Source organism: Rhamphochromis longiceps, linkage group LG4, assembly GCF_057381845.1.
Source record: "Rhamphochromis longiceps isolate RC_006_pf linkage group LG4, R_longiceps_female_GT1.1, whole genome shotgun sequence".
NCBI classification, from domain to species: Eukaryota; Metazoa; Chordata; class Actinopteri; order Cichliformes; family Cichlidae; genus Rhamphochromis; species Rhamphochromis longiceps.
In genome coordinates this window covers 1,049,291-1,111,929 of record NC_140560.1, presented here as the reverse complement: position 1 = coordinate 1,111,929, position 62,639 = coordinate 1,049,291, and the positions used below count along the sequence as shown (strand labels likewise).

General features: G+C 43.4%; 2 protein-coding genes, 1 long non-coding RNA gene and 1 pseudogene across 3 annotated transcripts in view; 2 read left to right on the top strand and 2 right to left on the bottom strand.

Annotated features, from left to right (window-relative positions):
- Positions 1-3,014: 3,014 nt before the first annotated feature.
- rgs9a (regulator of G protein signaling 9a) lies at positions 3,015-41,794 on the bottom strand. The gene is made up of 17 exons (XM_085402816.1): positions 41,614-41,794; positions 37,930-38,026; positions 28,009-28,059; positions 27,280-27,386; positions 22,444-22,495; positions 21,408-21,466; positions 20,817-20,893; positions 20,509-20,590; positions 20,334-20,396; positions 15,499-15,528; positions 15,304-15,365; positions 9,972-10,085; positions 7,932-8,047; positions 4,908-4,995; positions 4,255-4,393; positions 4,075-4,157; positions 3,015-3,171 (listed from the first exon to the last, which is right to left on the bottom strand). Exons 1-17 carry the CDS (start codon positions 41,680-41,682, stop codon positions 3,015-3,017), a joined length of 1,446 nt encoding a protein of 481 aa, XP_085258942.1. The 5' UTR covers positions 41,683-41,794.
- Positions 28,696-40,116, top strand: LOC146670754 (uncharacterized). Its single transcript, XR_014911359.1, has 3 exons — positions 28,696-28,884; positions 37,556-37,626; positions 38,012-40,116. It is a non-coding gene; the product is annotated as an uncharacterized LOC146670754 (long non-coding RNA).
- A 7,723-nt stretch (positions 41,795-49,517) lies between the features above and the next one.
- LOC146670752 (uncharacterized) lies at positions 49,518-51,793 on the bottom strand (annotated as a pseudogene).
- A 1,454-nt stretch (positions 51,794-53,247) lies between these two features.
- gna13b (guanine nucleotide binding protein (G protein), alpha 13b) overlaps positions 53,248-62,639 on the top strand; it is a 19,645-nt gene continuing 10,253 nt past the window's right edge. Inside the window, exons 1-2 of the mRNA XM_085402814.1 lie at positions 53,248-53,555; positions 62,475-62,639. The exon at positions 62,475-62,639 is cut by the window's right edge and continues 65 nt beyond it. Of these exons, the coding sequence (XP_085258940.1) occupies positions 53,273-53,555; positions 62,475-62,639 (448 nt within the window). The 5' untranslated portion in view covers positions 53,248-53,272. The remainder of the gene's footprint in view (positions 53,556-62,474) is intronic.

Here is a 62,639-nt window from a genome sequence, read left to right as displayed (position 1 = left end):
CAAACCACTCCAGGGAGTATAAGGATCTGTCTCCAGGCCGAAGAGGAAGGATTGTTTCGAGGGACATATCTGGGGAAGGGTCCAGAAAATGTTCTTGAAGGTCTCATGACCACAGTGTCCACTATCATTCCTAAATGGGAGCACCAGGACTCTTCCCAGAGCTGAACCAATCTGGACAACTGAAGGTCCTTAGTTAGTGAGCAGACCCAACTGAAGCTAGAAGGCAGCCAAAGTCTGGTCTGAAGAAGCTAATGTTGAACCTTTGGCCTGAAAGCCAAAGTTCACGTCTGCAGTAAACGGGCAACACTCAGCACCTGACCAGTACCGTCACTGCAGTGAAGTGTGGTGGGGCAGTATCAGCTGTGGGGGTGTTTGACAGCAGGAACTGGGAGACTAGTCAGGTTTAAGGGAAAGATGAATGCAGGACCTGCTCCAGGGCTCTGCTCAGACAAAGGTTCATGTTGGTGTTTGAGTTTACCTTGATTCACAACAGGGATGCTGCGACCGCCCTTCTCACTGTGATAGACCTCAGCGACCAGGCAGATGCACTGCTTCCAAAGGTTACAATAGGGGATGCAAAACCCAAGGTGATGGAGGTGGGGGTGGGGGTGACCTTTTACTAGTTCTGAAAAGCTAAAACTAGTGCAGCAAGTACACTCTGGACACCAGGGAGGGCGGTGCTTGGCAAAAGTAGTTCATCCTGGCTTCTAACATGAGTTAGTTTCAGCATAACTGCTTCAGCGTGGCCCGGTGGTGTCGACAGCGTGGCAGGTCGATAACTTCTAACTTCTTCTTCTGGTCCTCCTGTTATTCACTACATACCTGTTGTTTACTGTCACACTGTGGGTTCTGCTAACCAGGGATTCAATCACCTTTATTTATTTATTTAGTACATTTGGACCTTTGGTTTAAAAAGATGCTGAAAGTGTTGATTGATATGAAGTGTTTCTCAGGTTAGCGACTTATCATGAAAATACTTGTTGACTACAGCTGTGCACTTCTTAAGCACAAACAGAGCTGACACATATAGAGCCTTTTCTTACCTAAAACTCAAACATTAATACACGTTTAGCGCACATCACTTCTTTGTACTTCATCTCGCTCACACTCATCCACCCACAGATGGCTCAGGATTATCACTGCAGCATACAGAGCACTGGAAGGTCGGTCTCCACAATTCTCATCCAAACTATTTGTATCTCACGTAAAACTGAAGACTGAGATGGACAGAGTCTTTCCGTCTTTGGCTCCAAGGCTTTAAAACAGTTCACACTTAAGCTCTGTGGAGTCTTTAAAAACAGTTAAAAACCTTTTAAGAAAAAACCAGCAGATTAAACCATTCTCCTTTTGTTTGAACATGGTTCTCTTTGGTATTTATTGTGCTTTAATTGTTGTAAATAATCTTATTTATAAACGTACCCAGTGTTACAACCTACTGTAGCATCTGAGCCACAGACACCATTAATAAATGATCGCAAGCGTGTTTTTGCACAGCTGTGTTAAAATAAACTCTTTTTGATTTGAATACAAACACAGTATATATGCCAATATTGATGTATCCTTGATATATCTTGGGGTGGCTGTAGCTCAGGTGGCAGAGCAGGTCAGCCACTAATCAGAAGGGCGGTGGTTCGATCCCAGGCTGCCTCCTAGCTGCATGCCAAATATCCTTGGGCAAGATACTAACCCCATGTTTGCCTACTGGTGGTGGTCAGAGGGCCCGGTGGCGCCAGTGTCCGGCAGCCTCGCCTCTGTCAGTGTGCCCCAGGGTGGCTGTGGCTACAATGTAGCTGCCATCACAAATGTGTGAATGACTGGATGTAGTGTAAAGTGCTTTGGGACTGAGTAAAGCGCTACACAAATGCAGGCCATTTACCATGTATCAGTAGGGACTGTTGGCTGTTTAAAAGAAACATCAGTGAAAGTTAAAAAAAATCAGCCGTGACATTCAAAGTCTTCTACATATTGAGCTTATTTATTAGAATTCATTTATTTGTATTTTTGGGACATGGTCCACACTTGGATGCTACACAGATACTCTTTCATTGACATGCACTGAAATACTATTTTGCACGATTGTGACACATTTAATCTAATAAGACCAAAACAAAACCCTGTAATGACAGCAGTGTATATGTGCAACTGCAGTTCTACAGGGTGGACCATTTATATGGATACACCGTAACAACACGGGAATGGTTGGTGATATTAAAGTCCTGTTTGGGGCACATTAGTATATGTGAGGGGGCAAACTCCTCAAGATGGGTGGTGACCATGGTGGCTATTTAGAAGTCGGCCATCTTGGATAGAACTTTTGTTTTTTCAATAGGAAGAGGGCCATGTGACACATCAAACTTATTGGTAATGTCACAAGAAAAACAATGGTGTGCTTGGTTTCAACGTAACTTTACAGTAGCTTTTCAACAACAACTTCCTATTGAAAAAAACAAAACTTGTATCCAAGATGGCCGACTTCTAAATGGCCACCATGGTCACCACCCATCTTGAGGAGTTTGCCCCCTCACATATACTAATGTGCCACAAACAGGACTTTAATATCACCAACCATTTCCATGTTGTTACCATGTATCCATATAAATGGTCCACCCTGTAGACTCACAACAGTAAGAGTGTTATTAACAAACTGTGCTAACACAATATACATGAAATATGATCTGCTGACTAGTAGAAACTGTAGAAACAGCTTTAAGTACATCAGAAAATGTGATATGTAAATGATCGTTTGTAACTTGTCTTTAGGATTATTTCACTCAAATAAGCAAATGAAATGTAATCTGTGCACAGACAGAAGAAAAGCTTTTGATGGCTCAGCCCGTGTTTCTCCAGATCTTGGCCCTGAAAGCCCAAGTTTTTCCTTCCAATTTAAAATAACTCACAGTTACTAAAACAGGAGACCATTAATAAGTAAAGTGAGACCTTTCATGTATCCAGCTACAAAGAGGACTGCTTTAAACGAACCTGCGTGCATACAAACACACCTGCACTATACTTTTCTACTTCTTCCTGTCGATCTTGCTCATCATGGCTTTGACATCCACTGGAGCGGAGGCAGCGGCAGCCTTGGCTTTTTCCTCCTCTTCTTGCTGCCAGAGGATGATGGGGTGGATGCCCGGGCTCCGGTTGAGAGCATTCTGCTCCAGGTTGGCAGGACTTGGATGGAAATACAAACATTAATGACAAAAAAGCCTCTTTCACCAGAGTAAAGTTGTGAAACACACATTGCTTATCGATTGTAGAATGTTATGCTCTTTACTTGTCCTGTCCCTGGTTTGGGTTCAAATGATTAGACGGTAAACCTGTTTGACCACTATACGCACAGGAGGAGCAACTGGTGACACACAACGCAGAAAATAATATTTGAATGTGATGCCAATCCAAATGGTGTGAAGGGAGGGCTTTTAAAAACACATCAGATCTCAGTGGGTCTGTGGACCAGACTTTAACATGTAAACATCCCTCATGCTGTCTCATCTTAAATGTTCTTATCTTCAATTTGAAAATGGCGCTATCATTACAGGAGCTTCTATCCCATGAATGCTGGAGAAGTTTTATTTACTTTGTTTTCCCATTGCAGTGACGCAGTGCTTCTCCTCTTTCTGTCTTCTTTTTCTTTTAGTCTTCGTCTTTTTCATATAAACTTAAATTCCAAGCATTTTTTACTTGAGCCACAGTGACGGTCTCAGAGGAACTGATTTCTTCCCCTGCGGACTTCAGACACTATTCAGTTTCATACAGTCATCCTTTCTTATTAACTGCAGGCCTCTCTTACAACACTGTCACCACTTCCTGTTTCAGCCTGGATTTAAACATGTCTCCTTATATAGAGATCTGTATGGAAAAGTTTGTGATTCCAAAAGTTTGTGATGTAGTCGGATTACTATTATGAAGGATCCAGGCAAAAAGTACTGCCTGTGTGTACGTCAGTACTTGTGGTAATATATCCCAATATAGTAAGAGGTTCCCTTCCCTGTTTTTCCTGTTTGGATCATTTTAAATTGGAATAAGTGGTACCTGAAATTCAGCTTCTGTGTCTACATTATGTAGAATACTAACCTGAAGTTGTGCGGTTCAGGGTTCAGTGCCTTCTTCTGGATGTCCTTGTATGTAGGTGACTTGAGGTAACGGAAGAACGTGTCCTGTGCCAATCAAAAACATGAGCATGCTAGCAACCTCCACGTGTTGGTATGAACAGATCATTTTTGACCCTCACACCAATCATGAATCTGGACACACCTTTTTCATGAGCAGGAAGACGTGCGTCTGTGCTGCTTCCAGCACATAGCGGTGAGGATGTTCCAGACCTTTCACTGTCAGACCCATTGTCCTGCCATCAATGTTGATCCAGCGGGGGGCGCCAGGGGCCAGGAAGGTCCTGCATACACACACATTCTACATCAATCTCCTCCATGGCTGAAAGTTATAGGAGTGAAGATTTAGAAAACCTGAAATCAATTTAAAATGACCCCGTCTTCCTCCCCTCACCGCAGCAGATGGCCCCGCCCCTCCCTGAGCCTGGTTCTGCCGGAGGTTTCTTCCTGTTCAAAGGGAGTTTTTCCTTCCCACTGTCGTCAAAGTGCTTGCTCATAGGGTTCATATGATTGTTGGGTTTTCTCTGTATGTATTATTGGACGACCTACTGTACAACATAAAGCACCTTGAGGTGACTGTTGTTGTGATTTGGCGCTGTCTAAGTGAATTGAATCAAAAGCTATTGTAAAGTGTGAAACTGAATCTCATGTGAAACAAAGATGTATTGTGTAACCAGGATGGCTGGACGGGTCTCAAGAAAACACAAAATGTGGAATTTAAATGTAAAAATGTGGAATGTAAAATAAAGTAAAATAGAAATCAAAGAAAGAAGAATGAGGTTAGATTATTTGTCTTACTTGAAGATGGTCTCAGCTTTTGTTGACATAGACGATGAGGTTCCCCACTTCAGTTCTTCTGCTGCTTCCCAAAAAGCCAAGTTCTCACCTGATGTGCACACACCATATACCACATTAGATCCTAATAAGTATGACAGTTTTCTGACTTATGGAGTTGTCATTGTACATATACAACAAAATCAACAACAGGGCGGTGCACTGTTGGACGGACCAATCGGAGTCTGCGCTGCGGGACTGTTTTGATCACGCGGACTGGGAAATGTTTCACGTGGCCGCCAGAGACATTGATGAATACACAGACTCAGTCTGTGGATTTATCAGGAAATGCGTGGAAGATGTCGTCCCATCCAGAACAGTCAAATCCTTCCCAAATCAAAAACCCTGGATTAACGGAGATGTTCGCGCGGCACTGGGGGCACGGAGCACCGCCTTTGCCTCCGCGAACACATCGGACTACAAACACGCACATTACCAACTCCGGAAGACGATCAAAGCAGCCAAACGTGAGTACAGGGACAGGGTGGAGCAACAGTTTGACGACCCTCGGAGGATGTGGCAGGGACTAAACACGATCACAGACTTTAGAGGGAAAACCAGCACACCGCAGACCACGGCCTCTCTGTGTGAGGATCTAAACGTATTCTACGCTAGATTCGACACAGCGAACACCACGAGACCGGACAGTGTGCGCACCACGGATGACGTCAGTGCGCACACTGTGTCTGAGGAGGATGTGCGGAGGTGCTTCAGGAAGGTGAACGCGCGCAAAGCTACTGGTCCGGACGGGATTCCCGGCCGCGTCCTCAAGTCATGCGCGGCTCAGCTGGCTGGAGTGTTCACGCACATCTTCAACCTTTCCCTCTCTCTGTCTGTAGTCCCAGCCTGCTTCAAAATGGCCACCATCGTCCCTGTACCCAAATCCTCCACCATCTCCTCATTGAACGACTGGCGACCTGTAGCCCTGACCCCCATCGTAAGCAAATGCTTCGAGAAGCTGGTCAGGGACTTCATCTGCTCTGCACTACCCGACTCACTGGACCCTCTACAGTTTGCATACCGCCACAACAGGTCCACTGATGATGCCATAGCCCTGACACTACACACTGCCCTGTCACACCTGGAGAAGAGAGACACGTATGTGAGGATGCTGTTTGTAGATTACAGCTCAGCATTCAATACCATCGTTCCCTCGAAGCTGGACAGGAAACTGCAGGATCTAGGACTGAGCAGCTCCCTCTGCAGCTGGATCCTTAGCTTCCTGTCTGACAGACGCCAGGTGGTCAGACTGGGCAGCATCACCTCATCCCCCATCACACTGAACACTGGTGCTCCACAGGGGTGTGTACTGAGCCCTCTCCTGTACTCACTCTACACCTACGACTGCACAGCCACTAACAACTCCAACATCATTGTGAAGTTTGCGGACGACACTACAGTGGTGGGTCTTATCACCAACGGTGATGAGACGGCTTACAGGGAGGAGGTCAGCGCCCTGACCCACTGGTGTCAAGACAACCATCTCACCCTCAACGTCGCAAAGACAAAGGAGTTGATAGTGGACTTCCGGAGGTGCAGAGAAGTACACACCCCCATCACCATCAACGGTGCTGCTGTGGAGAGAGTGAGCAGCTTCCGGTTCCTTGGAGTACATCTGGCTGAGGATCTTACGTGGTCAGTACACACAAACAAAACAGTGAAGAAGGCGCAGCAGCGCCTCTTCTTTCTCAGGAGACTGAAAAGATTCGGCATGAGCCCCCGCATCCTCAGGACCTTCTATCGCTGTGCCATTGAGAGCATCCTCACTGGATGCATCACCACCTGGTATGGCAACAGCACCGCCTACAACTGCAAAGCTCTCCAGCGAGTAGTGCGGTGCTCTGAACGGATAATTGGAGGTGAGCTTCCCTCCCTCCAAGACATCTACAGGAAGCGGTGCCTGAGGAAAGCGGGGAGGATCATCAAGGACTCCAGTCACCCCAGCCATAAACTGTTCAGACTGCTTCCATCAGGAAGGAGGTTCTGCAGCATCCGGTCCCGTACCAGCAGACTGAGAGACAGCTTCTTCCACCAGGCCATCAGACTGCTGAACACGTCATAGACACCTCAGCTTCACTACTGGAACTTTAACATTATGCACTCCACACTGTATATAAATGCCACTTGTTTTGCACATATTCAACTCTGTATATTTTATATATTTTATTATTATTATTATTATTATTATTATTATTATTATTATTATTATTATTTTATTTTTTTTACTATTTAATTTGTAAAAATGTGTATACACACACACACACACACACACACACACACACACACACACACACACACACGTAGGAAAATATTTAGTATACACATCCAGAAATGCATACACTATTATATATTGTACATATATTTATTAGTTTCAGGTTGGCCATTCTTGTATTTTGCTCGTTTGTGTTGTTGTGTTTGCACATCTCTGTTGCTTGTGGGGCTCGCACACAAGAATTTCACTCGCATGTGCTGTGCCAGTGTGCCTGCACATGTGATGTGACAATAAAAAGTGATTTGATTTGATTTGAAATCATGGGGGCTCCACGCCAAATGTGCAGGGATAAAATATAAATAGTAAGACACTATAAGACACTGGTGGTTCATCTAACCCCACCAGTGGAGCCAAAGTGTAACATTTTTGTCAAATTATGGAAACCTCTCCACAATCGTTGGCACGAAGATCTGACAAAACTAAAATAAACTGAAGACTGAATAAATACAAATGAGCTCTATGTTGAATAATAAGGGTCCTGATGTTTATTGTGAAAGAAATATGGCTGACGTGGGTGTTTCACAGTTTAGTTGAAACATCCATGTTCCCTTTGTTTTATCTACCACCCATCACCATGATAAAGCATAAATGTGTCCTAATCTTCACTGTATTTAGCTAAACATGGATAAAACTCCATGCTTGTAGTTGTTTAGTCATGCAGAACTCTCAACTCTACCAAGAAGAGAAACTGTGATGAACGACATTTGTTGACGTACCACTGAACTCCTTCTTAAGGAAGACCTTGAAGTCATCTCGCCCTCGCAGGTCACTCAGCAGCTCGAATAAGCTGAAGGACCAGCGCTCCACACGCATTTTAGTAGGAACTTCAACCCTGAGGACAAACACAGGTTCAGTCACTATTGGGACATCCATCATCATCCTGCCGTGGTCCCTGGGTTCGTCCAGGGTTTGAAGTTTGGTTCTGAACTTTTTACTTGTTCCTTTATAAGATAATCATCTTCTAGTTCCTGAAAATGTTGTTTTCGAGGGACTCTGTTGTTTTTGCATTTTGGTCATAGCAGTGTCTCTTTTGTGTCCAGCTTCTGTTGTCATCTCGTCTCTCTGTGCCGTCTCGTCTCTCTGTGCCGTCTCGTCTCTCTTTGCCTGTCTCGTCTCTCTGTGCCGTCTCGTCTCTCTGTGCCGTCTCGTCTGTCTGTGCCGTCTCGTCTCTCTGTGCCGTCTCGTCTCTCTGTGCCGTCTCGTCTCTCTTTGCCTGTCTCGTCTCTCTGTGCCGTCTCGTCTCTCTTTGCCCGTCTCGTCTCTCTGTGCCCGTCTCGTCTCTCTGTGCTGTCTCGTCTCTCTGTGCTGTCTCGTCTGTCTGTGCCTGTCTCGTCTGTCTGTGCCTGTCTCGTCTCTCTGTGCTGTCTCGTCTCTCTGTGCCTGTCTCGTCTCTCTGTGCTTGTCTCGTTTCTCTGTGCTGCCTCGTCTGTCTGTGCTGTCTCGTCTCTCTGTGCTTGTCTCGTTTCTCTGTGCTGCCTCGTCTGTCTGTGCTGCCTCGTCTGTCTGTGCTGTCTCGTCTCTCTGTGCCTGTCTCGTTTCTCTGTGCTGCCTCGTCTGTCTGTGCTGTCTCGTCTCTCTTTGCCGTCTCGTCTCTCTTTGCCGTCTCGTCTCTCTGTGCCAGTCTCGTCTCTCTGTGCCAGTCTCGTCTCTCTGTGCCCGTCTCGTCTCTCTGTGCTGCCTCGTCTCTCTTTGCCGTCTCGTCTCTCTGTGCCAGTCTCGTCTCTCTGTGCCAGTCTCGTCTCTCTTTGCCCGTCTCGTCTCTCTGCGCTGTCTCGTCTCTCTTTGCTGTCTCGTCTCTCTTTGCTGTCTCGTCTCTCTTTGCCTGTCTCGTCTCTCTTTGCTGTCTCGTCTCTCTTTGCTGTCTCGTCTCTCTTTGCCTGTCTCGTCTCTCTTTGCCTGTCTCATCTCTCTGTGCTGTCTCATCTCTCTGTGCCTGTCTCATTTGTAGTCCTGTGTTCATCGCACTGTTTTTGTCCCTGTGTCATGTCTGCCATGTCTCTGTGCCCGTCTCGTCTCTCTTTGCCCGTCTCGTCTCTCTGTGCCTGTCTCGTCTCTCTGTGCTGTCTCGTCTCTCTGTGCCTGTCTCGTCTCTCTTTGCCTGTCTCGTCTCTCTGCGCTGTCTCGTCTCTCTTTGCCTGTCTCATCTCTGTGTGCTGTCTCGTCTCTCTGTGCCTGTCTTGTCTCTCTGTGCTGTCTCGTCTCTCTGTGCCTGTCTCGTCTCTCTGTGCTGTCTCGTCTCTCTGTGCCTGTCTCGTCTCTCTTTGCCTGTCTCGTCTCTCTGTGCTGTCTCGTCTCTCTGTGCCTGTCTCATTTGTAGTCCTGTGTTCATCGCACTGTTTTTGTCCCTGTGTCATGTCTGCCATGTCTCTGTGTCTGTTTGTCCCCACTGCTGCTCCAGCAGCATTAAAACACACGTTTACAGTGTGTGTAAAACAATAGTTTGGACATATCAGGATGTTTCACTCTTCACATCAGGGTCACAAAGGTGGAACATGTTTCATCACTCATGTATCAAAGGCTTAGACCTTTATCCATCTTTCATGTACAGAAACTTTTAATAAACACGGGAAACAACACAAACTGAGTGCCCCTCCCATTTTATTCCCCAGCTGACTGCATACTTGGGTACGAGGGACTTTTTATAATTCATTAATTTATTTTAAACAACTTTCCAAATAAACACACTTAAAATGTTAGACTGCAAAGACTCATCGGTGCTGCTGCTGAAGTTGGTACACTGTTGTTTTGTTTTTCACCTTCTCATGTTGAGAGTCCAGTATGCATCATGGTCTGTTTGCCACGGGTTGCTGGGTAGACAGGAAGCCAGGAACGGGTCATGATTTTTGTAGGTTGTGATGTATTTGACCAGCCTGCAGAGACAGAACTGTTATTAGCTTCATTTATTTTCTAGTTGAGGATGTCAAAACCAGGCAGCACAGCCGCGACAAAAGGAGATGCATATATATGTTCATTTAAATATACTGTATTTTAACTAATGATGATAGTACTCTTAGTGCTGTGGGTGAGAACTCGAGTGAAGAGATTTCTCAGAGTTTTTAGTACTGAAAAAACAAAAAGGTGTTTAAAAAAGTGAGTGACACAGTCACTGAGCTATGAGGGCTTTTTTAGAGCAGTGGCTCACTGGGACCAGCTGTTTTCCAGCCGTGCTGATTAGAAACAAGCCACACCCCCTCTCCCTTATCCTGAGAAAAGCCACACAGACAGAATGGAAAGGAGCTGGTAAGGCTCACCACTGGGACCCTCCAAACTGTGACTGAAATACTCCTTCTGGTTTCTGTCTTTATTTCTCCTCATTTCACTCAAAATATTACACAAAGTTACCTACGAGTATTGTTTTTATTAGGAGAAGTAATTGTTATAAGTGTTAGATGCAGTATGGCAAAGCTGCAGTTTTGACATTTGAACTCGTGTTTCTCTGCAAAGTGCGCTACATGGTATCGACCTGAATTTCCCAGTTGTATCTTGGACTTTTGCAACTGTTCCTTCTAATGATTTTTCAAATGTCTCATAGTGGTGTCGAGTCTCCGTGCATCCATGTAGTGTCCACAGCTGATCTTAGTGAGGGTCTAAGGGGCAGCAGTCCAGGCAGAAGAGCCCAGACCTCTCTCATGGGGGGTCATATGATGGTTGGGGTTTCTCTGTCGTATTATTGTAGGGTTACATTACAACATAAAGCACCCTGAGGAGACTGAATCTCCTCTGTTTCTGCAGGAGGGCACACAGAGAAAGTTGGAAGTTGGAAACCCTTCACCTAGGAGGCACCTGGGTGGCGTTCCAAACAGATGCCTCAACTGACTCCTTTAACAACCCTGGACCCCTGCTGTACTGTATGACCAAGCTTGTCTCCACATCTCTGATGGAGAGCCCAGGAACTCTCTGCAGGAAGTGCATTTCCAGCACTTGTATGTAGTGCTGGGCAATAAAATGATGACAGTGCATTGTTTTATGTTTGTACTTTAACATATTTGTACTGTCAAACACACCATACACTGTTAATTTGAGTTTACTGTATTTTTAATACCTGTAAACCAATAATGTGCCATAATTTTTAGGGGAAATGATGTATTTAATTTCTGTTAGTTGTTAATAATAAATCTTTGAACCTGTTCTTTCAATTAGCATCAAAGCAGATGCCTGCTTAGAATATTGATATGAAACTATATCTGATATAATCTCATTCTGTTACTGCCTAGAGCCTTAAACTAGGGTAAACTAGATAAACAAGGTCTCACTATGGTACAGGGACCCCAACACCCTTTAATAATGGGCCTGATAACCCATGCTCCCAACACACCTCTTACAGAAAAGGGGCCACAGTCAGTCACATCACAAAACAGTTGTAGACTGGTTGGACAAACCTCATACACCATATCCTAAATATCCTCAAAAGGACAAAGATCTGTTCCACTGGTCCACAACCAGGACATAAGCCATGTTGTTCCTCCTGATCCTGAGGTTAAACTAAAGGGTGAGATCTGCTCTCCAGTATCCTGGCCGCACACCTTCCAAACGAAGTATAAGCTGGAAGACACCTCCGGCACTCCTTCTTAAAAAGCACCAACTACCACCACAGTTCCCAATCCAAAGGCCACGCCCCGTCTGTGTGTGTGTGTGCGTGCGTGCGCGCGCGTGCGTGTGTGTGTGCGTGTGTGCGCGTGTGTGCGCGTGTGTGTGTGTGCGTGTGTGTGTGTGTGCGTGTGTGTGTGTGTGTGTGTGTGCGTGTGTGTGTGTGTGCGTGTGTGCGTGTGTGTGTGTGTGCATGTGTGTGTGTGTGTGTGTGTGTGCGCGTGTGTGTGTGTGTGTGTGTGTGCGCGTGCGTGCGTGTGTGCGTGTGTGTGTGTGTGTGTGTGTGTGTGCGTGTGTATGAGAGAGAGAGAGAAAGGCCCAGGAGACCCAGGCCATCCATAGCAACCGAAGAGAAGTCCCAAGGCCACATATTCTAATGACAACTGCATGCCCACCTAAGCAGAAGGAGAAAGCCCCAGATGGAGCCCTCATGTCCAAAGGGCAAGAGCCCCAGAGAACTAGAGGCAGGGGGCAGCTGACACTACCAGCAAGCTAAGAACAGGACCCTATGTCGCTAAAAACTGCTTGGTACCTGGAAGCTTTCTTGGCCACTGGGACAAAACCCAATGTGTATCCAGTGTTGGGAAGGTTACTTTTAAAATGTATTCCACTACAGATTCCATTACATTACTCAATGAGAGTAACGTATTCTGAATACTTTGGATTACTTAATATATTATCATGGTTTTTATAACTACATGAATGTACTATTGCTGTGTCATTTATTACTGAAGGTTACTCTCCACACCAACACCAGCTAGATGTTAAAATCTTCATATAAATGAGTAACAGTAGGTGGACATTAGGTAAGGCTGCACTTTTTGCAGCGATCTTGTATAGAAAACTATTCTGCGCGTATATAAAACAGGTCAGCGGTTCCGAACCGTAGTAAAGGGACCTCTGGCTGATACGTCGGGTTCGTGTCGGGCTTGTAGCTGAAAACTAGCTTTACTTTGTTGTGTGGGTCAAGTTTGCTAGCGAGAGACAGAGAGAGGCGTTGAAAGGCTGCTCCAACGAAGCTTATTGTTTCAGAGGAAAACAGGAACACAGCGTACAGTCGAGTCTTAACAGCTTACTTACAGCTGGGCTCGTCAGGCCCTCTGTTTGGCTGCAGTGGTTATTATTATATTTACATGCTTCCAGCTCCCGTTTCTGCTTGGAGACAGCTCGTACTTTTCCTTTTTCTCCCTCCCTCGCTCACAGACACATCACGGGTAATCGCTTTATTTCAACAAAGAAACTGTATTCTGAATACCACCTTTTAAAACGGTAACTGTAATTCAATACAGTTACTCATATTTTGTATTTTAAATACGTTCATGTATTCTATTACTCCCCAACACTGTGTGTAGACAGTGAACTGATGGGTCACATCTATCACTGAGGGTGGAATATCTCCTGATAATCATTCCTCAAGCTGTGTGTTGAGGTCAGTCCAACTATATATGGCCAGTATTGCATGTTCCAAGTACAAATTATAGTTATGTGATAACTGAATATCACATAGCATAGCATCAGACCCCTGCAGCTCCCTTTGGTGGATCTATAGAAGTGCAACCACCAACTGTTCCAGTGCAGACTGGGGCCTCTGCGCTAGTGATGTGCGGATCGATACTGAAATATCGATTCCTTCGATACCAATCATTCATGTTCTAGAATCGATTCTCATATTAAAATATCGATATTTTAGTAATGTAGGGTAAATTTGTAGGTTATCATTAACAGGAACACAGTGGAAAGAAACAATATCATTTGGATTGTCTACATTGGAAGGAACTACTTCCTCTTCTGCCTTTAATAGTCATGTGTGAAATACAGCTCTATGAATGTGTTGCAGCCCCTTGTCATGCGCACTCACAACAATGGCTGGGTGTAAACGGAGTAATGTGTGGACGTATTTTACCTCCACAAACAGCCAAGATGCGGTTTGTGATACATGTGGCAAGAAAGTGAGGTGTTCTGGCAACACCATTAACCTCGTCAAACACCTCAGAGTAAATCATATCACAGAATATGATGAGCGTATGTTGAGGTGAACTGAAGACGAGGAGAGGGACAGGTGCTGCCAGGGCGAGACAGACGTCTCTCGAGGAGTCCTTTAGTGCTGCAGGCAGGCAACATGCTCAAATGGCACACAACTTCAGTTTTCTGTATGATAATTCTGCATTATTAAGTGATAAGAACAAGTAATCTGAAGTCCTGTAATCATTATGAATCTATAATTTGAGATACAATAAAAGATACAGTTAAAAAAAAGTTTTTGTACAAAGTATCGGTATTGGATCAGTATCGCCGATACCACCTTGAAGTTTACTTGGTATCGGATCGGAAAGCAAATCAGTGGTATCGCACATCACTGCTCTGCGCGGCATTCCCAGCGCACCCTCATTATGTGTTTAGGCATGCCACGTCTGTCCAACATCCTCCCCCGCCACCTTATCCAACTCACCACCAGGTGGTGATCAGTTGACAGCTCAGCCCCTCTCTGTACCCGAGTGTCCAGAACATATGGCCTTAGTTCTGGTGATTCGATTACAAAATCGATCATTGACCTGCGGCCTAGATCATCCTGGTGCCACGTTCACTTATCGAAACTCTTATGTTCGAACATGGTGTTCGTTATGGCCAAACTGTGGTTTGCACAGAAGTCCAGTAACAAAGCACTACTCGGGTTCAGATCCGGGAGGCCGTCCCTCCCAATCACGCCCCTCCAGGTCTCGCTGTCATTGCCCATGTGAGTATTGACATCTCCCAGTAGGAAAACAGAGACCCCAGGTGGAGCTCCGGAGCCCCACCCAGGAATTCCAAGAAGGCTGGGTACTCTAAACCACCACTCGGCGCATAAGTGCAGACGGTGGTCAGGACCCGTTCCTCGACCCGAAGGCAGACGGAACAAATCCTCTCATCCACTGGGAGAAACCTCAACATATAGGCAGCAAGCCGAGGGGATACCAGGATACCCAGTCCATCCCGCCGCCTCTCGCCAGGGGCAACTCCAGAGTCCAGCCCCTCTCCAGGAGACTGGGTTCAGAGCTCAAGCCGTGCATTGAGGTGAGCCTATATCTATACTATATCTAGCTGGTACCTCTCAACCTCATGCACTAACTCAGGTTCCTTCCCCACGAGACAGGTGACATTCCATGTCCCAATTGCCAGTCTTGGTAGCCGGGGATCGGTCCGCCAGGACCTCCACTCCTGGCTGTTGCCCTGCTCACAATGCAACCGACCCCTACGGTGCCTCCTTTTTACGGCCGTGCCCGGCCGGGCCACATGGACTAAGGCCCAGCCACCAGACGCTCGCACTCGGGCACCCTCCAGGGCCAGGCCTGGCTCCAGGGCCTGGCCCCAACAATCAGATGACCCCTATGAGCAAGCACTTTGGTGACAGTGGGAAGGAAAAACTCAGTTTTAACAGGAAGAAACCTCCAGCAGAACCAGGCTCAGGGAGGGGCGGGGCATCTGCAGGGTTAATCTGTGTCTTGGTACCAGAAAGAAACTTACGCTCCCAGGGAGACGCTAGATTTGACCTTGGACCTCATGATAGCTTGTTGATAGAACATGTTCTAGAAAAAACACACACAGAATTGTTATTTGGATTATTTCCATTTCCAAAGTACCTTTGTACCTATGTACAGCTAAAGCTGTGTATTTATGCATGCATACTTTTAATTTTTCAGTAGCAACTCAAAGACTTACCTTGCGTCTATAGATATCAAAAGTGGTTTTCTGAAAGAAAAGAATTATAAAATGAAAAGTTTTCATGGAAGCATTTTTTTTGGTGCAGTAGTACTCGTTATGTGATAAGCTTAACAAGTATGATTAAATACAGAAAGACGTTTTGATGCTAGGGGTCTAGATCTACAGCTCAGGTCTGCTGAAGCAGAAATGGTTCCTCTGGGGTAAATGATTACTTAACTTTGCAAAGCTTTTTGAAAATTGCAGCCAAATATCAATATCAGTGCTTTTCCCCAATGCTAGAATTGAATAAGTTTTCTAAGACAGAGACAGACAACCACAAACTCTAACATTCACACCTATTAACAATTCAGACTCATTATTTCATCAAACATGCCGTTGGCCAAATTGATGCCCAGCAAATTTGGAGGTTTGATACCAGAACCCGCATGGTGTGAGGTAACAGTGGAACCCTGTACCATCAAACCATCCTCAAGGTTCAGCAGATAGCCCATTTCCATCCATCCATTTTATTCCATGTATCTAATTCAGGTCCTCTGGAGTGCTGGAGCCCATCCCAGCTGCCATGGGATGAAAGGCAGAGTACAGCCTGGACAGGTCGCCAGTGTGCTGCAGGGCAGCCAATTTGGTTTTGCTCATTAGTACAATGACCACTTACCACACCACAACACTATAATGTCACACAGTGGGGATATAAAGTCTGGCTACTTAAGCAAAGTTATTTCTGGTTTGCATGTGTCTTTTCTTCATCACCACGGAGTTTGATCCATCGGTTTATTGGTCTCTTTTTTGTAGTTGTCTCGTTACCCTCCTGCTTCTGTGCCCATTACAAGGTTTCACTACTATGAAGCCTTGTTTGGACTTCTGTGAAGTACTCTTGTGTTCTTCATTTACTAAATTCTGGATCTGTGTTCATTTTCTCTCTGAGAACAAAACTGCACTTTGTGTTTGCTCGTGTCTTTGTTTAATATTCAGATTTGTTTGATGATCTGACTCATTGAAGTGTGACAAACATGCAAAAAAGACATAAAGATTATGTCTCCACAGGTGGAGAACTTTCTCGACAGTTACCAGCCTTTCTAGGAATGAGCGTGGCAGTAAATCCACCCCAGAAATGACCCTGTGAAAACTTTTTCACCCCACTGTGCAGACACACATAAACCTTTCTGCATTACTCTTTCATGTTCATGTGAGAAAAGAGATCTGTGTTAGAGGAAAACAGAAGAAAGGGAAATGCAATAAATAAGTGTTCTGAATATCTTCATCCTGTAAAATACAGTATTTCCTTTAATATTTAAAATAAATACAGATATAGAAGGTTGAGCATCCAATCAAAACTCCAACTGAAGCTCTACTGCCATCACAAAATTACCAATGTAAACATGTAAACAGAAACATGTAGCTTTTTGTAAATTTGGAAATATAATTAAAATCTGAAAACTGATGTGGAAATGGGTATTTACAGTATTTAGAGTATTTACAGTATCATGGTATTTAAATGGTATTTACAGTATTTAGAGTATTTACAGTATCATGGTATTTAAATGGGTATTTACAGTATTTAGAGTATTTACAGTATCATGGTATTTAAATGGTATTTACAGTATTTACAGTATCATGGTATTTAAATGGTATTTACAGTATTTAGAGTATTTACAGTATCATGGTATTTAAATGGTATTTACAGTATTTAGAGTATTTACAGTATCATGGTATTTAAATGGTATTTACAGTATTTAGAGTATTTACAGTATCATGGTATTTAAATGGTATTTACAGTATTTAGAGTATCATGGTATTTAAATGGGTATTTACAGTATTTAGAGTATTTACAGTATCATGGTATTTAAATGGTATTTACAGTATTTACAGTATCATGGTATTTAAATGGTATTTACAGTATTTAGAGTATTTACAGTATCATGGTATTTAAATGGCATTTACAGTATTTAGAGTATTTACAGTATCATGGTATTTAAATGGTATTTACAGTATTTAGAGTATTTACAGTATCATGGTATTTAAATGGGTATTTACAGTATTTAGAGTATTTACAGTATCATGGTATTTAAATGGTATTTACAGTATTTAGAGTATTTACAGTATCATGGTATTTAAATGGGTATTTACAGTATTTAGAGTATTTACAGTATCATGGTATTTAAATGGTATTTACAGTATTTACAGTATCATGGTATTTAAATGGGTATTTACAGTATTTAGAGTATTTACAGTATCATGGTATTTAAATGGCATTTACAGTATTTAGAGTATTTACAGTATCATGGTATTTAAATGGGTATTTACAGTATTTAGAGTATTTACAGTATCATGGTATTTAAATGGCATTTACAGTATTTAGAGTATTTACAGTATCATGGTATTTAAATGGGTATTTACAGTATTTACAGTATTTACAGTATCATGGTATTTAAATGGCATTTACAGTATTTAGAGTATTTACAGTATCATGGTATTTAAATGGCATTTACAGTATTTAGAGTATTTACAATATCATGGTATTTAAATGGCATTTACAGTATTTAGAGTATTTACAGTATCATGGTATTTAAATGGCATTTACAGTATTTAGAGTATTTACAATATCATGGTATTTAAATGGCATTTACAGTATTTAGAGTATTTACAATATCATGGTATTTAAATGGCATTTACAGTATTTAGAGTATTTACAGTATCATGGTATTTAAATGGCATTTACAGTATTTAGAGTATTTACAATATCATGGTATTTAAATGGGTATTTGCCAGAGGTGGGACCAAGTCATTGTTTTGCAAGTCTCAAGTAAGTCTCAAGTCTTTATCCTCAAGTCTCAAGTCAAGTCTCAAGTAATGTCAGGCAAGTCAGAGTCGAGTCTCAAGTCACTGGTGTAAAAGTCCGAGTAAAGTCACAAGTCTGAAACTTTGAATTTCAAGTCCTTTCGAGTCATTAAAAAAAACCGAAAAAAAGCATGTTGCAGTTATGCTAAATGTAAATATTAGACCATGTAATTTTTAAATCTGTGTTTTTCTCAACACATGACAAAATAGTGAACGTAGAAAATATACACAAATTGTGAAATTCCACCTCTTTAAAATGCAGCTCAATTAAACCTAGCTCCAAGAATAATTGTCACCGACGGTTCTGAGATAAGCTGCATGTTATTCTTGGATGCGGTTGTAGGACCGGCTTTAAAATCGCATGACAAAAATATCATACACATTAAAAAAAACTGCATCACTAACGTAGCCTGGACAACATTTGCTAGTTAGATGAAGTCAGCTATCTCATCGTAGCATATTTATATGCATATTTATAATCATACGGTTCTTGGAGTGAGTGCATACACTCATGAAGTTTAGTAACTTCAGGTCACTGCAACAAGCCCAGGTACAGTTTACCGCCGGATGGGTACAGGACCTTGAAACGCACCGTGTAGAACGAAAGACCATCGTACGTATCATAAGTTTACCAGTCTCACAAATCGTCTTCATAAATACACATTCGTTAACCGTTTATTAATATAACCTTTGAGCTCAACGGTAATTAATTAGTAGTGGAAATAATTTCTGGTAGCATCACAGAAATGTAGCAGTGACAATAATATTGTATGCTGTAATCGTACTGGGCAATTAGTGATACAAAACAACTGTTTTACCCTGTGAATAAAAGTACATGTTTTTGTCAGTGTACCATAATAACAGAAGCGAAACACAATATTGTGTCAGGACAATTCACTATTTATGCACAATAAATAAAGGAGCATAGCGCGACAATTTCTGTTCAGCGCCAGACTTGCTTGTAACCTATATCACCAGTTATGTTATGAAAATGACGCATTAACTACAACAGCAGACTGACCTTCGTGTAAATGCTTGGAGCAGACTAACCTGTGAGCTGGAGTGTTCTGGGACGTTATATTTGCTCTTTGAATGGCTGCAATCCAGTCGCCTCTTTGTTACTTCGGAAACATGGCTCGAACAATTTCTCTTCAACGACGTAATCCGATAACAACCGATCTCTTTACCCGTCGGCTTCCCGTGGCTGTCATGCGACCGGCTATTGCAGTTAATAATACAACAGCTTCTTGACATTTTTGTGTTTCTTTTTATCGCTGTGTGACTGATTTCAATTGAAAGCCTGCGTGCGCTAGTAACTCTTGTCACGAGTTCCCAGAATCCTTTGCGGTTCTACCCGTGAATGACGTCACATTTTCAATCTCTATATAATATGCATGTTAAATTTTATATTTGGGGTAAAATATCAAGTCTTTTCAAGTAAACCGGTTCAAGTCCAATTCAAGTCCCAAGTCATTGGTGTAAAAGTCCAAGTCAAGTCACAAGTCTTACAACATTTTTTCAAGTCAAGTCTAAAGTCATAAAATTAATGACTCGAGTCTGACTCGAGTCCAAGTCATGTGACTCGAGTCCACACCTCTGGTATTTACAGTATTTAGAGTATTTACAGTATCATGGTATTTAAATGGCATTTACAGTATTTAGAGTATTTACAGTATCATGGTATTTAAATGGTATTTACAGTATTTAGAGTATTTACAGTATCATGGTATTTAAATGGGTATTTACAGTATTTAGAGTATTTACAGTATCATGGTATTTAAATGGGTATTTACAGTATTTACAGTATTTACAGTATTTACAGTATTTACAGTATCATGGTATTTAAATGGCATTTACAAACCATTTTTCACTCATACAGTGCTTCATAAGGTTAGACTGCGTCTCCAGAAAAAGGATTTTAAGTTCATGTAATCATGTAACACTGTCGTTGCTCCACACCTGTTTGTGGGTTTCTATGTTTACTGACCTTTCACCTCATCTGTGTTTGGGTCAATGAGCCTCTCTGGACCACAGTCCATGGCACTGTGAGCACAACGCTGGACACACAGAACATCATTCAAGATAGATACAGTCTAAATAATACAATTACAGATCATGATTATAAATGAGATTAAAACATGTAGACAGCACAGAGTTTGAAAGACTGACCGGAGGCCTGTTCACCATCCAGTACGCCCTCTCCTGGCAGTCAAACACCACGCGATCTGGCTTCTTCCTCTCTTTGCCAGCCCTGACACATGTACAAGCAGGTAAGTGGGGTATTAAGAGGAAATCATCTGTGAAAACCTAAAACCAAACAACAGAAGTGCCTACAAGACCCGTCACAGCATCAGGACCAATCACTGTACATTAGTGACCACGCTGCAGCAAACTGCACTTTAAGAAATAGTCTCAAAAACCAGCATCTGTGGTGGCAGCGGGCATTATACATTACGAGCTGTGATAGTGTCACTTACTTATACTGTTCAGCTGCTTGCATCACAATGAAATCCCATTTGTGGTTCAGCCATTCATGGAGGTGATTGTAATGTGCCTGTTTGAAACACAAACACACAGCATGGAGCAGCAAGGTGAAAATCCCTTTTAGTTTAAGAGTTTAATCAGCACGTGCTGACTGCATTCTTGTTATAACCAGGAGATGAAAGAGCCTCTGATCGGTGAGACGCCAGAGAAACAGAAAGGTGAAGAGGAGCATCAAAAAGACAGAAAGAGGGCCCACAGAGTAAAAGGAGCCACTGTGGCACAACCGAGGCAGAAGCTATGGGGCCAGTGACGTTTGAAAAGTTAAATGTCTTGTGAATGAATACTTCATCACCATTTCATTCCTGCTGCTTCAAATAGAAAAACAGTGAAACAAGAAGATCCAAAATTGCACTGTTGGTTTGTGTCAGTATCATTCTGTGACATCAGCCCTCAACTTAAATCTCCCAGCTTAAATCTGAGAAGCCTTATTGAGTTGAAGACCAGTAGACTTAATGTATTCCAGTTAATAATGGAATAATGACTGTGCTACTCATTACACATCTAGAAGCAGACACATTGTCTACCTGTTCATATGGTTCCAACACGCCCTTCTTCCGGATGTTCCGCTTTGCCAGGTAAATGGCTAAAACCACAAAACCAAATAAAAACACAGTCAAAACACAAAAAGTAAATTTTATTCATCAGATTATTAGCTACAATAAACAAAACCAGTCTTTCTATGAACAACATTATTTTCTTTATAATTTACTGGTTTAAATGTGTTTGTTTAATAGAAATCCCGTTAATTTCATAGTTGTTTCTATGTCCTCCAGGTTACTGCTTCATACTGTTGCTATATTAAAGGTATGGAAGCAAAGTGGTTCATTAGCAGCTTTAACTCACATGAATGATTTCAAATGATTCGATCCTACGATGTCATAAAATTAGCCCAGTGTTTCCATGCTGCAGAAAACCACTGTGCGACCGCTGCAGCACAGCTCTGACATGATGTTGGCACACTGACTCAACACAGGCTTGTTTCTCCTGGGCTGCCTTTGTGGACCAGCTCTCAGGTGTTCCACTTCTTATTTGAGGAAATGTTTAACACTGAAAATATTAACGCTGTTTGCCGAGTGCATCGTGGGAGGCTTTTTCTTTGAAAAAGATCAGGCTTTGTTTCTGAGAAGATCAGGCGAGAACGTTTTTACTTATCTTTGTGGGGGAAGAAATTTAAATACAAAACTTTTGTCAATTAATTCAACTTAAATATATTTACCTACAAACAGACAGTCAAGTTTTATTGTTAGTTTAAGTGAGTTGTATCCATTAATACTCCTACCAGTCGTTCTCTGAATTTATTTATTGTTGCACACTTTCTGTAAATCCAATAAACTTAATTTCACTTCTCAAATATCACTCTGTGTGTGTCTCCTATATGATATATTTAACTGACATTTTTTATTGTAACAACCATCGATTTATACAGGAAAATAATGACTATTAACAAGGCTGCCCAAATCTTTGCATCCCACTGTAAATGTATGGTGACTGAGGTATGACACCGCCTGCAGGTTCCTGTAGAAACAAAGTGCAGGTAAGTTCATATCACAGGATACCCACCATAATCAGAGTCGTCTGGGACCCATTTCTGTGTTGGCCAGAAGTAAGGAGTCTGAAAACATTGAAAATGAAACCAGTTATATGTCTGCTTTCAATGTTTATTTAAAATGTTTCTGGACATTACTGAAACAACTAAATTACAGCAAACAGTCTAAAGAAAGCTCATGTCCTTCCCTGACCTTTACCTGTACCCACACTCTTTGCTTTGGTTTAATGAATCGTTTGCCAACATAAAACAGCCCACACACACAGACATGGTCAGCACAGAATTATTTTATGTCATAAAAACATAGTGCAAGCAAATCATTTCATTTCACAGGAGTTTATTCTCAGTCGCACAACAATGTGTGTAGAACTCAGGATGGATGAGCACGTGAAGTCATCACACACGTGTCTGCTGAAAAACCAACTGTGGTTTACTTTAATGCTGGAGGCAAGTCTCTGCACCGCTGTCCCATCAGTCTGTTGTAGAAAAGGATGAAACGTTTCAGGACTTAAAAACAAAAACGAGAATCAGTCAACACCTTGACAGTCAGTCAAGGTGTCAGTGAGTCCAGTTTCCTTCACCATCAAAGGCTCAGAAACAAACTGTGACAGGAAGAGGTCTGCAGACCCAAAGACACGAGTGAACCAGAGGACAAGTTTCTGAGAGTTAGCAGCTTGTGTGATGGTGGCTCACAGGACATCAGCTTCAAGCAGCTTAATAGTCTCAGTTTCAGCTGTGAAGAGAAAACTTCAAGCTGCAGGTTTGACAGGATGAGTTGCAGCAAGAAAGCCAGACTTCAGAATAGGACAAAGAGGCCTGGCTGGGCCATGAAACACCACCATTGGACTGCTGAAGACTGGAAGAAGGTATTATGGACTCATGGATCAACATTTGAACTCATGCAGGATCTTTGCCGTCAAGTAGGTGAAAGGACGGTTCCACAGTGTGTGGCATCAACTATCAAACATGGAGGGGGAAGTGTGATGGTCTGAGGCTGTTTGCTGGATCCAGGGTCGGTGACTTGTACAGAGTGAGAAGCTCCCTGAACCAAAACAGCTACCACAGCATCCTGCAGCACCATGCAGGACCCTCTGGTATGTGTCTAGTTGGTCAAGGGTTCATCCAAAACATAAATCCAAGCTATGCCAGAACTACCTCAGGAAAAAAGAACAAGATGGTGAGCTTGAAAACATGGAGTGTCCAGCACAGTCTCTTTACTACCTCAATTCTCAAAAGTTCTTGAAAAACTGTTTAAAAACTGACTGGAAAAATTTATAGATAAACATAAACTACTCACCGAGAGTCAGAACGGATTCAGATCAAGCAGATCAACATCATCGGCACTATTAGATTCAATAGAGTACATCACAAACTCCACAGACAAAAAGCAACATGTGGCTGGGTTATTCAGAGACTTGACAAAGGCATTTCACTCTATAGATCCTGATATATTAATAAGAAAACTGGAACATTATGGTGTCAGAGGGGTAGTTTTAGATTGGGTCCGGAGTTATTTAGGTGACAGGAAGCAGTTTGTGAAATTAAATGATGGTTGCTCCTTATGTATGCACATTGCTTGTGGGTCAGTTTTGGGTCCAAAAGTCTTCAACATTAACGACATCTGTAAAGTGTCCAAAGCATTAAAAGTGGTTCTCTTTGCTGACCAGACAAACATCTTCTGCTCTGGTGATGATCTGCAGAATTTATTGGAGGATATGACTAATGAAATAAGTAAAGTGAAGTTCTGGCTTGATAAAAACAAATTATCATTAAATTTGAATAAATCTAAACTTATGTTATTTGGAAATAGTAGTTTAAATACAAATGCAAAGATTCAAATAAATGGTGTTGATATTGAAAGAGTCAGTGAAAATAAATTTCTGGGGGTAATAATAGATGAAAAACTTAACTGGAGAGCTCACGTAAGATATATTCATGCCAAAGTATCACGAAGCATTGCAGTACTAAACAAGGCAAAACAGGTATTCGACAGAACATCACTTCATATTCTCTACTGTTCACTGGTTTCACCATACTTAAGCTATTGTGCAGAGGCCTGGGGCAATAACTATAAAACCACATTACATTCACTTTTTACTCTTCAAAAAAAAGCAATTCGAATCATCCACACTGCAGGTTACAGGAACATACAAACTCACTATTTTTACAGTCGATCTAGTGAAATTCCAAACAGCACAAATTCTATTCAAAGCAAAAAATAAAGAACTGCCAGGTAATATTCAGAGTATGTTTGTTTTGAAAGAAGGAAGTTATAATTTAAGGGGTTTTTGTAACTTCAAAACAGGGAAGGTTCGTACTACAAGAAAAGGCTTTTGTGTTTCTGTGCATGGAGTGAAACTGTGGAACAGTCTGAATATGGAATTAAAGCAACGTCCAAACATAAAACTGTTCAAAAAGAGTTATAAAAATATGATCTTCTCCAACTATAAAGAAAAGGAAAATATTTAAATTAAGTGAATGTCTCTATTTAAAAACAAACAAACTCATGATGTGATATTATAGTTTATAGTATATCAGAAATCTGTTCACTATTTTTATTACAAATGATACCAGTAATGAAGCTGATTAAATATTAACTGATAATTTATGGCAAAGGGGTGGGATTAAATAAGTGTTTACTTCTTCCCTTTCAACATGTAAATTAATCAGAACGTTTTTTTGTATGTATTTTGTAAAGTATTTTTTTCTTTCTTATTTTCTTTTATAAAGGTACCTGTATATTGTTCACATGTTGAAATAAAAAATTACCAACCAACAGTCTCCAGACTTAAACCCAACGAGCTGGTTTGAACTGGACAGAAGAGTGAAAGCAAAGCAACCAGAAGGTCCACATTTATGGGAACTTCTGCTCCAGATATGGGAGAAGATTTCTATTGCAGAAAGAATGACACGGCTGTGTTCAGCTGGTATATCTGCCAAAGGTGCGACTTTGATGAATCAAAGTTTAAAATACATTTTGGTCTATAAACTGATTCCATCTTTTTTAACTCTTTATTTGTACTACACTTTCATTTAAGAATGCAAAGAGACATTAAACTGCATAACTTTCAATAACAAACTGGAAAATTGGGGTGTTCTAAAACTCTTGACTAGTAGTGTGTGTGTTTCTATCCTTTTCCTCCAGGCTCAGAGGGAACGTTTTCTGCCTGGTATCAGGCTGAAAAACAGTTTCCTTGGAGGAGCCAGAGGACAACCCCTCATCCAAGTCCCCCCTCAGGTCTAAACAAGGCAAAATCTGAAGGCATGAAGACATCAAGGGATTCCAGATGATTCAACATCTTGCTCATCATACAAATCTGTACTCTGATTGGAGGATCTATATGGGTATTTTCAGTTTCCCTTTGCTGAAGGACGTGCGGCACCATGAATCACGTTTTCATGCAGTAGCTGATATCAGTCAAGGAAGTGGTTCCACCTGTTATGTTGTTTGTGTGTATGGTTATAATCATGCAGAGCGTGCGTGAGTGCTAGCACATCTTTCAAAGTTTCCTGTCCAGTTAGTCTGAGGCCTGTACTATGAAGCACGAGTTTACTTATCCAGGAAACGTCGAGGTTAACCCTGGGTTCTGTATCACCACCGTGAGAACCCTGAACCCTTCTTGCCAAAGTACATTGCCATGGTAACTTACGCTGCAAACCTAACCTACTCTGGAGCAGGTTACAGGATCCAGATTAGAGATTAACAGGCATGAAATCATTGCCTGTTGACCGATCAATTCTCCAGAAAATGGTTAAAATAGCAGCCTCGAAGTCTTTGTGTTGGCTTGATGAGCATCAGTAATATACTGCAGCCATGGACCCAGCATTATTCATGTTGACTGCAAACTATTTTACATACACTACCAATCAAAGGTTTGTTTTTTCTTTATTTTCACGACTATTTATTTATTTATTTATTATATTGTAGATTCTCACTGAAGCCATCAAAACTATGAATGAACACGTGGAAATATGTAGTGAACAAAAACGTGGGAAATAACTCCAAACAAGTTTGATATTTCAGATTCTTTGCTTTGCTCTCTCGGCGTCTCCATGAGCTTCATGAGGTCGTCTCCTGAAATGGTTTCCAACAGTCTGGAAGGAGTTCAGAGATGCTGAGCACTTGTTGGTCCTTTGCCTTCACTCTGCGCTCCATCCACATATATTTGAAGATTAAGCCAGGACATTCTTGGCTAAAACATGTTGACAGTGTATGGGTGACAGACAAACAGGGTGTTTCAAAAGGTTAGGCATCGTTTGGGTCCACACATGTCCAAACGATTGTGTGTAGGCTGTGTTGGTACCATTACAAGAACAGCAACCAGACCAAAGCAATGATTTTGACTCGATCGGCTGACAGATAAAATACATTTATGAACACAGCTGCAGGGCCAGGAGTGCCAGCATGGATTCAATTAATACATCATTAAATGATTAATTAAATACTTAATTAAGTCATTAAACCAAAAATTAAACAAATGGGCTTTTAATTAATTATTTTTGTGTTTATTTAATTAATTTATAAAACATTTAATTCATTATTTAATGATGTATTTATTTAATTCATTTGTTGATTGACTGATCCCCCTTTCCAACCTGTGTGCGCACAGACGCGTCAGCAGGACTGCGTCTGAGTTCTACGCTCACAGGTTGTTGAATTTATGCACAACGAATGTCATTGCTAATAAATACCTGCACCCACAGAATGAAATGATTTGCTCAGATTATGTTTTTTTCTCACGTGTAACTTCTGACAAATTCCATATAAACTCCTTCACATGCTTTACCTACGATGGGACAGTGTGACTCGGACTCTTATCACATGTAGCAAAGGTGAAGCAAACATTTACCTGGAAACGGTACAGGCTGCTGTCGTTGCACATGACCAGCTTCTTATGGTTCTGCAGCGGGTAGATGTAACCATAAGCTACCAACATGGTGCCAAAGGCCTGAGCCTCTGGAACAAAGGCAGGAAAGAAAGAAAATAAAACCAGTTCAAACAACATTTGGCTGGTGTTCTGTTAAATATAAACTCATAATACAGAGGTAATATCCCAGCTATTATAGGGCGAGAGGCAGGGTGACAGTCTATCGCGGGGCTAACACACAGACACAGACACCGTTCACACTCACATTCACACCTATGGGTGAGTTACCAATTAACCTAACCCCACTAACTGCATGTCTGAACTGTGGGAGGAAGCCCAGCACCCAGAGGGAACCCACGCAAACACAGGAAGGAAATGCCAACTCCACTTTGTTTGTCCGCTGCTTTCAAAAAGTTCTTTAGTTTTGTTTGTTTTTTTTAAACAAACAAACAAACTTGTACTGATTTTTCCAAATCCATACATTAATAATTGATAAACACTAAAACTGGCTGAAAGAAAACATTTCAGAAAATAAAAACTAACTTGAAATGAGCAAACTCACAATGGAAACTAAGTGAAACTACACTGAAGTAAAAGCAAAAAGGCAAAAAGAAATAAAACTATAGTAACTCTGGTAAATGGTGTGTGCAATGATTTAATGTGTCGAAGTGCAGGGCTGCAGTACATTTGGAAAAAGAGCTTTGATCGTACCTTCTGTAGTGGTCTTCATTTTGTTGCTAATCCAAGCAATTGTGTCATTACCTGTGTGGAGACACAGATATACTGATCAGAATCAAGAACATTTAAATCACACGTCTTTGTGTTTATGTTGTGTCATTTGTTGGTCAGTGGAAACCAAAATTAAATCCTTTGAAAGAATGGGTTCAAAATCAAAAAGAGCAAAAAGAAAATAATTTCATCCCAAATAATTTTAATGAAAGCCAGAAACACGAGTACACTGGAGGTTCATTTGGAAATCCTGTTCAGAAAGAAGCAGATGCTGACATGATTCTTGCTTTATCAGCAAAAACCAGAAGATAGAAACAACTTAAGAATAGAAATTCACAAAGAAAGAACCAAATAGCTCAGCTGTTCCAAAGTGTTAAATGTGGACTATAAACATTAGGTTACATTCCTTTAATAATGTCTTACACAGACATGGTTACGGCATGATTAGTATGTTAGTTTAAATGAATCATCACCCCGAGTCATACCAACCACCAGATACAGTTTTATTTTATTTGAGAACCTGGCACACAGCCTTATATAGGCTCAGATACTAGAGATGGACCGATCCGATATTACGTATCGGTATCGGTCCGATACTGACCTAAATTACTGGATCAGATATCGGAGAAAAATAAAAAATGTAATCCGATCCATTAAATATCACGAAAGCACCTCACAAAACTTGCAACACGCCGTAACTCGCCTCAGAACGTTAGCACGTCGGAGCAGTATGCATCACGTGATAGAGCAGCTGTGGCATGCGGGACCTGTCGGTGGTCTGGATAGCATGTGGAGCTTCGCTAGCAACCCGGCATTTCATCTCCGACAAAGTTACTCCGAGAGAAGTAAAGCAAGTGTGTAAGTCCATCTCTGAATGTTTGTAAAGCATTCCAGCGTTAAGCTTAACGAGCGACTGCCTCTCGCTCTCCGGCTGCTACTTCAATCGTGAAACTGCTTAATGATCAGCTGATCGGCTTTTCTGTCGCGAGTCCGTCTCTCTGGTTTGTTTTTGGCCCACTTTGCACCAGAAAGAGGAAACCAGCGGCTGAACAACAGCAGCACGTTTAAGCTTGATCAGCTGTTGTTAGAATTTATTTATTATTACTTTCTACTCGAGGATCTTTTTCTACGTAGCTGACGCTGGTAACTGTGCAGGGGCGGATCTAGCAAAGTTTAGCCAGGGGGGCCGATAGGGCATGAACAGGGAAAAGGGGCACAAAGACATACTTTTCTTTCTTATTCTCATTTAAAATGTCGAGCTTTTAATAAATAATTATCTGACACACAAAGTTTTAATTTGATGTAAAATGAATAGAAGTCAATTACTGTATATAGTGACTATTAAGTCTAATATATATACCCTAGTAAGCTATAGTACTTTTTCCTTTGGGAAGGTACCATCTGTGCAGTCTGCAATTTTGTTGAAGAAAGATGTTGAATCTATTTAATATTTCTTGAAAAATAATTGATTTCTGTGCCTTTTTTTTCACACTGCATCAAATTAAGGTTGATTACGTTGATTAAGCATCATGAGGTGGAGCGTGAGGGGTGGTTCCCTATTTTTTATTTATTTATTTTTGTTGTTGCTGGGAGTTGGAACCCTATTAGTTAGGTTGCTTAATATTTACGCTAAGTACTCTTTAAAATACCAGAATAGGGAGGATGGTGTAGGTCTAAGTTTATTAGATTGATCAGTATTGCTGAACTATGAAATATTTTTTTTGTATACAGGTATAACAGAATAGCTTTAGTGTAGTTGTTGTTTTAAACTTGAGTATGAACTTGCAGACTTGCAAAATGCAGCAAGATATTTTAAAAAACAGTTTTGTTGATTAAAAAACACTATATCGGATTCATATCGGTATCGGCAGATATCCAAATTTATGATATCGTATCGGTATCGGACATAAAAAAGTGGTATCGTGCCATCTCTATCAGATACAATAATCATAGTAGGTCATTTTAACATGCATGCAGGTGCTGGAAATGACAGCCGTGCATTTCATCTAGTATGAGACAAGAATCAGGCATTTCTCAAACTATCAGTGAGCCTGCTCAACACATCATCACATAAAAACAGAACATGTAACAGTAAACTCTGAAACCCTTCTTTAGTCTGATCATTTCTTAATAACATTTACAGTAATAGATTACACAGCGGGAAGCACGGTGGTTAGCACTGCTGCCTCACAACAAGCAGCTTCTGCTTATCTTTACCAGGCTGACTTTTATTCATTGTTCCAGTTTGGATTCAGGAGACAGACACTATCTCTACTTTCAAGATCAGGCTTCAAACTTTCCTTTTTGCTAAAGCATATAGTTAGGGCTGGACCAGGTGACCCTGAATCCTCCCTTAGTTATGCTGCAATACCCACATAGCAGACATGACATACCCTGCCATGACTTCTGGCATGGCAGGGTATGTCAACCAGATGTGGGCCAGGTCTGGCAATACAGCTATGGTAATCAATGTTTCAAATGCAGGTTTGACAGGTTTGTGAGTGTACACTTTATCCAAAACCTAGTGAGGGTTTACTCATGTTTACCACCGGGTGGCTGTAGCTCAGGAGGCAGAGCAGGTCACCTACTGAAGGTTAGTGGTTTGATCCCTGGCTCCTCCAGTCTGCAAGTCAAGACTATGAATAAAGTTAGGAAGCACTCAGTTTAGATAAAGTGTGTGGTTGGGTGAATGTGGCATTTTGTATAGAGCACTTTGAGTAATCTGGGAGAGTAGAAAAGTGCTATAGAAGAATCAGTCCATTCACTGTCTGAGCAGAGTTTCGTCATGTTACTTTTGCTCTACATGTTGTTATTACATGGCTTGATTAAGGTTCACATCAGGCTGACATCTGGGGCCAGAGCTGAAACTGTTCTGGGCCAGCACAGGGCCAGCAGCTGGCCTTGTGCTGGCCCATGTGTGGGCCACCAAAAGGCCGTCATTCTGTGCGGTATGTGGGCCATGTGTAAGCACAGTGTGTGGGCTGGATCCGGGCCCACACAGCGGGCTGCTGCTGCTGCTGCTATGTGGGCAGCAGCCAGCTACAGCTACCAACACCTACACCCTCCTGATGGAATACCTCTGGTTCTAACACATCATTTATGTACTGTAAGTGCTGGCAGAATACTTGGGTCAAATGGATGGCTGCTCAAATTTCCCTTCCAGGCCTTAGTCCAGATTAAAAAGTCACTTTGGTTCTTAGAGCACTGCACAGATATCATCCAATCATGGCTGCTTTATTTAGCTACTAGCCAAGCAGCTTAGGCAGCAAAGCTTTAAATAATCCAGTGAGGCTGTACAGATTAAATACCTGAGAGGTAAACGCACTGTCACCTTGTGGTCTAGCACATCGGACAGGACAAAGTATGAAGGTTCAATAAACAGGAGCATTTAGCTTCAGAAATAACAGGTAGGCTTTAGTGAAAAAACCAAAACTATGAGAATTATTTGTTCTTTTTCTACTTAAAACTTTATTGTTCTGTATCAGTTTGTGGTATTTTAAATCAATTTGAAACATTTATTTAATGCCATTTACAGAATTATATGTTTTTATTCACTTGGTTGTTTTTTATACATAGCACCAGTTCACAGTAACAGTTAGTTCAAGGTGCACTGTAAGGTGAAGACAACGAGCTCAGACCGACCACACAAAAACAACCCAAGATTTATCAATCAACTTAGACCCAATCCTTTGGTCTCAGATATGCTTAAAAACCTTTCAATGGATCAGAAATCCCAGTTTGCAATTAATACAATACAAAATATTACACAGAGTGCACTATACTGGTCATAGGATGTTCAAGATGGGCTATACGCCTTCCAACAACTGCTCACACTGCACAGCAAATACACCGGACAATTACATCCACGCTCTTTGGTTCTGTCCACCAGTTCAGAAATTCTGGCGTGAGATATGTGAAGACTTATCAAAGTGTCTGAAATGTAACATTCCAGCCTTTAGTGTGCTTGCTGGGCAACTTGGATGAGGTCACTGCAGAAATAAACACAGCCCACGTTGTTTTTACGGCCCTATGCATTGCCAAGAAAATGGTCCTCATTAACTGGAAAAATAAAAATAATCTTAATTCTAACCAATATAGAAACCATCTAATAGATCACATTAGTCTTGATACAACCTCTGCCATCACATTTGATCAATCCCTTTGGGCTCCTTTGATCGGCTTCATCACCTAGTGGGGGTGGGGGGTCATGGTTTGGTCCTGCCTTCGCTATTGTGGTTGATATGGGGGTAGGGACGGCCTTAGGGTGTCTGGGGAGTCCCTAGGGACGTTTCCCTAGAGGGACTAACCTGGGGGATGTGGCCATGACCTGGTTAGGGGCTCTGGGGCTCTTGGATGGTGTTTTCCTTGTGGCTGCGTACAGCGGAGATGGGGGAGGGTCTGTGCTGGCGGACGTTGGTTACTGGCCTGGTAGCCTGGCTGCCCCTGGGAGGGTCCAGGACAGGCGTGGAGGCTTGGGGGTCTGGGGGTGCTCCGCCCCCCGGTCTGGGGTGCTGGCCGGGCCTTGGGGGCTTGGGTCCTGGCTGTTGTGTCGCCGGAGCAGTGGGCGGGTGGGTGCAGGGGGGCTCAGCCCCAATGCAGGGGACCTCTGGTGCATTGGCCCAACTAGGGGGCTCTCTAACTGGTGGGGAGGTTGTTATATCTTTGCAGGTGGTCTCCTCACTACAGGAGCCCACTCTGCAGGTGGGGGAGAGATATAGGAGAGGTGGAGAATGAACTCAACCTGGGTGTCTATTGTCTTGTGTAGTTTGGGAGATGATTGGATGATGGGGTGGGTGCAGTTTTCTCTGGGGTGGAGTCGGGTGGGCTGTGGGGCTGGGCGGTGCTGCTGCTGCGGGCCCCGGTCCGGATGGGCCTGGGCCCCCTTGCCCTGGTGGGTTCCAGAGTGTGGGGGTGCCTACTGGGGTCAGCGGGGGAGCTGGCCCCAGGGAGGGGCCGCTTGCCCCTCCCTTTCTTCCCTCCCCATCCTCAGCTGCCTCCCTATTCCCGCTCCACCACACCCACCCACCCACACAGGGCTTGGGGTGCAGGTATGTCACCAGGGTGCAGGGGAGGCACTCCCCCTCTGTCCCCTTCTGGCCGCCTGTGCCTCAATTTTATTCTGCAACCTAGACATCCACATTACTCACACTCTCACATAACACATACATATAGGGCCTTGGGGGTGGGCACGTTTTACAGCATCCAGAGGATGGTCGGTGTACTCCAACCCACCTCTGGCGCTGGTGCCCTACCCTCAATTTTAAATGCATTTAGACACTGAGGGTTTTCGGGAAGAGCCGTGCTGCTCTCTGAGAGGAAGCTAGATTAGATTAGATTAGATAGAACTTTATTAATCCCTCGGGTGGGTTCCTCTGGGAAATTCGATTTCCAAAAAAGCACAGCACCGACAGAAGTTACAGAGTTACAGAATATTATATATATATATATATATATATATATATATATATATATATATATATATATATATATATATATATATATATATATATATATATATATATATATATATATATATACATATATAAAAAACTAAACACCCAGCACGCCCCTGCGGGCGGTTTATCCTTCAAGCTCGGGTCCTCTACCAGAGGCCTGGGAGCTTGAGGGTCCTGCGCAGTATCTTAGCTGTTCCCAGGACTGCGCTCTTCTGGACAGAGATCTCCGATGTTGTTCCCGGGATCTGCTGGAGCCACTCGCCTAGCTTGGGAGTCACCGCACCTAGTGCTCCGATTACCACGGGGACCACCGTTACCTTCACCCTCCACATCCTCTCGAGCTCTTCTCTGAGCCCTTGGTATTTCTCCAGCTTCTCGTGTTCCTTCTTCCTGATATTGCTGTCATTCGGAACCGCTACATCGATCACTACAGCCGTCTTCTTCTGTTTGTCTACCACCACTATGTCCGGTTGGTTAGCCACCACCATTTTGTCCGTCTGTATCTGGAAGTCCCACAGGATCTTAGCTCGGTCATTCTCCACCACCCTTGGGGGCATCTCCCATTTTGACCTCGGGACTTCCAGGTTATACTCGGCACAGATGTTCCTGTACACTATGCCGGCCACTTGGTTATGGCGTTCCATGTATGCCTTGCCTGCTAGCATCTTGCACCCTGCTGTTATGTGCTGGATTGTCTCTGGGGCATCTTTACACAGCCTGCACCTGGGGTCTTGCCTGGTGTGATAGACCCCAGCCTCTATGGATCTTGTGCTCAGAGCTTGTTCTTGTGCTGCCATGATTAGTGCTTCTGTGCTGTCTTTCAGTCCAGCTTTGTCCAGCCACTGGTAGGATTTCTGGATATCAGCCACCTCCTCTATCTGCCGGTGGTACATACCGTGCAGGGGCCTGTCCTTCCATGATGGTTCCTCGTCTCCCTCCTCTTTCTTGGGTTTCTGCTGCCTGAGGTATTCACTGAGCACTCGGTCAGTTGGGGCCATCTTCCCAATGTATTCTTGGATGTTCCTTGTCTCATCCTGGACTGTGGTGCTGACACTCACCAGTCCCCGGCCCCCTTCCTTCCGCTTAGCGTACAGCCTCAGGGTGCTGGACTTGGGGTGAAACCCTCCATGCATGGTAAGGAGCTTTCTTGTCTTTATGTCAGTGGCTTCTATCTCCTCCTTTGGCCAGCCTATTACCCCAGCAGGGTACCTGATCACGGGCAGGGCGTACGTGTTGATGGCCCGGATCTTGTTCTTACCATTCAGCTGACTCCTCAGGACTTGCCTGACCCTCTGCAGGTACTTGGTGGTTGCAGCTTTTCTAGCGGCCTCTTCATGGTTCCCATTCGCCTGCGGGATCCCCAGGTACTTGTAACTGTCCTCTATGTCTGCAATGTTGCCTTCTGGTAGTTCAATCCCCTCAGTTCTGACTACCTTCCCTCTCTTTGTTACCATCCGACTACACTTCTCCAGTCCGAACGACATTCCAATGTCATTGCTGTATAGCCTGGTAGTGTGGATCAGTGAATCGATGTCTCATTCACTCTTGGCATACAGCTTGATGTCATCCATGTACAGGAGGTGGCTGACAACTATATATATAACTATACAACTATATATATATATATATATATATATATATATATATATATATATACACACACACATATATAAATACAGAGACAATATAAATAAAATATACGAAGGGGATAAATAGAATAAATAGGAATAAAAATAAAAATACAAGTGAATTGCACATTTCAAGTATTGAGTCTATTGCACCGTTGACTATTTACAAAAGTATTGCACAAAAGGTATTGCACAGTGAGGTGAAGAGGCACTACAGCTTAGTTGTTCCCTCCTTTGTCCTCCTGTTTCCCCTCCCTCTCCCCTCCAGGGAGGAGTTAAACAGTCTGATGGCGTGTGGGACAAAGGAGTTTTTAAGTCTGTTAGTTCTTGTCTTTGGGAGAAGCAACCTGTCACTGAACAGACTCTTCTGGTTGTTAATGGCCGTGTGCAGAGGATGCCCAGCATTGTTCATAATGTCCATCAGTTTCTTTAATGTCCTTTTCTCTGCCACTGTCACCAGAGTGTCCAGCTTCATGCCGACCACAGAGCTAGCCCTCCTGATCAGTTTCTCCAGCCTGGATGAGTCCTTCTTTGCTGTGCTGCTCCCCCAGCACACCACAGCATAGAAAAGTACTCCAGCAACCACCGACTGGTAAAACATCCTCAGGAGCTTCCTGCAGATGTTAAAAGACCTCAGCCTCCTGAGGAAGTACAGTCGGAGTACCATGCTCTCCTGAGTTTTAAATGCACTTTAGAACAGCACACAGCAACACGACATATGAGCGGGCGTAGGGAGGTTTGAGGTCTTCAGTCACCCCGGTTCTGTTAGCCGTCAGGGCTGGGGGGCTGGGAGGAGGTGCTGGCTGTCAGACTGGGGTCTGGGATGCGGGGCCTCCCTGCTACTGCAGATAAGGAGGTGGTCCGCTTGCCTCCACCCCAGAGAGAAGGGTTACATCTCCTGGGTCTAGGTGCGGCTTGCCCCTCTGGGGGCGGGGGTACCTGGACCTGGGATATAGAGTATGTTTGGGGAGTGCGACTGTCTGTGCAGTGTCTATTTGTGTCTGTCTACACGTTGGGTGAGTGCCGAGTATTTGGTTGTGCATATGGGGTGGGAATGCACGTTTGTGTCCGCGTGTGCCTGTTCGTCTGTGTCTATATGTCAGGTTGGGTCTTAGACTCAACCTCTCTGGGTACATCTCAGGCCCTCTAAAGTACGGAGGCCTATCTCCCCTCACCACACTCCCTGCCGGTGGCTGATGCCCTCAGACGTTGGTGTGTTGGTGGTCCTTGTCGTCTGGGGCTGGGCGCTCATGTATGTACCGGCTCACTCCTGGTGGCCGATTGGCGGGGCCGGGCGCCTGTGGCCCAGCTGGGCTCCTTCCGGGGGTGGGATGCCCTCAGGCCTCTGGCCTCTGGGCCTGAAGCTCGGTCCTCTCTGGCACAGCTGGCTGCCGGCAGAGCCCGCGGGCACACCACTGCAACCCCCTCTGGCCTCTGCTCGTAGCTGTGGGGTGACCTCTCCTTTGGGGCTCTACTCAGCTCTTCCCAGGAGGGTGGCACAGTTCCCCCCCCCCCCGTTTGGTGGTCCTCCTCGGGTCCTTGTACTCTGGGGCCTGGATCTCCTCCATACCTGCTTCATACCCTGGGGGACGGGGCTATGGCTCCCCACACCCTCTAGCAGATCGTTACATGGAGAAACCTTTGGAATACAAGCGTGCTGATCCACACAGGTATGCACACAGGTGTACACACGGGTATTCACAGACGCGGACTACAGCTTTCTTGGCTGCTGCCTCAAAGCACATTGTGCGCTGTCTATCTTGCGTGCTGCACAATATCGTTTATTATTTAGCATCTACTGATATCTACTGCTAGCTAGTTTATTGTGATGGTGCTGTTTTTATGTTGCTCTTTTGTTGTTTGCTTTCTCTTCTGTTTTTTTTCTCCATACAGGTGACCCAGGTGTTTTGTTTGTTGTTCTTTCTTTCTTCCCCCCCCTTCTCACCGTCTCTTCTCCCCTCTGGTTTTCTTTCTCTCCCTCTCTTTCTTTCATTCTTTCTCCCTGTCCTATCCCCCAGTCATGTCTGTCCCGTTTGTAGCAACTGAAAATAAAATAAATACATAATTATAATAAAGGTCAATCAAATGGACCAATATGGCAAGGCCATGATGATCCACTTGGTAAAATAAATCTGCTTGGCATCTTTCTTGGCCTTAAGACAACAATTCTGATGGCTAAAGATCCAAACGGGACACAAAAAAAACACAACAAAAAGCAACAACCCAATGAACAGGACAAAAGATAAACTATGGGCAAGAGTAGAAAGGTCAATGACATGCAGTTACCTTAGTATAATGTATGTAACCTACCCCATCATCTCCTCAACTAATGGGAAAATCAGAGCCAAACTTTGCATGGACATTATAACACATACAGTGATTATTAACATATGCTTGCAAAATATATAAATCTCAATCTTTACTCTGGTATTTTTGGATCAACAGAAGGCTTTCAGGAAGATTTTGGGGAATGCTGATCCAGTCCAGAAGTAAAAGAAATAAATGCATGAATGCAGGTATTCAAAAAATATATGTCAAAAGTCATACAAAATAGTCTTGACTGGTTTTTATATAGTGCTCTACTCTACTCTACTCTAAGCACTCTGAGAGGCCAGGGTTTGATCCACCAACCTTCTGATTAGTTGATGACCTGCTCTACCTCCTGCATCATGTACCAGTTAAAAATGCTAGAAATGTTTGAGTTTAATTTCATTCAGTTTTATTTCTATTGTGTGTGTGTGTGTGTGTGTGTGTGTGTGTGTGTGTGTGTGTGTGTGTGTGTGTGTGTGTGTGTGTGTGTGTGTGTGTGTCACACTCACCAGCAATGACATGTGGGATGGTAGTGATATTGAGCTTCTGCTCTGTACCTTTAACTCCACTTTTTGTGTCCTGCATTTCTAGCAAAATCGACTCCAGCTGAAAACAGAGGTGAATGAAAAAGATTAATATAAAGAGGACAAAAGAGACACAGCCTTTGGAGGCTGTCACTGTCGTCGAGATACTTAAACTCTCCCACTTGGGGCAGGAGTGCCCACTCCGTGTCAGGAACCCTGACACGGAGTGGGAACTCCACCCTTTTCCAGCTGAGAACCATGGCCTCAGATTTGGAGGTGTTGATCCTCATTCCCATCACTTCACACTCAGCTGCGAACTGTTCCAGTGCGACCTGGGGGCCATCACCTGATGAAGCCAACAGAGCCACATCATCCAAAAACCAGAGATGAGATTTTCTGACCACCAAGAGGAAACCTTCTGCTACTTGGCTGCATCTAGAAATTCTGTCCATAAAACTTACGAACAGAATCGGTGACAAAGGCAGAGCCCATCACCAACCGGAAACAGGTCTGACTTATTGCCGGCAACACCCCATACTTCTGAAGCACCTCACACATGACACCCCGAACACGGTCAAATGCCTTCTTCAAGTCCACAAAGCACATCTAGATTGGTTGGGCAAACTCCTATGCACACTCAAGTATCCTCGAGAGGATAAAGAGCTGGTCCAGTGTTCCATGACCAGGACGGAAGGTACTGCCCCTGACCTCCATGCAACCTTGTAGAGGTGTGTCAACAAGACAGCAATACAACATGCAGAGCCTTCAGGAACTCAGGGGGTGCACCTCACCCTCCACAGGAGCCTCTGCCAGGGAGTTGTTTAGTAGCCTCAGAGACCTCACCCCCAAAGATGGACGAGTCGTCCCCCTCATCCCCAGACTCTGCTTCCTCCAGTGGGATTAAGGAGGTCCTCGAAGTATTCCTTCCACTGCATGACAATGTTCAATGTTCAGCAGTGCTCCACCTGCAATATACATAATGCAGGTACAGCGCCGCTTTCCCCTCTTGAGTCGCCTGATGATTTGCCAGAATCTCTGCAAGGCAGTCCAAAAATCTTTTTCCATGGCCTCCCTGAACTCCTTCCACACCCGAGTTTTTGCTTTAGCCATTGCCGCATGCTGCTTGGCCAGTCGGTACCTATAAGCTTTCTCCGAAGTCCTACAAGCTAACCAAGCCCGATAGGCTTTCTTCTTCAGTCTGCTGGCTCCCTTCACCTCCATTTGGTTCGGGGGTTACCACCACAACAGTTACCAACACTCCTGCAGCCGCAGCTCAGTGCAGCAGCTTCAGGCAATGGAGATGCTGAACATGGTCTATAGAGTTCGAAAATGTGACGTCATTTCCAGGGTAAAACCACAAAGGATTGTAGGTACTAGCTTGCTACAAGAAATCCCTTTCACTGGAAAGAACGGTCACTATCGCTGCCCCCTCTCTCTTCCATGCAAAGAGACAGGCACAACGGCCGGGGACGTCGCTGGGTTTTCTTTGTCCAATTTTGGTGGATTTTAATGCTGTGGCTGACGCCAGTGGACTTTCAGTGTTGTTTTGACTGTGTGTTCTAAGTGGCCTGGGGTGTTTTTAACTGTTTAAAAAAAAAGTGAAATAAATGATATTTTAGTAATCGAGTTTTATATTGTTCTTTTCTCTTGGCTACTCCACTGCTCTGTCCATTTTTTGAAGGGTTGCCCTTCACTTAGAATAAAACCTGGTGTCCACCTACATATCTGGCTACTCAGAACATGTCAGTGTCCTGTACCCATCCATCGGTAAACTGGAACTGGGCTTGTTGCAGGGATCTGAAGTTACCAAACACTTCATGAGTGTATGCACTCACACTTAGGAACATATAATTATAAATATGAGCGTGATGAAGGTGGGGGCAGCACGCTAATGTCTTCAGTCCACTCTGTATGCTCGTATGGGCCAAACCCTTTCATTACTTTGTTGTTTTTCCTCGTACTTTTTTTTTGCCTTTTCGTCAAGTCTGTCTTTGTACGGACCTGCCGTGTTCTTCTTCGTTTTGTACATAACTGTTTTTGGGGCAAATAAAATGCAAGTAGGGATTAAAACAGCAGAATGAATGGTTACCGGTGCTGGAAATGCTAGCGCTTGATGCAGTGTTTTGATTTTGCTGCCACTTGTACCCACAATGCAACGCACACAAGTCACGTAGTCTGTCGATCTCTATCCGGTTTTTAAAAAAGACACTAAAAACAGTCAGTGTTCACTGTCGGCTTCTCTCGGTTTTTATTACCGCTAATCATTTTAAAGCTCAGTTTTTAAACCCTTCCTATGTAACTACAGTCCATGCAGCAGTATATTACTGACTAACCTCGTACTGTGGATGGATTATCTCAGTTGTTCTCCTGACTGAAGTTTACAGCATCCTGCCATGTGATTGCATTTGTCCCTAACTATCGGGAACGCTCACATTAACTTTTATCGAGTGGAAAAAAGTCCTCCGTTCATTAGCATTCGTCCTCCAGCTTTACTATTTATGTTATGCTAACATAGCTTTGTCGCGCTAGCGATGACGTAGCACATCATTATCTACCAGCTAGTCCAACTTCAGTAACCCTGCAGACGTCACTGCTGTTTAGTTTTCTGTCTTCATTTATGTTGGAAGTGATAGCAGAGCTGTAACTTCCTGCTAACTTCTAACTCCGTTAAATGTCATAAATTCCGTCTTCATGGATGCCTGGATGTTAAACTTAATTGGTACACCTGGTAGAGCAGCCACACTGATCATTTTATGAAAGATGAAAGAATTTAAAGAGTTTTTCAACTCTCAGTAATGCTGCAATGATCGTTTGACTTTGGGACCTGCAGTGGAGTTTGGGCCCAGACATGGCTAACGACGTTAGACTTAAAGACCGGACTGGGACTCAATGTCCCCAGTCTCCCTCAGAATGCTGTTGAAGCTTTGCCGGAGGTGTGTGTTAAAGATCTCACGGACCACTGTTCCCAGCGCACCCTCACTATACGTTTAGGTGTGACAGGTCTGTCCAGCACCGCCCCCCGCCACCTGATCCAACTCACCACCAAGTGTTGATCAGTTGACAGCTCAGCCCCTCTCTTTCAGAGTTTTTTAAAATTGGAATAGTAGTAAACTGGGTCAGAATAGCGTTCATACTGTAAAACACCAGGCCTACTTTATAAAGAATCTGATTAGTTAGGTTAATACTGGAATACTTCTTTGTTTATCTTATTCCTGTGTCTTTGCTTCATTGTGCCAATGAATTGTTTGAAAGTTAATATTTTTATCTGAAGTGCATAACAATAAGGTTGTTCAGATGCTTTAGACTGCAGTGACACCATGCTGCCAAACAATAACATTAATTAGCTTTTAGGTGGACTAAAAGATTAGCTTCAGCAAGCCTCTTATGCTGGCAAACCAATCATGTTTAAATCTCATGCAAATGCATGGGTATCCCTTAGATACTGCATGCAACAGAAAAATCTTTATATAATCTTAAGAACAGGGGGTAGGAAAACAAGGTTACTGCAGCTCGCGTGCTTTGTATTTTTCCTGTTTCACCAAAGCAGTTTATATAGAAATCTAGAACCTAACGTGAAAAAGCCTTTAATTATTAAAGAATGATGGATAATCAAAATATATTACAAAAGGAATACATAATAATGCTATAACAGAAATGCTATTGACCCACCTTTTTGAGGCAATACAAACGGGGCTGGAAATGTTGTGCCCGGTTTGGGCGCGCTGTTCTGATAGTCATTTTTGCAGATGAATGACGAGCGAATCAGATGTAAAGCAATCAAATCAAATCCTGGTATGAAATGTCCCAGTTAGAACAGGTTTAGTTGCTGACAGGCAAATGCATGCCTGCAGTGAACAGAGGTAGCGTCTGTGAGGAGACTGTAAGACCGGAGGCTAAGGATGGATTAATCCTCCAGTCAGCTGTAAGCTTTTTCTCTCACCCAAGGCAATTACAGAGAAAGGCCTGGCTCAGACTGACAAGAGTCAAGATCGATGCTGTGTCTCAGGGTACAGTGGTAATGGCTGTAAGTAAGTAAAATGTATTTATATAGTGCTTTTCACAAAGTGCTTCACAAAGCAAAGAATGAAAATACAACATGTACAATGTAAAACAGCAAAATACAACATAAAAACAACAAATTAGTTGAAAGCTTGTCTATATAAAATGTCTTCAGCTGTTTTTTAAAAGAATCGATGGAGTCGGTGTAAAAACAGTGTCAGAGAATCCACAGCCATGGTGCTGCTGTCTGAAAGGCCCGACCACCACGAGTTTAAATAGAGTGTGTGGGGCCGCCAGCAGACTCTGACCTGATGACCTCAGAGCTCGGGAAGATGAACGCGGTTTCAGCAGGTCAGATATGTACTTGGCCATGTAGGGCCATGAAGGTTAGAACTAAAATTTTAAAATGAAACCTAAAACTTACAGGCAACCAGTGAAGGGAGGCTAAAACTGGAGTGATATGAGCTCTTGTGTTGGTGCCTGTTAAAAGTCATGCTGCAGAGTCTGAAGACAATTTAAAGCTGATTTGTTAAAACAAATAAAAAGACCATTGCAATAATCCAGACGGGAAGAAATAAAAGCATGAATAATCATCTCCACTTTGACACCATTAGTCCCAGTTTTGAAATATTCCTTAGATGATAAAAAAAAGTTTCGGACCAGCTGCTTAGAATCGAGCCACATCGAGCTGTCAAACATGACACCGAGGTTTCTGAGGCTCGATTTAACAGAAGGCTCTAAGAAGCTGATATGCTGCCTGATTTCTGAGACCATGGTCTGGAGCAACAATTAGAGTTTCTGTTTTATCAGAGTTTAGCTGGAGGAAGCTGTCATTTAACAATTGCTTAATTTCTGTCAGGCAGTTACTCAAACTAAACAATTTATGAAACTCAGAGACTTTAAAGAACAGTATAACTGAATGTCATCAGCATAGAGATGGTAGGAGATATCATTGTAGCGCCTAATAATTTGGCCTAGGCGGAATATATAAAGCATAAAGAGAATTGGACCCAGGACAGATCCCTGAGGTACCTCACAAGGCAAAACTGTTGATCATCACTTGAGATTGTTCAGATAAATATGGCATGAACCATTTGAAACAACACCAGTAATCCCAAACAGGTTCTTGAGTCTGGTTATCATGATCCTGTGACCCACAGTATCAAAGGCAGATCCAACAGGACCAGATCTGTGTAATGAGCAGGCCACTACTATAGATCTTGGTTCGCTGGCACAGTATGTTGAACCAGTCATCACTGATCTGGGAGTTAAAATGGAGGCAGATCTTAAACTTGAAAGCCAGGTCAGAGCTGCTGTACGATCTCGCTTTTTTCATTTGAGGCAATTAACCAAATTAAAGCCCGTCTTATCGAAACAGCTTTTTGAGACAGTAATTGTTGGGTTTATATTTTATTATTGTCATTTGTATTGAGAAACATGTAATCATTTGTGGTTAGAAGTATATAGTTGATGGCATATTGAAAGAATGTCTCATAACAACTCTGTGTAGCATGAAGAGGGGGGTGCGTTCACTCTTCAGAGTGTTCTGGCATAGATCACACACCTGCTAGGAGAGGTCGTATCTTCTCTTGCTGATATATGGTATAGCAAACACACGTATACCTGTTTGAGTGTAAGGGCCTTTTGTTCAGATGTACCGCTAGACTCCTGGCACCAGCTTTGGGGAGTCTTCACGGGGTCACATCTTGACCCCCCCTCCACACACACACACACACACACATACATACACACACACACACACACACACACACACACACAGAATCCCACGTATTCAGTAGAATAATGCAAACTAAAACTACATAATAACTTCACAATCTTTAATTAGGGGAATAACATGGCATAAGATAATACTATAATCCCACACACGACACACACAGACAAGGTACTCTTTGTCCACGTGTGTCCCTATAAGAAACGTCATATGTTAATGAACCGATGCATATTCATGTAACCACAATAAAAGGAGTGCTATGGGGAAGCTGGCTGAGAGTCTGACGGAGGTCAAGTGGGTGGAACGACACTTGGCTCCAGGCAGGTCTCCCTCATGCATGAGTGACCCAGAGAACTATGGTGACTTGTGTCTTGCTTTTTGCTGTGTAGTAAATTGTCTTGAACGTTCCAGCGAATAGGTTTATGCTACAAACCTATCAGTAATCCATGCCTTTGTTACATCTAGGCTGGATTATTGTAACACACTGTATTGTGGGGTTAGTGATGCGTCCATTAGGTGCCTGCAGGTTGTGCAAAATGCCGCAGCACGTCTTTTAACTGGAACAAAAAAGTTTGACCACATTACCGCATTTTAATTTCACTCCACTGGCTACACTATCCTACATTTTAGGATTGTTTTTTAAATGTCTTAATGGCACCATAGAGGCTAAGATGAACAGGCACATGGCTCTCAATACATGAGCGGGGCATAGAAAGGGATAGGCAGAAACACCAGAGGGGCCAAACATGAGCTGCTGGTAGACCGAGCAGTCGTCCTAGACTGCAATACCACACTGATGTGTCCTGTGTGTCGAAGCTTCGATGCCCGTGTCGGGTAATCTCGGGGGAGTTTTTGTGAAGCGCGTATCGAGGCTTGCTTTGATTACGTATGCAGTGACGTTCGAGGCCTCGCGGGCAGTCCGTACCACGTGACTGATTCAGGAAGTGGCTCGCGCCAGATTTGAAATAAAATGGGCAGCAAAACACAGCTGATTCCCCCGATCACATTGTGTTGTGGAATTGGATTACATACGTCCTACATAGTTTCTTGAGCATTTCTTCTTCGATGGAACCAGCAAGGAAGAGATTTTTTCTCCTCTCTTCTAATAAAGTATGCACACAGTAATAAATATCAGGAATGATAAGCACCATAATATAAATAAACAACACTACAGATCCTATCATCTGATTTCTGTCTTTTAGTTTATTAAAAAGTGAAGCGCCACACACTAGTTTGTGTCATCCAGATGCACATAAGCATGATTACACAGTTACTAGGGGCGGGTTTTGATTATCGATTAAAATCGATTCTGGCTTGGATAACGTGATATCGATTCATTAAAATCCTGAATCAATTGTTTATTTTTTTTCCCTGAAATGCCAGAATCTCACGTTAAACCTCACTAAATTTCAACAACCACCAAACAGCTAGAACAGTAAATGAGAGCAGGAACACGGCTTCTGCACAAAGACGTAAACACAAAGTGCCAACGGATCAGAATCAGTGAGATCAGGTTCCCCAGAGCGGCATCGTGGTGGGGGGGCGGCATCACGGGCATCGGCAAAAAAATGCTCGTACTCATGCTGCCCCGACATCAGCCACCGCGTATTGGGAATGTCACAGGCACCGATCGGTTTTCTATCGCCCATTTGCTGCGAGTAAGGGCGCCCTCCGTTTGCGAGGTGCGCCTGCTGCTTGCGGCGCAGGGAGGAGAGCGCGGGGCGGCGGGGAGTCTCTGGCTGGCTGGAGCAGCGTCTAATAACCAACTCGCAAAATAAAAACAAACCAACAAACACGAAAACACCAGACATCATACAGACTTATAATTTGCACCCATGTTTTTTCGAAATTCTATAAAGTGAGCGCGAGAGCCCTCGGTGCGCCTGCGCGCTGCTGAAGTCAAAGTAAACTTTATTGTCATCTCCGCTACAGACAGTCCAGCATATAGAGACGAGACGACGAGGCTCCAGTTACAGCGGTGCAAGTAAACAAACAATAAATATAATATGAGTAAGAAAATAAATATAACTTTGGGACTCGGGGTAAAGGATCAATAACAATTTAAATTTTATAATTTACAGTTTGATGATTTAAAGTCTCACACACAACCTGTCAAAAGGGGCGGGGCCGGCTGCTTCCAAATAAAGCACATTTCATTCATAATGTTGTAAATCCAAGCCCATTATGTACTCGTGATTTCAAGTTCAAGTTCAAATTTTATTCGCCACATGCAGGTTGCCCTGCAGTGGAATGAACCCGCCCCCCGACCATACACACACGACACAGACATCATGGGGATACAAGTCAGAGAATGATTGCATTACTGAAATGTACACTACAATGGGAAAGTACAAGAGGAAAAAAAGAGACCTCTACTCATGCTGGGCTACAGGAGGACAGCATGAGAACAGGAAACAAAAAACTCCTCTGCACAGAAAGCACAGAAAATGTCCACAGTACAACATTATGGAGCACGTGACCAGCAACAGGGTTGGGTAGGGGGTGAGGAGTAATCCCAGGCAACACAGCAGCCATCCTGCCACTGCGCCGTCTCTCCAGCGGGGGCCCAGACCTGCCTCGTGTTCCCAGGAGGCAACAAGCATCGAAGGCATTGGAAGGGGAGGGGGATGTGTGAGTGCTTATCAGTGTAAATGTATGTGTGTGCGTGTCCAGAGTTCAGCTGAGACAGTGTCCTTCGCCCTGCCAGGCTAAGTAAACAGTCTACCAGCCAACCCAGGTGGCCTTGCATAGAGTGGGAAGGAACAGACTCAACACAGTCGTTATCAGGGAGTTGTTGATCGGCTCCAGCCTTGGGCCCACAGCTGGCGCCGAAGGGGTATCCGCATTATGATGGTGATTTTTCTTTTGCAAAGACTCATGAGAATTTCAATCCAGCTTCCGCCCAGAGTTGTTCCGAGTGGTTTCTTCTCTGATGTAATCCAACATACATACGCTCAGAGGTGTTATTCTGAGCCTTCACTGCAGCCGTAAGTGTCTCCAAGCTCTTAACCATGCTGCCTTCAGTGAGTCCTTTCTGAGAAGCCGCACCTCGTCCCATCGTTTCAATCCCAGCGGACAGCCTTGTGGGGGTTTGAACAGCCGGTTCCGCTTCCTTAATTCTCCGATAAGCCAGGGCCAAGCCAGCTCCGATCAGCAAGAACCCTGTTATCATGGTTCCAAATAGGTAGATATCTTCAGCGTCCTCGATCCACAGTCCTGCCAGGCACACGATCCTCCATTTCTGCCACCCATCCATCGTGTACACGAAAGTCCCTCCGGGGCACTCGGGCTCTCCCGAGCCCAGACTTCTTGTTGAGAAAAGGGTGTAAATAGCATTCAGAGACCAGTTGATCAAATCCATAATTCTCTTTTAGGTTTAGAGAACAGACTGTGAGAGACTGTTCCAGGGAAAGTAATGCACACGAGACAAGACAAGGACACAAGAGGCTAAGCAGGGAAGATAAGGGGAAGGAGGAGAAAAGTGTGACTGCCTTCGCCGAGAGCCAAACAACCCAGGATTTGAATCCTGGGTTGTGTGAAATCCCAGAAATACACCTTAGACAAAGTGAACTAGGGTGTAGGTCTGTTAGGTCATGTTGTGGTGATCCTCGGGTTGGGGGATGGGTGTTCATACTGGAGTGCAAAATTAAAACCAATGTAAGATGGACAAGAAACATTCAAAGCCATCAGGTGCTCAGTTTAGAAAAAATAGAAAAGAAGAGGAGGAGAAACGAGCAAAGATGCAGGTAAGCAGATGTGTGATTGGATGATGGCAGCTCATCCTGAAACAATCAGAATCAGAATACTTTATTAATCCTGAAGGAAATAATGTGGGTTACAGTTGCTCCAAGAAGAAATGGTAAAAATAAGATTCCCGAAGAAAGGCGACTTGTTCAGCTTCATTTTCTCCGACAATCACGTCTCTGTTTCTGTAAACGTATCTCTTCTGCTTTTTAGATTATCTCAACGGTGCGCACTGATTCATTGTGAAAGGTTAAGGCAAATCCAGGTATACACCTACAAGGTGAGGTTGTACAGTAATGGCATGTATACATGTACAAAGCTCTTTCTGGAATGTGCATTTACTTACAAAGTTAAAGATAGAGAAGACTTAGATGATTGTCATAGATGCAGTTGATGCAAATCAAGCCAAGGCAATAAGTGATTTTTAGCGGATTAATGTCTGGGGTGTGATCTGTACTGAATTTATGTAAGAAAATCAATAAATTGAATAGTTTATCTGGGAAAAAAAAAAAATGGTAAAAATAGTAACAGTAACAGACTAAACTCCAAATAATACATTAGGTTACAGATTTTAATATTAATGAGTCAGTGTCAAGTGTTGATTTGTCCTGTTCTCATTGTATGACGAATGATGATGGCTGTCTGGTAGCTGTTTGCTCTCTCTCTCTCTTCATATATGTGTGTGTGTGTTTCTCTGGCGAAATTCAGTGTGGTTCCGACAACAGTTTTATGTTAATGTACAATCCTTAATTAATATGTTTTGTGTGTGTGTGTGTGTGTGTGTGTGTGTGTGTGTGTGTTTGCCTGGGGCACCAAACAGGCTAGGACCGCCACTGAGTGAGATGTCGCCTTTCTCACGGTCCGGGCTGAAAGCCGACAGCTCGCTGATGTTTCGGCGGGTCCGCGCTTTGTGTTTACGTCTTTTTTGCGCTGATTCTGAAGCTGTTAGTTTGATCTCTCTTCAAACAATATTGAGTAAACCAGCAGCAAAAGAAGATCCAAACTACGCTTCACGTAAACATCGTCATGAATTTTCTCTGACTTTTGCTGTTTTGCAAAATTTCCCCGAATTGAATCGAATCGTGGATCAAATCAATTCTAGAAATCAGTGACGACACACAGCCCTAACAGTTACACAATCATACCAAAACTCTGTTCTGATAGTTTCCACTTTCTCTTTTGTATCAAACATACTGAGACAATATTCGGGATAAATAACCACAATTTATCAATAATAACAATTTTTTTATTCAGTTTAGAGGTTTACACATCATTATAATCACAGAGCCTGTTTCACTTGAATCGTCCACTTGATGGCGCAGTAGAGCAAATGAATCATCACAATGTTTCGAACCATGAGTCGACCAGGTGGATGGAAGCTTCAGTTCATCACGAGGCTTCATCTCACCATCACTAACTGAGTCATTCCACGAGAATGGTTAAAATCGGACTTGGATGTTTTCACATTTTTTACCAAAATGTATTATTTATATGTATATCCCACATCATTAAGGATATATTTAACTATCAGAAAAATGCATTTTCCCATCTCAGGCATTAGTTTTCTTTTATTATTGATCATATTTTCAAGATGTAGTGACTGTAATTCTTCAACCCCGTTATGGACACTTTGGAGGCTCTCTGAACATTATCATAAAATGTATTTCTAAAGACATCAATATGTTTACATTAATTAGATGTCCCCATACTAATTCAATAATTTTACATAGAAAAGTTACATAAAATCACAAATTTTTACTTTCTTAAATCCTGAAATGTAACTAATGAGTGAAAGCAATCTTGTCATTTTTAATCAAAAATTTAGTTTAACTAAGAATTGTAATAAAAATCAATGATCATATGATAGCGCTCAATATCTTAGACAGAGATCCCCAAACATTAAATTATTTTTTTCAACATTTTAAGAAAATTATATATGAAAATGTAGGTGTGACGGGGTTGAGACTAGCATAACAGGGTTGAAGAGACAAATACAGCGTTACATATAAACAGTTGTTTACTCCTAAATTCAATGTACAGGACTGCCATTAACATTATATCTCACTTTGTAACCATAGCAAGGACACCAGATACAAACTGCAGTAGAATTAAGTTTTATTAATCTCAAGTAAAAACAACCACAACAGCACATTAACAACTAACAAACATTGTAAAGTGAATTGCTCAAATGTAGCATAATGTGTGTGTGTGTGTGTGTCTGTCTGTCTAGGCATAAGTGCTGATGAGGTGCTAAAAGTCACCTCACCCTTGCTCCGATAACATACAATTAAACTTGTTGAACTGGTTGAAGTAATAACAATAATAATCAGTTAACGATTTCATTGTGTCTGTCTGTATCAGTGTCCATGTCAGAGTGTTTTTGCATGTGTGTGCTTGCTTCGGTGTGTGTGTCTGTATATATGCATGAATGTGCCGGTTGTTTCATGAATTCATCTTGTGAGTCGGTTCCACACCTGTTTCAAGACTTCCACATGGCGCCTTGTCACAGCCCGTGGGGGTGGAATGAGTTCAAGGACATCATCAAACAGGTACCAGAGGATATCATCCTGATGCGGCCAGAACAATCGGTTTGACCCAACACGATGCATGCATTTGACCTGGACTTGTGTTGTTTGTATGTTTAGAATGATGCCTGGATACAAATCATCGTCATATCTGAGAATACACCATTTACCAACCAGCTCCGGACTCTCCCACTGGATTTCTTTTTCTGGATTCCTCCCACTGCCTGTCTGTGATACAGCTGATTCTATCTTCTGGCCAACAGTGAAACACTGGGTGTTGCAGCTCTTGCAGTTAAACTGCTTCTGTGTTGTGCACATGCAGCTTACATCACGAACCATCAGTTTTCCTGGAGCTGCAGTAACGACCTGGTGAATTCTCATGGTTCCAGGAACAGCTGGTATCTGCTTCGGCATTTTCTCCATAGCTTCCTCAACATCTTCACTTTTCACAAAGAACAGTTTCACACTTGTGTTTGTTTCAGAAAAGGCCCTGAATAACTCTTCTGCATCTGGGATGTCATGCCCCTTTGCTACCATCATGTCAGCTGCTCTTTTTAAGGCTCCCCCGACACCATCTGGTGCTCCTTTTCCATGACTGGCCTCGAAAAATTCCAAGAACCAGCCTTGAATCCTCTTCTGTCCAGTTCTGTAGTGAAAAGGTAGAAGTTTCCTCGTTGTTTGTATCGCGTACAGGCTTAAAAAGTGCAGCAAAGACACTTGTGGATGTTGGCCTTGAAGGTAATCTAGCCCAGGATTTAGGTGCTGCCATATTGCTGGAGGGCCTTTATGTCTACTGGGGGAGATGGTGCTAAAGCACACAGGCTCTGGCTGTGTCCCAATTCAGGGTCTGCACGCTTGAAGTACGCGTACTACGCACGGTGCGTACTATAAGTACGAGAAGTGCGGAAGTGAGAGGCCTGTGAAATGGGACGGTCTAGCCTGCCTCGCGCTGTTCAGGTTGCCTAGCAACCATGATACTAACCGCGAATGACAAAAATGAATGATCAACAAAACAAAAATGTTTTGTTGATCATTCATTTTTGTCATGACATCACTTTGAGTAGTTGAGTATTTGAGGCTGAGACCACAGGACTGGATGGATAGATGGGGATATATATATATATATATATATATATATATATATATATATATATATATATATATATACCCAAGTTAGCGCTGAATGTACAAACATCACTAATGTCACATGACTTTGCCAACATGTGGCCAACAGTCATGTTTTAATGTTCTTCGTTATTAAACATTTGCACATAAATAAGTGACATCGTATTCAGTACTTACTTTTGACAGTTCACTCTTCGGCTGCTCCCTTCTGCCGCAAAATTGCGGCAAAATTATCCACACCCACCGCTGCGCTATGAATTGTGTGATATATGGGACCACGAAGTGTGCACCGGACCACGCTTGATATTTGGGGAAATCGACGGTGCATTTGAAGCACACTTCGAATTGGGACAGCCGTCGTCGCATGGCGGTGACGTAATCGCACTTAAAATGCGTACTTCAAGCGTGCAGTCTCTGAATTGGGACACAGCCTGAGAATCCACCAACATACAACACACCAGTATGAAGGGCAGCCTGCTGATGTGAAGCCCCAAAGTGGACCGCCTGTACTTGAGAACTGTATTTACAGCTGTAGTTTTCTGAGAAGTCAACATGTAAAAGTCTCCTCCCCTGACATGTTGTTCTTCAGCTCACGGCAGAAGGCATACTGCTGCTTGAAGTGATGCATTTGAAATTTCTTTACAAAGCTGTGGAAGAGCTCAATGAGGTCCTCTTGTGTGCCCTCCACAGATTTCTTGACTGTCACCTTGACAGTGTCCTTCATCTCTCACGCTCACTCTGCAGGTTTCTCTCCCTTCTTTCAGGATCAGCTTTAAGGCGTTCCCGATACTTCTTTTGCCTTTCTGCTGCTGTTGTTGGTGCCATCTTACTCGCATCCTTAACATGGAACATAAATCACATTCAGCATGCATGCAGTATAAGAATGGTGATTGAATATAATAATAATTGATTTAAATAATTGGATAACTTAACAACCAAAGTATTAAACTCTCAACCCCATAACAATCTCACAACCGCGTTACAATCAAAAACATAACAGGGTTGAGATTTTTGCACAAACGGGCCGCTGCTCAATATAGTGAATACCAGACAGAGAGCACATGGCATGCATGAAATTCAAAATCACCATATATTCAGGAACTAACAAAAAACTTTTCATAAGTAATAGTTTTCTTTTTTTCATGTTACGGTGTTGAGTCATTGAGGTTGATGACCACAATATCACAAGATAAATGACTAAAATAAAGGAAAAGAATGGAGCAACTTGCCTGTCTCTGGTCCTGTTGTCCAAAAGACTTCAGTGATGTCACTTCCTGATGTATACGAATTCTGGATCACACCATTGTATTTATGGGGGTGGGATCATTCATGTGACGGGGTTGAAGGGTTAGTCAGGTACAGGAATAATTGTGATTTTATTGAATAATTAACAATTAAATTTGAAAAAAAGAAATATTAACAGCAAAAGAGCACAAACAGATGTTTAGGTTGATACCAAAATTTATTGACTTTTTAAATAGTTTTATTTGGTATTTTCAAAGTAAACTTTCATCAAGGCCATGAGGGACATGACAAAATAGGTGGTGTCAAATGAAAAAACTGTATTATTTCCCATAAAAAGATCAAAATTAGTTCAGTTTTTTACACTGTATTAAATGGTACATTTCAATATATATGTAAAGCTGTTTAAACAGAAAGTTTGGTGACCCAATAGATGAAATACACCATAAGAGGTGAGAGGGACTCAAATTGTGCCATTTTCATGGAATGACTCGACTACACGACAACCTATGACTCAATGACCCACACATGAATCAACTTTATTTAGTTATTTATTTAATTTTGTACTTTTTTGATATTATTAGGATGATTTAAGTTTAACGAGTAAGTTCTGAGTTCATTCTTGCCACGTCTCTGAGTTTGCTTACAGCTGCAAGGCTCTTAAATACAGTAACAAAGTATTTGTATTTCTTTACCACTAACCTCTGGAAATTATATTACAATACTGTTCAAGAGTTTTGCGCTGTGTTGTAAATTAGTCTCCATGAAAAATGTGCCAATAAGGGCATCATTTGCAGAAAACGTCCATTTGAAATCAAAACTGAGTGTCACGATACGGACTGTGTTGTGACAGCTGAAACGCACAAGCGAAACGTCGTTCGGAGGATTCCTACGGACCGTGAACGCAGCACTGGACTCAGCCCTCCCATCCACCCTCTGTATCGATGTAGTTGTTTCAAAGATGGCGGACTTCCTGCCGTCCCGCTCCGTTTTATCTGCATTTTTCCCCAACTGCCTCCTTACAAGGGGCGAGGCAGAGCAGCTGCGGAAATCCAAAGAGATAGATAAGTGTATTCATCGAGACAAGACTTATGTTAAAAGGCTTGTAAAGATCTTATTGCTCGGGGCGGGAGAAAGCGGCAAGTCCACTTTCCTCAAGCAAATGCGTATTATTCATGGGCAGGACTTCGATCAGAAGGCCAAAGAAGAATTCAGGGCTACGATTTTTAGTAATGTTATTAAAGGTAAGCCGACATTATACCGACTGCTTTTCACATATTGAAACAGGTTTGTTCCGACGTGTGTAGAGATGGGGCTGTAGGAGCAGCCAGTGGGAAGTTGCTAGCTTCTGTTCAGCCGATTTTCTGTGTTCGACCAAGCTAGTCTGGTTAGCTTGTTGAGTAGCCAAGAAACGCCTCTGCTGCTTGTGTGTGCATGGTGGATCTGAACGCAGCACTTGATCGTCTGTGATTAGTAAAAGCTTCGCCGATATTTACGTATGATTTCTGCTCTCTTGTTCAGTCAAAAACATGCAGACTGGTTCGTCTTTATGGACAAAGTTGAGGAAAAGGGAACCAGTTTATTTGGAGTGCACTGGGTGTGTTGTTTATTACTTTTAAGCCTCTAAGTGTTACATAATCGCTCTGTAGCGATGTCTTTTTGCGAACCAGGCCAGTTTTTCATTGCTTTGCGATAAAAGAGCAGACGCGAGCATGCTGTATTATGGGAAGTGTTGCCTTGTGTGGTTTGTCATGAAAGTTTTTGTAGGAAGTGCAGGGCCACCCATGCGAGAGCTGCCGTTTTGTTCCAGCTTAACTGGTTTTCATGCTTTCTGGGGATGTTTGCCAACATTTCAACTGGTCTAAACAGATATTTCTAGTCGCAGAATAATCATATTTATGACATTTTATAGGTGAAAATGGACGTTTTGTTTTTGTTGTTGAATTTGAATATAAATATTAAGTCATTTTTTTGTAATCAAATATTGAAGTAAACCGATGTCCAGATTCTAATTGTTGGCCAAAATAGTCAGCAGTTTACAGATGCAAAGTTATTCATTGGGACTTTCTATAGATAATTGATGAATAAATTAAAACATATTAGATAAGACTAATCTATAAAGGACCATTCATGTCTCTTTAAACATTGTTGAATAACTGAAATCTCACAACCTGCAACCTAACAGGAAAGGAAAAACCAGCTGTTTGTGGAGAAGCACAGCAAACCGTGACCGACAGTTACACAGCAAACAATCGTCAAAGGCATCTGGTAGAGTGAGGCACGTCTGTGGCGCTATGCTCATCACAGCACCATACTTTAAATCATCTAGGTTACTGTTAGCTGAGCTGACATAATTCTGCCCCGTACACGAGGAGGTTTTCTAGTTTTATTCAGTGACGTCTTTAAACTTGTCAAACTTGAGACACAGTTGCAGGCACTGGAGCTCCGAGTGCTCCGAACCTGTGGTTTCACACGTGTTTCACGTTGATACAGATCATACGTTGATTTCAGGGTTTTTCCAGAAAAAAACAGCATCAACTAACTAACTAGGCCTACTTTAAAGAATGATACCGTCCTACTTCCTTAACGTTTCGTCAACGTTGAAGGATTCTTATGACCTGCAGCACATTTCCTCTTTCTACCGTCACTCTAACAATTGCTGACAGATGGCATATAAATCTTTTCAGGGTGGGACTCTCACCATGAAGTTTGGGAGTGATTCCTTTAGATTTCTTAGAGCAACTTTCTTATAACAGAGATGAGCAATTTCATCCTGGATGGCGAAATATCGAAATTTGTCAATCCCACCATGATTTCACGAAAACTCGCTTTGCAATTTAACGTCACCGCTGTCTTTACACTGAACGAAGATAACTGATCTGACCAAATCCCTCAGAGGAGTTGCTAAAAATACAAGATCTGAAAATATCACCAAAATTATACATTGAGTTAAAAATGGCTGACTTCATGTTGTTGGTTCTTTTTGTTGAGACTTTTTACGCCCTGTTGTCTTACAGGCTGCCAAATGTCAGACTCATAGATGAAACGTAGTGCAGCGGCTGCTTTTTGAAATTTTGTAGGTGGTGCTTGGAGACAGTGTGCAGTAGGGCTGCCACGATTAGTCGACTACTCACGATTACGTCGACTATCAAAATCATCACGACTGATTTAATAGTCGACGCGTCGTTTGAAGCTTTATAAGATCACAAAAGACGCAGGAATAAGTAGCAGGATTTAAGAGTGTAATAATGGACTGAAACAGAAGATGGCAGCACTGCATGTACAAGGATGCCAGCTGCTGTTAAACCCCGAAGAAGAAGAAGCTGTGTCCCAGAATTCATAGCGCCCCAGCTCAGTTTCCAACAATGGCGGCAGCTAGTTAGTTTTAATATCCATCCATTCGCTTCCGCTTCTCCTTTTCAGGGTTGCGGGGGGCGCTGGAGCCTATCCCAGCTGTCATAGGGCGAGAGGCGGGGTACACCCTGGACAGGTCGCCAGTCTGTCGCAGGGCCAACACACAAGGACAGACAACCATTCACATTCACTCGCACATTCACACAATGGCAATTTGTATTATCCAATTAACCTATCCCCACAAGCTGCATGTCTTTGGACGGTGGGAGGAAGCCGGAGTACCCGGAGGGAACCCACGCAAACACGGGGAGAACATGCACACTCCACACAGAAAGACCCCGGCCTGATGGTGGAATTGAACTCAGGACCTTCTTGCTGTGAGGCAACAGTGCTAACCGCCGTGCCACCGTGCTGCCCAGTTTTAATATTACTCTTATTATTCTTTCTGGGTCACAAAATAAAGTTTAACATATTTTCAGGCGAGAATGTAGCTGTGTGAACTTCAAATATCTGCTCAGTTTATCAGGACACCGCATATTTTCAAAAGCGCTCCGACGTTTTCGGAGACGTCTGTTACCCACTAGCTCGATAGCTAGCCGGGGGCTAGGCTCACTAGAGCCGTGAGAACACCGGACTCCCGGCAAATCGTTTTCAAACCCACCGCCGTCTTTCACTGCTCAGGTTAAACATGATATATAAGTCACTTAGATAACTTAAAATGTTGTTGTTTGGCTTTTTTAGTATTTTATTTGTTCCTGAGTAAATCGGTTTGGCTGAGATTAAAGTTATAGTTTTTACACAGCTGAATAAACGTCAAGCAGACAGCTGATCATCAGAAGTGTGAGACGCTCGAGAATTTACTCCGGTGTCCTGTTATATTTTAGAAAGCAAGGAGTTTATTAAACTTCACCGAAACAATCTGCAAATGTCATTAAAATTTAATAAACTATCATCTTGTCTTTATTTTTAGTTAGCACCTTAAACACTTAAAGCTGTAAGCTAATGATAGTTATATAAGAGCAGATGCTGCTGGTGCAACAAGCTGTACGTTTTACGTTCAATGGATGATGATCTGATTAGTCGACTATCAAAAGAATCGTTTGTGGCCCTAGTGTGCAATATTCCACGACAGCGACTATAAAACATAAATGGCTTCATCACATAGGTGTGTGCCAGGCGTAATCAGGTTTTGTAAGCCCCTCAAATCCCCTTCTGATTTCATGCTGCCAGGGTCATGGCCTCGGATGAAAAGTCACCTGATCTCTGAAGGCTTTCCTGGATAAAGTTGAGGTTGCTGACATCACCCGTCTTCAAACTGTAGCCCAAAGTGTAAAACATGACATTTCCTGTTCCCACTGGGTGGTGCTGTGACCACTGTCAAATATGGCCGTTGAAATGTGTTCAGGGGTGTCGACTCACGCGTGAGAAGGTTGGTCAGGATTGGACAGTCTGTGTGTGAATGATGGCAAATTAAAATTTCCTGGCGAATGATCAGCGTTTGCTGTGGTGCTGCTCCAGAGCCCCTTTTAAATCACCAATGTTCAAGGCCAGTAAAATACTTACATTTTCACCGGGTCTCACCCATGTTAAAGTGCCAAAAACCTGAATAATAATAAACTGAGTAGATAGACTTGGGCTGCTTGGCTCCTACGTTGGCCTTTGTTAGTAATAGATGAGGAAAATTAAAAAGTTCAGTAAGAATCCTTTTAAAAACAAACTGCATGCTTGATTTTGGTGTGTCCTCTGTCTGCAGTGCTACTGCTTTCAGATGGTTCCCGTTCTGACCACCACGTGTCAGATTTGATCTTTGTATGGACCGGAGCACCCAGAGCATTGTGCTAACTGGACTTTACTCACAGGGCTTCACACAGCCTGTTTCATCCACACAGTGCTTTCTGTCTGACACTGTCACATCTCCACTGTCCAGCTGATGCATCGGACAACAACTTGCTGTTAGTATCTCATCAAGGAAATCTGGCCCACAGAGGGGAACAGGTAGCATTAGCACAGCGTCACAAGGACGTTCAGGTCAGTGTGCCATACAGTTCATTAGAGTGAGTTTATGGCACCCCTTAACTTAATGCACATGTGAGTGTTTACTGGTCCAGAGATGTTCAGTCTGCTAATAATGGTTCAGTATGCACATGTGACTTATATGCTTCTGAATGTGGCCGTTTCACGTGGCAGGAGTATCAGGCAGTTCCTGGAGAATGGTGCAGTTGATACCACTGACTACCCCCTCGCTCACCCAGATCTTATAGAAATATGTTTCAGGCCGTTTAACGGCACCAGGATGGACCTGAGTGATGCCCCGATCGTGTCATTTGTAGCACATACCCAGTGCATAGAAGAATACATATCCACCATGATTGTTCATCCAGTTTAGTTTTCTACCATTGTTACCACATGAAGTGTTGGCCCTAGTCATCATATCCTGCCTAGAAATGTTCCTGCCCTTGTGCTAATGCAGAGTCACAGTCAGATATATGAAACGTGCGTACTTGCTGATCTTGTTGTTACCAGCTTACGTATTGTGAACCCCGGGCTCGTGCATGCTGCCTGCAGTCTGTTGAGCTGAAGTGTAGAAAGTAGTGACGATGTTAAATACATGAATCAATCATGTCTGAGGAGGAAGTCAGAAAGGCCAAAGGGACAGTGACTGTGGCTCGCTGTCACACAGAGTCTGGATGTTAAAGTTCAAAAAGTAAATGAGATCAGAAAAAGAGAAAGCAACAAAAAGCCTGATCTGTCAGCCTGAGATCAGAAACTCAGGGAAGTGAAAAACTCATTATTGACATGAGGTAGTGACGCCTGTTACTACAAAACTGCCAGAATACAGAGTAAGACAAAAATATTGCTGCATGTCAAAGCTGATCTGCAAACACACAGTTCATCGTGGAAGGGTTTCTGATTGGTGGCAGTTTGTAAACACCCGTCTGACACACACGTGCAGCTCTGTGTTTCTATGCCAGGCGAGCAGTCTGAATCAGTCTCTTTCATACGCTCATTGGGCTGAAGGTGCTGAATTTGAATCGACCAATCAGCAGCAGCCTGTGTGTGATCCCTGGGCAGGAAATCCCTGCTGAGATACAAACACACTGTGGGTCCCACTGAGAAACCTGTGACAGCGTGAGCACGACGACACGTGTGTGAGTCTGCAGCACTGAAACAATGGCCCCGGAGCAGCTGGCGTTGTTGTGGATGCAGACTGTGTCCTCGTTGAAATCGTGTGGTTCACTGTGTTTGTGTAAAGGTCGTTTCTTTTTCTTTTTTTCTTTCTTTCTTTTTTTTTGCGTCCCGTTTGGATCTTTAGCATCAGAATTGTTGTCTGAAGGCCAAGAAAGATGCCAAGCGGATTTATTTTACCAAGTGGATCATCATGGCCTTGCCATATTGGTCCATTTGTTTGACCTTTATTATAATTATGAATTTATTTTATTTTCAGTTGCTACAAACGGGACAGACATGACTGGGGGATAGGACAGGGAGAAAGAATGAAAGAAAGAGAGGGAGAGAAAGAAAACCAAAGGGGAGAAGAGACGGTGAGAAGGGGGGAAGAAAGAAAAGAAAAAAAAACAAACAAACAAAAAAAAACAAAAAACACCTGGATCACCTGTATGGAGAAAAAAACAGAAGAGAAAGCAAACAACAAAGAGCAACATAATAAAAAAAAAAAACGGCACCATCACAATAAACTAGCTAGCAGTAGATATCAGTAAATACTAAATAATAAACGATATTGTGCAGCACGCAAGATAGACAGCGCACAGTGTGCTTTGAGGCAGCAGCCAAGAAAGCTGTAGTCCACGTCTGTGATCACCCGTGTGTACACCTGTGAGCATGGACGCTTGTTTTTAAAAGGTTCCTTCATGTAATAATCTGCTAGAGGGTGTGGGGGGGCCACAGCCCCGTCCTCCAGGGCATGAAGCAGGTATGGAGGAGATCAAAACTCCAGACATCCAGAGGCCCCCAGAACACAAGAGACCAAGGAAGACCAACAGAGGGGCAGCCGCGCCACTGTCCCAGAAAGAGCTGAGGAGAGTCCCAGATGAGGGCTCACTCAGCAGCTGCGGAGCAGAAGCCAGGGGGAGTTGCAGTGACGCGCCCGTGAGCTCCGCCGGCAGCCAGCTGTGCCTGAGTGACCGAGCCCCAGGCCGAGAGGCCGGGGGCACCCCACCTCCGAAGTGGCCCGAGCGAGCCCCAGGCTCCAAGCCCCGATAAGCGGCCGCCAAGGAGTGAGCCGGTGTGTACCTGGACGCCCACCCCCAGACACAAAGAACCACCAACGCACCGACACCTGAGGGAGTCCGCCACTGGCAGGGGAAGTGGTGGTGGGGGGAGATAGGCCTCCAAACCTTGGAGGGCCTGAGATGTCCCCAGAGAGGTGGCGTCTGACACCCAACCTGACATATAGACACAGACATACAGGCACACACAGACACAAACATCCATTCCCACCCTCATGCTCTCATATGCACTTACTCCACACTCAACCAACGTGGAGACAGACATAAAGAGACGCTGTACACACGATCACACTCCCCAAGCGTACTCTACAAACCGGGTCTAGGTACCCTTGCCCCTGGAGGGGGAACTGCACCCAGACCCAGGTGGTGTTACCCTTTTCCCTGCAGTGGGGGGAGGCAGACCGCCCCGACTCCGCAGCAGCAGGAAGGCCCCACACCCCAGACTGCGGTCGGACGGCCAACTCCTCCTCCTAGCCCCCCCCCCCCCCCCTGCTCCAGCAGGTCGCAGAGAACGGGGGTGAGAGAAGACTCCAAACCTCCCTCCACCCGCTCATTGTAGTGTTGATGCATGTGTGTTCTAAGGTGCATTTAAAACCCAGGAGGGCATGGAGCTACCTGCCAGAGAGCAGCAGGTAAGCGCATGGTCCCTCCTGCTAGCCCTCAATGTCTACGTGTATTTAAAATTGAGAGGTGGGCAACGACGCCAGGGGTGGGGTGTACACCCTGATGGTACTTTGGACTCCGTGTATCGTGCCCACCCCCAAGATCCTATATGTATGTGTAATGAGAGTGTGAGTAATGTGAATGTCTAAGTTGTGGGATAAAATTGAGGCAGAGGCAGCCAGAAGGGGACGGGGGTGGGTAGCCTCCTCTGCACCCTGGTGACATACCCCTACTCCAAGGCCCTGCATTTGTGGGTGGTTGTGGTGGAGCGGGAAGAGGGAGGCAGCTGGAGATGGGGAGGGAAGGAAGGGAGGGGCAGGTGACCCCTCCCTGGGGCCAGCTCCCCCGCTGACCCCAGTAGGCACTCCCATACTCCGCGACCCGCCAGGGAAAGGGGGCCCAGGCCCATCCAGACCGGGCCCAGTGCAGCAGCGCCCCCCGGCCCCACAGAGCCCAGGACAGTCCACCCAACCCCACCACAGAGAAAACTGCACCCACCCCACCATCCACTCATCTTCCAGACTACATGAGACAATAAACACCCAGGCTGAGATCTTCCTCCACCTCTCCTGTATCTCCCCCTCCTGCAGAGAGCTCCTGGGGAGAGGAAAGGTCGTTTCTTAGTGAGGACAGCCACAGCTGCATGTATTACACATGTATGTTTGGCTGTGAAAGAGAGAGAGGTGTTTTTGTCAGCTTATCGTCCACCCTCAGATTTTAGAGCAGGTGATGTCATCACGCAAAATTCTTCATTAAACTTAAACTGTTTGAAAACATTAAACATAATATATTAAGAGAACACCTTAATAGATCAAGGAGCGGTTTTAAGTTCTCCTCTTGCTCCAAGTCTTTGGAGGCTTTGAAGAGGAGTTTCTCTCCTCGTTTGAAGAGAAACCATCAAACGTTACAAAAATGAAAGTAAGAGCACAGTCCTGATATGCAGAAGTAGTTAAGCACACAAAACGTACGGAAGAATAAAACAGAACAATGATAAAGACGTGGAGCTCAGCAATGCAGAAGCTTAAACAGTGTAACTTCCTCTAATCTTATTCATCTCTCTCCTATGTTGTTTTCCCAAATACAGAAATGTGCTTCATTGTCAGGGCAGCTTCTGAAACCACGGTTACCAAAGTATCACAGTTCATTAGTAATAATCAGCCTGGCTCAGCGATGGTCAGAGCGCTGGTAGCTGCACCAATCAAGTTTATCATCATTGTCTGATTCCAAATAGACGGCGTCGGCCTCGCTGTACTTTCATGTTGCACACTGGCAGCACAGACATGTGTGGGCCTGCACAGGGAGTGGTGTTCCTGACTCATCCTCATCAAATGAGGAAACACAGGAGGATAGTTAGGACTGCTGCTGTGTTGTTGTTGTTGTGTAACTTTGTAAATGCAGACACGCGTGTTAGTAGCGTCTCAATTCCCCCTCTGCTGTTTTGGTCTTGTTTTTCAAACAAAGGTCAGAGTCGATCTTATGTCAGTAATCTGGGGTTATTACACAGAGCTGCTGGTTTGCTTTCCTCCCCAGCACCTGTGTCATGGTTGCTTCCAGATGCTTTTCTCATACAGTCACTGGCAGCTGTGAGCTCCATGACTTTTGTGTAGCTTTGCAGATGTTGCTCGTTGTAATCTCACAGACCATGAGATGTTCTAAAGAGACAGTCACATCCTGTCTCCATGACTCCCTGTGTTCCTGTGTCATGAAGTATACAAATACATTTACATGTTTTCATACATGTATGTCTTTGTGGTATTTTTCACTATTTGCACTGTTTAGTGATCTTATAAGTCAAATTGTAAAAGTGATATGCAGATGAGTCAGTTATGAAGCTGTAACTTGGAGCCCACATCTGGCCCAGCACACAGATCGCTCATGTGTTTTTGTCACTGTCTGCAGGCATTCGAGTGTTAGTGGATGCTAGAGAGAAGCTGCACATCCCATGGGGTAACACGTCCAACCAGCGGCATGGAAACACTATGATGGCATTTGACACTCGGTCGGCGATGGCTCACGGTCACGGCATGGTGGAGCCCAAAGTTTTTCAGCACTACCTGCCGTCAA

Bases quoted from the DNA above. Each gene is read 5' to 3' on its own strand.
- rgs9a (XM_085402816.1), bottom strand. From the start codon at position 41,682: ATGACTATCAGAACAGCGCGCCCAAACCGGGCACAACATTTCCAGCCC. The intron at 20,894-21,407 runs GTAGACAATGTG...TGTTTCAAACAG, and splicing joins TGTTGGAACCATATGAACAG to GCACATTACAATCACCTCCA. The intron at 10,086-15,303 runs GTAAGTTTCTTT...CTGTCTCTGCAG, and splicing joins TCTAGCGTCTCCCTGGGAGC to GCTGGTCAAATACATCACAA.